This window comes from Amphibalanus amphitrite, unplaced genomic scaffold, assembly GCF_019059575.1.
Source record: "Amphibalanus amphitrite isolate SeventyFive unplaced genomic scaffold, NRLGWU_Aamphi_draft 000650F_arrow, whole genome shotgun sequence".
In the NCBI taxonomy this organism is placed as follows: domain Eukaryota; kingdom Metazoa; phylum Arthropoda; class Thecostraca; order Balanomorpha; family Balanidae; genus Amphibalanus; species Amphibalanus amphitrite.
The window spans coordinates 295,039-366,079 of record NW_024882144.1 but is presented as its reverse complement, the minus strand read 5'-3'; the positions used below and the strand labels follow the sequence as shown (position 1 = coordinate 366,079).

The window sequence follows — 71,041 nt, the reverse complement described above, 5'->3', positions numbered from 1 at the left end:
TAATGTGGAGAGAAAACGGGCTACGGTAGAAATTGTTCATTTTGAATGGATTTGCAAATGCTGTGTAGCGGTCGTTACCGAATACTTGATAGAAATTTCAATAGCCTCATCGCAACAGTCAGACCTACTTTTACCACGCATGTAATAGCATTTCAGAGGCACTTGGCTACCGGGATGCATTCCTGATTAGTTTCCAATCTGTACGCTGTCTCGGTCTGCAGTTTTTAGTGGGACAAAATTACACGCAATTAGGCGACTCGCCATACGTCAGAACACATTTTCAGGCCGACCAATCGTGTTCATAGAGCGTAATTTCTGCCAAGGCCAGACAGAAGGCTATATCTAACAGTCAACAACGTTGTTGATACACAAAATTCGCGCTTTGCACAAAATGTCCCACTTCTTTGAAACAGTAGCGGCAGAACACCTTCAATTAACCCTCACCCTGGCAGGGCATTTTTCATAACACGGCCTGGCAGGGGGGGGGGGGGGTCGATGCGACCCCCCTCGCGATTGGCTCCTATGGCACCTAGAAACACCAAATTTGGTAGGTAGGTGGGCCCCCTGGAGTAGAGTTGCAAAGTTTTCCCTATGGGCTGCTACCGGCACCGCCCCACCCCACAAAAATTTTCTGGGATACCGGCATGCTACCACGCCCCAAGCAAAAACACCACCAAATTACCGGCATACTAAAAAACCTGCATTCTTGATTCTGGCTTACCCCTACATGAGATGCCACATTTTGGCAATTTCAGTTACCGCCCCACCCAGCAGCCACCCATTGTCCAACCAAAACTCCAGCAGCCTGATTTTGGCTGAGTTGGCCCCACAAATACCACAATTTTGAAACTCAATTCCAGTTTACAGCTGTTAAAATATCACCTGTAATCAAAGGGTATTGCCTACAAAAAGCCTATACACATTCATCAAAAAAGCAAGGTCAAAAAGAACTTGAATTACTGAAATGTGTTCCTGAAGACTGCACAGTGAGCAGCAATCACATTTACCACAAGCGTTCTTATTTTCCACATTGCCCTAAAATGAACTATAGCTAGTCATAAATCACAATATAAAAAAACTACAGATTTGGCCATGTTCCTAACTGAGGAAGCGAGTTCAACATCTGCTTTTTCCTATCCGCCATGGCTTGTTGGCTCGTGAGTAAGATACGAATCATGTAAAAATATGTGTTAATAACTCACTTGTCCTGAGATGTCACCAAATAATATGTATAAAAACGATATAATATCCTCTCCCATCTCAAACGCGGGAACAAACACAAGGTTATAAAGGATCGAAACAAATGCGCCATAACACAGTTTTTAACCAGCTGATTAAAACACTGCAAAAAAGTTTTAGGACTGCAAACTACTGCCTCGTGAATAGTTTTTTTTTTTTGATAAAAATCATCAAACACGATATTAAAATCCAATAAAATCAACACTGTGAGTGTTATTCACTACAAGAAAATCCACTTTTCTTGAGTGATTTAACCAAAAGGGCATATGAATAAATATTACGTCATCAGCTTACATCCTTTTTTTAGGGGACAGAGGATCTTAAAAGTCAATCCTTGGTTGCTTGATCAGCTGATCATATAGCGCCACTTTGTATTCATTTGGTCTGCATGTTGTGTTTTCTTATAAAGATAAGACAAAATGCCAGTTTAATTCATTTTCATTTCATATTGGGACCGAAGTTAGGCTCAGGGCATCCTAATACCTGCCTTTTCAGCTGGATTTTCAGTGCCAAATTCTTTGTAGAGTATCTCAGACCACATCTCACGACTCAAGGCCAGTTTCCAAACAATGTGTTTTGTGTTTTGATTCTGCCTTTTGCCTAGGGAATGTTGCCATTAACATTTATTTATTTTATTGTATTATACCTATTGCCTACCATTAGACTTACTAATTGGTTGTGCTTTTGCAACATGAATGAGTATTCTTCCTTTGATAATAGACCACAGTAGATTCTTGACAATTCTTATTAGAGCCAAACCTGTGAAATGCTGAGGTTCATATGTACAATTACCCTTAGGCCTTAGCAATGGAACTTCTACCACAAAATGTATTTTGCAGTGGCTAAGATTGCTGTTATTACAATTCAATAAATCAATAGCCTCTTAGTGTCCAAAGTTTGAATCATATGCTGATAATTTTTTTTTTGTGCAAAATCAAAAATACCGGCATGCTACCGGCAGGATATGCCAAATACCACGAAAAAACCTGCGGTAGTGAAAAATTACCGGCATGCCGGTAGTGCGGTAGGGAAATTTTGCAACTCTACCCTGGAGTTCTCACCACTGTGCAAATTTGGTTGCTCTAGGTCAATATTTAGGGGGGTTTTGGGGGGTATAAATGTAAAAATTTCGCTAAAAGCAGGTCACAAGTTTTTCGCTTATAACTTTTGATCTAATTAAGATAGAGCAAAAATAAAAGCACCAGTGAACTCAGCACGTCAAGGCGCGTTGAATCATATACTTTTTAGCTTGCTTAAGTGTATTTAAAGTTTTTCTTAAATTTTAAGTAAACTTAAATTATTAAATTAAGTTAAAGTTAACCAAATTGCATCATATCGCATATCATTCGATTCGGCTGATCACCAGGAACACAATGATACCATTTTCTAAGCTCTAGCGTCATTATGTGCCAAGTTATTAGCAAAAACGTCATTTGACCTCAGTTGACCTCATTTGACCTGACCCATGGACAAGTACACCAAACAAAGAAGCACCAAGTGACCTGCTGTTAAGTACTGTGGTTTCAAAGCACAAAAGTGATAGAACAAAGCGGATATCTCCAGAATTTTCCGAATTTAGTATTTTCCCATAGGCTTAACATTACGACGTAATGACCTCTAACTGACCTCAGGTCAGTGACCTCAAAAACCTGAACTATATGTTATACAACTCGGTGAACTTAGCACATCCTGAAAGTTTGAAGGAAATCAGTCCAAAACTGTGAGTTGGACAGGTGGAAAAAGAAAATTGAAATTTGACCATGACCTTGTACCGGTTTTTCTGGCCTGGTGACCTGACCCAAGGTCACCCGGACCTGAAATTTTCAGGTCATATGTAAAAAGGTTGCCCCATAGGCTGTGCCAGATTTGGCGGCGCTGCACGCCGCCGTTTTTACGGTATCTTCGAAAAACCTTAGGGGTGGGTCGCATCGACCCCCCCCCCCCTGCCAGGGCGAGGGTTAACCCTCGCCCTGGCAGGGGGGGGTCGATGCGACCCCCCCCCCTAAAGTTTTTCGAAGATAGCGCAAAAACGGCGGCGCGCAGCGCCGCCAAATTTGGCACAGCCTATGGGGCAACCTTTTTACATATGACCTGAAAATTTCAGGTCCGAGTGACCTTGGGTCAGGTCACCAGGTTAGAAAAACCGGTACAAGGTCATGGTCAAATTTCAATTTTCTTTTTGCACCTGTCCAACTCACAGTTTTCGACTGATTTCCTTCAAACTTTCAGGATGTGCTAAGTTCACCGAGTTGTATAACATATATTCCGGGTTTTTTGAGGTCACTGACCTGAGGTCAGTTAGAGGTCATTACGTCGTAATGTTAAGCCTATGGGAAAATACTAAATTCGGAAAATACTGGAGATATCCGCTTCGTTCTATCACTTTTGTGCTTTGAAACCACAGTACTTAACAGCAGGTCACTTGGTGCTTCTTTGTTTGGTGTACTTATCCATGGGTCAGGTCAAATGAGGTCAACTGAGGTCAAATGACGTTTTTGCCAATAACTTAGCACATAATGACGCTAGAGCTTAAAAAATGGTATCATTGTGTTCCTCGTGATCAGCCGAATCGAATGATATGCGATATGATGCAATTTGGCTAACTTGAACTTAATTTATTAATTTAAGTTTACTTAAAATTTAAGAAAAACTTTAAGTACACTTAAGCAAGCTAAAAAGTATATCATTCGACGCGCCTTGACGTGCTGAGTTTACTGGTGCTTTTTTTTTTTGCTCTATCTTAATTAGATCAAAAGTTATAAGCGAAAAACTGTTGACCTGTTTTTAGCGAAATTTTTACATTTATACCCCCCAAAACCCCCCTAAATATTGACCTAGAGCAACCAAATTTGCACAGGGGCGAGAACTCCAGGGGGCCCACCTACCTACCAAATTTGGTGTTTCTAGGTGCCATAGGAGCCAATCGCGAGGGGGGGTCGCATCGACCCCCCCCCCCTGCCAGGCCGTGTTATGAAAAATGCCCTGCCAGGGCGAGGGTTAAGGGGGGGGGCACTGCCGACTTTTGGTCCCATTCTTTCCATGCAACGCCCATAGGGCTAATGTTAAAAATGCCCAGATCAAAGGGGGCACGGTGCCCCGGTGCCCCCCCCCCCCCCCCCCCCGTTCAGCCGCCTATGCTTTCAAATATAATCGCTCTGAATACTTGGGCGGCAGGACCTTTGACGCGCTCTGTTCGGCGGCTTTCTCAAATTTCGTCCGCAGTCCTGTGTCTGTGTGACAGTGTCTGCGTTCCTCAGAGGCTCGGCGTGCCCTCTGAGACACCTGAGACCCAGCTGGACTCGCTCCAGCTGAGGTCCTGCCACCGAAACGCGCTTCAGTACGGCTCAATCTGAGGCAGTTCAAGTCTTCGAGATGTCGACGTCACGACGGGTCGCAAAGCTTGCCTTCCTTGCTAAAGGGAAATGATCCTCGTCGTCATACTTCTTGAGCACGACTGTTGAACGGGAAATAGATCAGTACGGTGAGAGCTGAATCGACAGAATGTTTGCTGGTATCTCTCGCCACAGCCGCAGGCTCTTCGCCCTCGATTCAGCCGGCCTCGCTGCCGGCCCGTACGATACGTTCCTGTGCGGCGACTCCCCGAGCGCCGTATTACGCCTGACGGGCAGACTGTACCGCAGCGACGGGAGGACCGGCGGCACAGCCTACCCGGCCAGGGCGCAGCAGTGCGACCACCACGCAACGGTAGGCGCAGGTCGCAGGCCTAGCTGGGAGGCTTCAGTTTTACATCTGTTCAATGCCTGCAATTGTTATTATTTGGAAAATAATGTAGGTATGAGATGAGATTTGAGAAGCCTAAATATGTCCGTCAGCGAATTATAAATAAAACTGAGTTCCTTTTTGGAAAATGTCTTCTGTTTGGTCCGACAACCAAATCAAAAAAAAAAAATTATGAGAATAACGAGCTTCATACCAGAGGCAGATCCAGGTCATAGTTTTTTTTTTTGGGGGGGGGGGGGGGCAAACCATAACAATTTATCGATTCTTTCCATGCCTCGTCCATAGGCGTAATGTAAGAATTATGCCATTTGGGGGGGGCAAATGCCCATTTTGCCCCCCCCCCCCTGGATCTGCCACTGCTTCATACGGCATAACTATTATTGAAATATGACTGATGGCTAAGAGAGCATAAATCCTCAATATATTTGACGAATTTCGATGAACAGACGTTTATTTATTCAAGTCTCGGACACACATTGTTGATTGTTCAACCTTATATCTCAGCGTGTCACGACCAGTGGTGGCGCGCCAGAGACGCCATACCAAACAGTTCCGAAATGAAAACACAGTTGATCTACGATGCTTGAATATTGACATACGACATCCGGTGGAATGGAAAAGTCGTCACACTTCCATTCATCAGCGCTATAGGAGACGGCATTTCTGCTGATGCTCATCAGATTGTTCCGACTGGATTCGTATACTGACGTCGTACTGACGTATACTGACGTCGTACTGACGTATACTGACGTCGTACTCTTCTCATGCCTTAGGATATGGGTGCTTTATTGAATGGTCCTTGTCTGCGAATTGATTAAAATTATAATCTTATTCGACCATTTAAGAGGGCAATATAAGGAGCCATCCTCTGAATGGCTGCGTCACTTCGACCTGTAGTAATTATAGTCAATATTAAACTGTACAATTTTAATATACAAATTGGCGAAGGTTATATCCTAAATCAACCCGATGTCCCCACGCACCGTTGAAGTATGGCGTCAAGCACATCCTAAGAATGTTCCACTTCTTGTCATAACTAAGATTGGGCAAGTGTAGCCAGTGCAGCATGAGAAACCGACTCGCGCTTTGCAAGTCACAGCCAACGGTTTTATTCTGCCAGCAAAGCCACAGCTGCGTATCCGACACATTCCGTCAAATTTATGTGGAGCCAAGCCCGAGAAAGCTAGCCGCATTCCCGCATCAAACGCTGCCAAACGGCCTGAAAGGCTTGGGTACTGTCTTGGTAACATCGATCGAACAATATATGTTGGATTTTTTTTCAGAATCCTAGAGCCACCTCTCGTCATTTGCGCGGCCCGTTTTTCCCGATATCACGGTGCTGAGCATCACGTGCGGCAGTTTGATTGCTCCACTGGGCACCCGATAAGATGAAGGAGGGCCCCCCAAGGTCTCGGGGAAGATTTAGGGCGGTCGCCGTCAGCATGCAGTGAAACCATGTTCACGTCGGTGTGACAAAGGCAGGTTAGTCTCCGATAAGTCGCGGTGAGGGGTGTTGCCCATCTCCGAGTTTCTACAATGCATACTACGGCTGTTAAATAAGTTGCAGCATGTAGCATTCTTTTTGCATTTCATTATCAGTTCAGTGGCCTTGATGATTGACATGATTGCTCGGAATGGCCTTGTGACCAATTATCTACCTGCCTACCTATGGTATGTCATTCAGCGACAGGTGGCATGGGACGTTTGGCGACAAATGAAGTCAGCCGAATGTCACTTCCGCAATAGTTATACCTATGCAAAACATGTAGGCAGCCATCCAGAAGTACAGATAAACATGCCAGCCTGATAAAGGCCAAGCAAATGCCGCCTTTGAATCAAATTTGCTTTATTTTCCTCTTAGTTACGAGACTTATTTGTGGGTTATCTACTTCCCCCACCCCACCCTGCAACCCCACCAGTCAAACTCGCTGTCACAGCCCGGCACCCGTGCCGACCAAGTCCTCCTGCAGCGGCGAGGGAGGTGCAGATTTGGCGCCGCCATGTTCCGAATTCAGCGCAGCGCCAGCTAATTGGCTTAATGGGCCGGCTGAATGGTAAACAGCAGCTGCGCTCAGCGTGACAATCGCGGCGCACTGCCGCGCCAGCCGCCGCCGCCGCCGTGTCTAAACAGCCACCAGAGGTGCGGCAATTTTGCGCCCACGCCGCGCCGAAAGAGACACCAGAGGTGCGACAGTTTCGGAACAGTGAATTTGCTCACGATAAAAAAGAGATATAGGGGAGAGTGGGGCGCATTCGTGGAAAAAATCCATATATCTGTTCTTTGGTTAGTGCAACGGCAAAATTGTTGATTGTATTATGGAAAGGAACTATTGCAGATATTTTTCCTCTTTAAAAGTTACCCTCTAAAATTATTGCTTCTTTAAAAAAATGCTTTTTAACAACTCTTAATGCACGAAACTGACCCAACTATGGGGCACTTTCGTGCATGGGATGGGACACTTCCGTGCACCCTGCAAAGTTCGAGCAATTACCGGGCATTACCAGAAATTTACCAAAAGAAATTGGCAGGGGTCATCTCACTTTACTCCTTTCGACAAGAATGCATTGCACAACATACATATTAGAAAGAATGGGCTGGCCAACAAGAATGTGCCAACTGCGGCCTCCGTGACCTCGCCAAGGTCGCGTGAATTACTTGTCACGACGTCGCAAGCAGCCGAGGCTGAGTCAGGCGAGGTGTCATTAGTAAAACCTACTACAGATAAAGTCATTAATCGCAAAAACGAAAAAATATATGCACGAATGTGCCCCTTGGCAGTGCGTACACGAACCTGCCCCACAACGTTATTTGTAATATATTTCAAATTTCTTGTTGAAAAATGACACTTTTTCAACAAGCAAGTTTGCAGCGGTTGCGTGAATACAGTGAGCTTCTTTGCCCCCAATTTTGAAAAGCTGAACCACATTTCCGAGTCACGATCACGAAAATGGATGATATGAGAAAAACAAACGAACGAATAAGCCCCATTCACGAATGTGCCTGCAAAAACCTGCACTCTCCCCTATATTGGGGTGGTTGGGATGGACGTTACCTATCCCGTATGAGCATAATCCCAAGAAGTGAAAACGACATATCTCAGGCAGCTTTTGCAAAATTGTCAGGGAGCTCAGATTTGTTTTTCAATAGAAAAAACAATTCTAAAGAATAGAGTTTTAACTATTGACAACAAACCTTCGGTTAAGGTTAAAAACCTGAAGCCTTGATTCCATACTTCTACGCTATCTACGTTATTCCATGCGCGTATAATTGCATCATGTTCCTATTCAGAATCGTCTGAATAGCGATGACCTTCATCGAAATACGATTCATATTCCGAATATCGATTACCTTGAGTGCACATAAACATTCGCGTTCTGATCGACGCTCGTATAGAACAGTTCACGATAAGGCTTTCAAAAAGTTTGGAATAGGTGCCAAAATGTTCCTCGCAGTAAGTAAACGCATTTTCAAGCTTTAATTCTGACTTCAAACCCAATCTTTGTTTCGGAATTTAACGTCAAAAGTCGGGATAGATACCACACTGCCCTTAATTTTCTTCTGATTGCTTTCTTAGAGGTCTCTTTGTGTTTAAAACCTAAAGGGCCATTGAGAATGACCCTGATCTGTGACCTCTAACTTCATCTTGACCCCTTCATGAAAGGTCAAAAGTCGGGGTACCGCATAAGTGGCCTTAATTTTCGTCTGATCGATTTCTAAGTGGTCTACATATAGGTATGTGTTCCTCTCCTAAAGGACGATCGCGGATGACCCTGACCTGTGACCTCTAACTTGACCTTGACGCCCTAATCGTGGGTCAAGGGTCGGGGCCTACTGAATACCTAAGTGACCTGATTTTTCTTTTTTTTATTGTTTTCTTAAAGGTCTCTGTGTGTTTCTTGCCTAAAGGACCATCGAGGACCCTGATATCTATGCTTAAGAAGATATAAATTATAATATAGATAACAGAAAACGGGAGGGGCAAATTTCGCTTTCCAGCGAGGCGCGGACCCGGCCCGCGACCTGGACCTGGAGAATTGCCTTGCATGCTAGAGCGACTTGCGAGGCGATGCACAGTGGGGATTTTTCCGATCTAGCGCCTATTAATTCAAAAAATATTTTTTGGATTTTGGTTTATTTTTTGTGTCAGTAGGGCTAAGAAATGTCTGAATTTTTCATATATGGCATTGTTTTATCTGTATGTCCACAGCAAAACTAGGAAAAATGCGCCCAAAGTTCACACTCATGCGTGATTACTCAATGGGCTCAGCAAGGCCCGAAAGTATAGCTCAATTTCATTGTCCTGTCCTGTTGGTTTTAATCTTGCGAGGTCTTAAAATTGCATATCGTCTGAAAGGCACCTTTATTAGGAATGGAATGGCAAACAGAAAGTATGCCACAACCTTACTAAGGTCACAAAAATGCCCTTTACAAAAAAAACCCTTACAGACACCATATTGAAGGAATGGTATTCTAAATAAATGTAGGAAATCAACAATGTTCTCCACACTTTTCCACTCCGAAATATATCCTATCGAATTCGCCACTTTCTTCTGCACAAGACAACGCCTAGTTTGGCTGCCGGAACTTGCCTGAACACGGAATATTCACAACACCCCACTCGAGGAGCGCTCAGTGGCGGCGGAAGCGGGGGGGCAGCGGGGGCACGGCGCCCCCCCATCTCCCAGGGTGGGGGGGCAAACATATCTTTTTGCCCCCGCAAAATTGTTTTCGATAAAATACCACAATGCTTCGATACTACGTCATGAACGTATGCCAGTTTGGCTGAGTACGTTTTTAATAAGTTGATAGTGCGAGTAATTTAGATTTATATTGTTGCCAGGCCCAATGTCATAGTAAACATTTTGATTTGATTGGCTAGCATTTTGCAACGCGAGTGCTACCAACCAAGAAGGTTTGCAGTAATTGGCTAACTCGAATGACGTCATTGGTTCAAAGGAAACAAGTTGTTCTGCCTTCGAATGTGGATGCGGCAATTGTGGCAATCGAAAAATCGCGGGGATAGCGCCCCCGATGTACCTATATGCCTAGTGGGATGGAGTGGTCAGTGGGCTGTGCATTGTGAAATATTGTGATTTAGGGCATCGGAATGTAGGTATTGTAAGGTCATGCCTGTATTGACAAGACCGCGGATATCGACGCTGACCTGCTAGTGGCCCAGCTGAGGTGTGCTCACGCTAGTGGACTTCTCCGCAATGAGACTGGTTCGGTTGCCGAACTATGTGAGACTTTCTTTGGAAAGGGTGAGGTGGTGAAGGGGATGGTCAGCGAGGTACTTAAACTAGCGCAACTCATCATGACTGTGCCGATGTCCGCAGCGACAGCTGAAAGATCGTTCTCAACTTTGCGCAGAATCAAAACCGACTTGCGCTCCACAATCGGCCAGAAGCGACTGTGCAGCCTCATGCTTCTAAGCCTCCATGAGGATATAGCGAAAGGTCTGGACCCTGAGCTCATCCTATCAGAGTTCGTGCGCAACCATCCCCAGAAAAGAGTGCCAGTGTTCGGGGCATGGTAGTTGATGGCTGCTCCGCGTCACTTTAGTGTATGTGATGCAGTGCATGGGTGTATGTGATACACGTTTGTCTGGTCTCTGGCGAATAAAAGTTTAGCTTTCGCTATATTCTCGAAAAGCCGCAAAATATCCTGGATTTCGGGCGACGCGGGGGTAGTTGCCCCAAATGCCCCCCCCCCCCTGGATCCGCCAGTGGTGTCAGGTGGCCTACCATTTATAAAAAAAATATATATATTTAAAAAAATATCGTATCAGGGCTGTGACGAAAAGTAAGTGGCCTAAATCCGATGAGAAAACAGGATTTGCGGGTACCCTAGGTTTGTCTCCGTAGCCCCCTCCCGCGCCCAAGCCCTGGATCCGCCAGCGGTGCCCCCCCATCCCAAATTACCTTCCGCCGCCACTGGGAGCGCTAGGGCAAACAGCACGATATAGGTATGTTTCGGACATAGGCGAATAATTTTACTTCGTGATTTATATGATGCATATTTTCTGAGACACATTCATTAGGAATAGGATGACAAGCGTAAATTATACATACCGTAACCTTATTAACCATAGCACTTGTGGGGAGGGGGAGGGGGAAGGGGTCGGATAAAACCCCATGGTTTTCCGCAAATTACTCGCGCAAAAAGCGGCCGATCGCGCCGAAACTTTCGGTACCCTCGAGATCATCAATTTTACATCTAACCTAAAAATTTCATGACTCTGACCCAACTGACCTTTGACCTGTGGCATATTTCTCGAGACCATGTTTGGCCGGAATCGCGATTCGGCGTATGCCAGCTCACATTATCCGCGGTTTCCAGTCTTTTTGTGGTTTTAAACGTTCAAATATGTGAAATGATGTTGGTGCCATGCATAATGGTGGGTGTCAAGGTCACGTGAAGGTCAAGTCAAGGCCATTGACCTTTTGATGACCTTGGTTCACTTTTTCGAGTTTTACTTGTTTCTAGGGTAGTCTTTGGTGCTGATTTCGATTTTAGCAGCCATTTGAATATTTACGAAGTAGTTCTAGTGCCTTCGTTCCATGTTACGAAGCTATCAGTAGTAGGTGACACTTCTATGGATGGCCGGCAGGACGCCTACTAATTGATCTAACCTGACCTGACCCGACCTGGCCAGTGGCCTAAATGCATAAAGACATCGTCTGTGATCAAAACTAACATGACATTCGTGATCAGCACCCCAAAATACCCCGTAACACCCTAACTTTGCGAAGTTTCAAGAGGTCTCGATTTCCCAACTTTAGTTAGGTCATTAAACTGACTTGGAAAGTCAGCTTATGACCTTGGACTTTGAAATTAGATATATTCGGCCTAATGTCGTCATAGGCAGCACGCTTGACTTTTCCGCGAAGCTCTAGCTTGATCAGGGGCCAAACGGCTGAGCGGGGGGTCCAATTGAACCCCCTATATATGTTGATTATGCACATTTACAGGTAAAATTCTCACCAGGACACACCAGCCAACATCTGTGCACAATCTGGCTACAATTCTACCTATGGTTTGCCCCCTACGAATAAATACGTGCTAGATCGGAAAAATCCCCACTGTGCGATGCGGGGCGTTGGAGAAGGGCACTCGTGTGAAGTGGCACGCATTATGCTGCCCTGTACTATGCATTATGCCGCCTATGCGAAATTAAATAATATGTGGGTAGGTAGGTATATGAAAGAGAAATGCGGTTTAAAAATTTTACACTTATGTCCCATATGGAAGCAGGAATCCTTCATAATGTGATCATGAATGAAGGAAATCGTAGTTGACGTTCAAGGCCTTCACTTACACGTACGACCTAAACATAGCGGTGATTATGCGAATACGTGATACAATTTTAATTTCTATTCACAGCAGTGGGTCATGATTAGCATCAAACTCAAGGCAGCTTGTACAAAACATTTTAGCATCTCCATAGTGGCGGACCGGCGGCCGACCACTGCGCATTCTCCCCACTATTGATTTTTCACGCGCTGGCCCGACTGCGACGATCAGCGACAAATACGATCCGAAAGCTCTGAAGTGCTGCTGTGTTCTGTTTCAAGCATTGTTTGATTGTATCTTGTATCTGTTTATATCAGTATATTAAGTAATTAAGTTGTTTTGCTGATTATTCTTGGTTTGTTGTCAGTATCGTTTGGGAATCTGCAGTCCTCTGCCGTTTTCTTCGTTCATACCGATCGTCTAGCTTCAACCGGGCCACGTACTCACGTAAGCTACCTATCTATCGCCTGAGTCTGCTTCTTTTTGCTTTTATTATTATTTCCTATGTTTATCAGTGCCTCAATATGACACAGCCTGCAAATGATGCTTCAAAACCAGCACGCTCGACCAATAACGGGTAAAGAAAATGTGCCATCTTTCCTAGCATGATCATTGATCCTACCCACCTTTCTCGTTTTTAGAACGGCGACAACAATTTTATGAAAAAGGCCATACAAGTTCGAGTGGGCTAATCGGGCTAGCTACCAGCGGGCTAATCATATGTAGTAGCTTCAGGCTCATGATTTTCAACGAGTTACTTATGAGCGAAGTATGAGTAGTTAATGATAAATAACAGCGTGTATACCTAATGTTTCGGGACAGCGAAAAATGGGGTCGCTGCGTGAAGCTGAAAATAATGCAATTAAAAAAATCAGTGGCATGGCTGGGGCCCTTGCAGCGAAATAATAAAATCCTTTATTTCGGGGTGGCGCTTGATATTGTTTAGGTAGGTAATTCGCGAGATAAGTAAGCATTTAGTGCCATTTTGACGATGTATCGGTTTTGTGACCTTGTGACCTGAACTGGGTTCACTTGAACTCAAACATCATAGGATAGGTGTTAAATAAATGCCCCAAGTTATGTTTGAAATTGGTGGCTCTATTGCCTCTATGTGCCATGGATCACACGCTGTTAACGAAAAACTCTGTGATTGCGATGCCGCTAAATTAGTCAAATTTTACCCTAACCTTGTACCGTTTTTTTTTTTTACCTGGTGACCTGACCTGGAGAGACTGAGACCGGAAATTTTCAGGGACGGCGTGAAAAGGATGCTTGGCAGCGCTACGCCCACGCCGTTTTTAAGCTATTTGCAAAAAAAAAAAACTTAGGGGGTGCTGCATCAACCCCCCTGGCCTGGCGAGGGTTAATCCTCGCTCGCCGGCACAGGCCATTTTACGTCCTTCGACGGCACAGGGGAGGGGGTGGTACGACGCCCCCTCGCGTTTGGCCCCTGATCGAGCTAGAGCTTCGCGGAAAAAACGAGCGTGTTGCTGCCCGTCACGAGAGGAAGTCGATGATACCCAATTTGAAGGTCCTAGGTCATCGGTTGACCTTGCAGGTCAGGTCAATCACCCAAAAGTCGGGAAAATCGGGACCTATTAGAAAGTTGCAAAGCGTGGTTGCTATGTTTTTTTTTTTCGGGGTGCTGATCACGAATATTGTGTTAATTTTGATCACATTCACAGATGATGTCTTTAAGGATTTAGACCAGGTCGGGTCAGGTCGGGTCAGAGCAGTTCAGGTCAACCAGTAGGGGTCTTGACGGGTATTCGTAGTAGGTACGTACGTGTCAACCGCCTCTGACAGCTTCGCAACATATTACGAAGGCACCAAAACTATTTCGTAAATGTTCAAATGGTTGCTAAATTCCAATTCGGCTACAAAACCTGGCCAAGATATTTTAAAACTCGAAAAAGTGATCCGAGGTCATCAGAGGTCAATGACCTTGAGGCTTGAACTGACCTTCAATGGCCTCCTGTAAGGATTTTTATTGGGGGGGGGGGGACAGAGGCTCAAGGTGCCAAACTAGGGCACCCCTAAATCCTATTTTCTTATCGGATCTATAAGGTCACTTATTTTTCATCACAGCCCTGATACGGTGAATATTTTCTTTTTTAATGGAAAAAAGGAGAAGTGATAGGGCTTCCAACCCAACTGGCGGATCAAGGGGGAGGGGGTATTTGGCCAATTATTCCCCGCAGCGCCCGCAATGGATGAAAATTTGCGGTATTTCAAGGTAAACGAAAAGCTCTACTAGGAAAAGTTGTTAGTATTACATTTTTGCTGACACCGAGTGTCTTCCCAAAACCTTTTAAAGTCACTTTGACTGAGTTTCGGACAGAGAAGCTACTGATTCCGCCGCACATATTAGCCGTTTTCAGACGGCCATCTGGTACACATTTGGCGCACATCTGGTGCAGATTAGGTGCAGATTTGGTCAAATTAGGTTCAGTGTGTCTCTTAGTAGCTATCAGCTAGGGTTGCACTATTTGCTTATATGCCTGCTTTGTCATATCATCAGAGAGTATCATCGATTAAAACACTGAAATAAATTCATAAAATACAGATACCTATTTGCTGTAAAAGAGATTAGGTGCAGACTTGGTCAAATTAGCCGTTTTCACGACGGCCATCTGGTACACATTTGACACATTTAAAAGAAATTAGGTGCAGATTTGGTCAAATCAGGTGCATTCGCCGGATAGACCGTCGTGAAAACGACTATAGGTGCACTCACCGGATAGCCCGTCGTGAAAACGGCTATTATATATAAGCCTCGTCTGTCGTCATACTGAATAGGTACAGATATGAGATACCCCAGAATTTGACCTTTGACCTAATATTGACCCGACAGCTGACCCCAATGCTAAAACCCTATGAATGATTTGGGAAGGTCTTGTCATCAGAATTTCATTTGCAGGTGGTAAGGATCCATGCCTACGGTTTATGACCTGCAAGTTTCAGACAAATATATTTAACCGCTTGGCCTACAGCACGTCGCAGACGTGTAAGAAGTAAGAACTCCTTGTATGTCTATTGCACGTGCAGCGTGCACCCCATATTTATACATGCCCTCTCAGTCTCACTGACTCTCAACATTCCTTACTGAGCACACCTCCGCTACCTAGAGATATAGTGGGCGCAATCTAGTGATCTACTTAAAAAGTCGCTAAATTGCATCTGGCATCATGGGGAGCAGAGGCCTTCGTCCATGCCAACACAGATAAAATTATTTGAAAAGTTAAAAAGCATTAGGATACATGATTGTCATGACAACTACCTGACAGGCTTTCCTTGCCTTGTTATACTTGTGCAACGTTCCAGTAACGGTAACGCTGGCTTGCACTTTTTCTTGCCGCCGGTGGGATTAGAACCCGCGATCTCAGTCTTCTCACAGAGCTCAAGACTAATTGTCACGCACGATCTTCCCGCTCCGCAAATCATTGTTCTTACATCGATAGAAACCTCTGCATCGACAGTGTGTGTGTGACGTGATACTACTGCCTGCCGTAAGCACCACTACCAGAATAAACATAACCTTGAAACTTGGTGCCAATGAGAAGATGTAAGACAGCGCCACCATAGGCGGCGGAACGGGGAGGACACCGGGGCACCATGCCCCCCTTTGACTTTGTCATTTTTACATAAGCCCTATGGGCGTTGCATGGGACCAAAAGGCAGTGACCCCCCCCCCCCTTACTTGAAGGTGTTGCGCCGCTACTGAGCGCTACCGGACACCGGTACGGGCGGTACCGGATACCCAACGTTCCGCCGGTTCGGCATTATCTTGCTAAAATTTGCCACACAATGCAATTTATGTCGTGCAACTGCAGACCACTATAGGGCATTGCACCCATTCGGCACCAAGCTCGGCACTCACCGGAACGGAACTGATTTTGCAGTTGCAGGACATGCTTGAAAATGCAAGCGAAATTATTCAGCATTATTTGAGAAATAAAATGACATTCCTACTTTGCTAAATAATTGTAACAAATTTTTTAAAACTTTTCTAATATGTAATGACATTTTACAACATCGTAAAAGAAAATGCTCTTGATATTGTTATATTCTGCTCTTCGAGTACATAATTGCTTGGGTATCAAAAAAATCTGTTTGCATGGGCAGTACGGCCACGGGAACCGTCGTCAGATTGGTCGTCACGCAAGTCGTCACGTTGACGTTAGTAACGAGATTGTAGGTAAATATTTGTTGCTTGATTTGTGTTGTGGGCATTGCAGGTGGGTATTTGTGTTTTGCAGTGAATTTATACTGACTATGATGGAAAGTACAAATAAGAAACGAAGTGTGAGTGTATTGTATAGTTTTGCACTGTTCCATGCTCGGTGTTTTTGTTTTAGCATTTTGAATTCTAATGGAATGGGGAATTCGAATAAGAATTAGGAACGAAGAATGTTCACCTATGAGCATGTATGTGCTTTAAAGGGTAACATTAGATTTGAGTTGAGATAGCCAAAATGGGGTCCCTGGCTCACAATTACCGGTTTCGGCACTTACAACATCGAGAAATGCCTTAAATCGGAAATATTGAATTTCAAAATTGCAGCGTTTTGATTCAGAGGGGCTGATGCTTTTGAATACCCCTCTGAATGTGTGACGTCAGCGGAGATCTAACGATTTTTAAATATTTTACTATAACGTTTGGTAGCACGCGGTGGTATAGGCTGCTTTGCGCGCAACAAATGCCGCACTTTCAAATAAAGTCGCAAGGAACAGCGGATATCCCAAAAAGTACATAAACAAAAGTAAAAGTCTAATATCTTGAAACCGGTGAATATTTTTCGATAAAATTTGGTAGATCTTCGTTTTCGCTCTTTCTAAACCTAGCGGCACCACTTTCATGCCAATTCATTAACTTTTTTGAAGGTGGGAGGGTCCCTTTAATGGAAGTAACTCACGTGCGGTTGGAAATGTAGGTACGTACCTATTTCATTTTCCATCGCGGAAAGACGATGTCTTGTGTAGCCGTGTCCGGCGACCCCATTACGGGGATTCCCCGGGTTGAGTCGATCCCATGTTTTATTCGGGTATCGTCCGCGGGTGCATTCACGCCTGCTAGCACCTCGTACGAACAGCTACCACCAGCCCGGCGCGATGGAGAGGGGACCAGCGATATGAAACTGGCGATTGCCAAGCGCCGCCGCTTCCATCGCCTCAGTTCAGTTCCTGACAGCCACCCGCCATGGCTGTGCTTTCTACCCATAGCCTTGTGTGCACCGTTCCACCGATCGAGCGGGGTCTGACCGTCGTGAGTCGTGAGTGTTGACCCCGCCCTGTCTGTCCTGCACCCGTCCTGTGTCAGTGTGGCGTCACGGCTGCCCTGAGCATGTCACTGAGCTGTTGCACCGCTACCCCGCAGATCCAGCCGCCTCTCTCCTGTCCTTCTCGCACCTCCGTCCGCCGGTCGTGAAGATGTCTGGCAGATTCGGCAGGCCGTCGCCGTGTAAGACCCCGTTCACCCTGGTCTCGGCGAGAACTCCTTACGCGCCTTGTCCGCACTTCGGCTCCAGAGGTAGGTGGATCCTGCCTGCATCATTGCTAACTGGGGGTGCATCCAAGGGTGAATCCCCGGCGGCTCTACATTTAGCGCCGCAATAAGTGGGTGAGCGGCCTGTCAGCGCATCCGTCACATTCGGTATTCACGGGCGACGTGACGTCAGAGGCGGACGCGCCTCACATTAAAGGGACCCTCCCACCTTAACATTAGTTTTGAGTTGAGATAGCCAAATTGGTGGCCATGGCCTGAAAATACCGGTTTGGGCATTCACAACATCGAAAAATGCTTTAATTCGGAGATATGGAATTTCAAACTTGCAGTTTTCGGATTCTAAGGGGCTAATGCATTGGTATGCCCCCTTAGAATTTGTGACGTCAGCGGAGATCTAACGATTTTTAAATCTTTTACTAAAACGTTTGGCAGCACGCGGTGGTATATGCTGCTTTGCGCGCAAAAAATGCCGCACTTTCAAATAAAGTCGCTAGGAACAGCGGAGATCCCAAAAGTAAACACAAGTAAAAGTCTAATATCTTGAAAACCGGTGAATATTTTTCGATGAAATTTGGTAGATATTCATTTTTGCTCTTTCTGAACCGAGTGACATCACTTTCATGCCAATTCATTAACTTTTTTGAAGGTGGGAGGGTCCCTTTAACCCGCTCCCCTGTCCCGGAGAGGCTGTCGGAAGCACGCGACTGCAGCCGACTGCCGCGACTTCGCTCCAACCCAATTGCGGCAAAACTTCTTACAACTTGGTGCTTTCCATAACCGCGCAACACTGGAAAAAGAACGTCAGAAAAAAAGCGTGGATAGCGTACCGAGCAGTCGGTTCGGGCGGTGGTTGTCATGGTGACGGCCGCTGATTGGCCGGGCCCGCCGGCTGCGCGCGCCGCCGGCGGGTCAGCTGCGCGCCGCCGCCAGGCAGGAGCCCGTCCCGCCCGCTCCGCCGGCCGTCCGCCGCCCCTCAGTCCTGTTGAAACGCCGCCAGTCGCCGGGCGTGCTCTCGCGCACGGGTGTTCAGTTCCAGTTTTATTCGGTTTTACTGGTCGCTTTTACCTGAGTTTTCGTCTCAGTTGCGAGGTAAGCATCTTGATGCTCCTGCCGACCAACGCCGTGCGGGTCTGAGTGTTTATTTCTGGTTGGTTCTGTATCATACCATTCCATGGATCGAGTTCAACAAGAGGAGGCGGAGCATGCCAGCCTCTCGTATGCCAGCCTGACAGGCAGGTGCCCTCTGGTATTTCTCGGCGGCGCGGTTCGACCGCTGGGTGACGGGACGGGCGGGCCGCGGGTCGCGGGCGGGGTGGATAGTGGGATGAGTGGCCCATATGGCGGGGCGGGTGCATAGTGGGACAAATGTGACGTTTTTGGCTAGGGGTAGGTTATAATTAATTAATGGTATTATAATGAATCGTTCATGTTTTCCGGGACAGATGACGCAGGATTTGGGTCACCAGTTGTTTTGAGAACATATTGCCCAAAATATGTTTAGATTAAAGATTTGTCTGAACTGCTAGGGTACCGTTGAGTATTAGCACATTGAAGGGACTGTTTGCCTACAACGATGTCCATTGTGCTTGTCCGTCTCGCACATGTATTGTATTGACATTGATGTTGATGCCCCGGCACTCCTGGCCCTCCCAGCCCGCATTTTCCGAACGCACAATCGCCGAGCCTGTGTCTCTATGTGTGCGCTTGTGGTTTCATTTCCAATTAGTGTGAAGTGAACAGAGTTTGAGAGTGCCCGTGTGGGCTGGTGTGTGTCAAATGTGTCCATTAGGGCGGGTCGATGAAAAAAGTTTTCAAGTGAAGAGCGATTTTCCTACGGGCTGATCCATAAAACGGTTAAAACATATTTTTTGCGAATTTTTGAAAAGGAACTGGGCGCGCCGTCCACGGTTTTTCGAGACCACTTTTGCTAATTTTTCTCGTTGTTTGCAAAATTTAGTAGGAAAAAATCGAGAAAGATACTATATTTACCACTTTCCTAGTTCTACATGCTTACCCCCACCTCTTCACAAAGTTTGGAAACCCCAGTGGCAGAATCGTGCTCAGAATAGCGATTAGCATCGGCGATCTGAGCGCAACGAAACCAGCGCCATCTATTGAGCGAGTTTGGCATAACATTGGTTTTGACGGCTTTCCGACCGTTAAAAGCTGACGCAGCCGCTGCCAGGGTATATTGCCGCTGCCGCGTCGGGTATATGGTGTTCTTTGGTGTTCCTAAGTGTCTGGTGTTCCTTATTTGACACTAGGTGAGTTGTACCCATTCGATCCATATACTAAGTTGCTCCGGAAGCTATGTGATTTCGCCAAGAAAACAGCGAGATGCTTAACTTTGATATATGTTTATCAGTTAAATTAAGTTTTGCAGACAGATAAAATCAGTCCAAACCGTATGATCATTTTTGAATGCAATGTAGCCAGCCACCTTACCGTCCTAGGACAGAAAATCACACTTCGATAATTGATTCAAACGCCGGCATGAGAGCGCTGCATTGCGTCCTGATGGCACACATGATGTAACTGAGACGTGCTCTCTTAATAACAACAGCGTATGCTGCCTAAGTTAGGAGCCGGACGGCTCGCTCCACTGCCTGAGTAGTGAGTATGGGTATGCACCGGATCGAAATTAATTTGCTAAGCAGCGGGTCGAAGGTCACCCTCGTCCCTCTTCCAGCGAGATTGCTATTGGTGACTCTGTAACGCGTTTTTTGGACCGATCTATGAGCTGCATGTAGTGCATGACTTGTTTATTGCAAAATGCTGATAGAATCGCATATCTTTGTCTCCTGCCTCATTCACTTCTTATACTTTTTTGCCGTAAGTGTCTCGAGTCTTTTTATCACCATTCCTTAGTTCAGCAAGCATCGCAGCGTATGCACTGTTTGCTGGCTGTCTGTATCGGCTAGTGGCAGTCCAAAAAAGTTTCCTATAGTGAGCCCGGTACTTATTCCTGTCGATCACTGGGCAAATGACACAGACCGATGAGCTGAGAGGTCTCGCAATAGCGGGATGCTTTGGAGTAATCCGTCTCTGCAATGTTTACTCCGTAATTTCGGACCACATTGGGACATAGTGAACTACATTGAACTCGGTGATAGTTCGAAGCTGGTCAATATATGTTGTATGATGGGCGATCGCGACGGAATACGTAACTTGCAAGCTGCCAACGTAAGCCATTTTACCAAATTCAAGGGCTCAAGCTTACTTACTGACAGCTACCTCAGGATTTGTCAAGAGGTGAAGTCTGCTTCCGGGCTGTTCAGAAGTGTTCTCTGATCTGGACTGCATGGCGTTGCCCGAAACGGCACGAACGGTTCCTGCTCGATGCACAGGCACTCTTAGTAAATGGTCCACTGATCGGCGCGGCTTTAGTCCAGTGGCTTTTCCACAAGTCTTGTAAACTTGTTTAATAATTTGGCCCTTGTCTGATTTTGGTGTAAAATAGAATAAGCACTGACTACCGGCTCATTTACTGAAGCAATATGCTCGTCCAGCAGGCTCGTCCTAGCCGATGATCCAGCACGGCTATCCTATTTATCATGATAAACGACGCATCCTTATGCACGTAAAATGCAGAAGGGCATTTCCTTTGTAATCACTTGCCTATCCGAGAACAGAATGTGAAGTGTCACCGAGGACCACCACGCGGCATTAGTTCCGTTTCGACATGGAGGCTCCTTTCCACTAACTGCAACAATGTCACATGATTGGGATCACAAATTGCGCCGGCGACCGCTTAGCAGCTACTACTGCGGTTATTATGAGGTCAGTTTCCCTCAAAGCTCGATGCTCCACTGCTTGTTGCGGTGGCCCAGCCCCAATAGGTCATCAAAATGGGATCTGATGGTCCGATGAGAACGCGCGACTCGGGCAGTGATATGATACGCGGATCGCCGATCAGCAGGATACCTCGCAACTCATCCTCAGTCTGCTGTCAGATGAAGCCGGGCTAACTTAGTACTTATTCTGCAATTGAGCTGCTACTGTTCAATTCTAACACTAGGTTTGCATTAAAAAAGGTTAAATTTACATGCAAGAAATCGAAGCCAAAACTGAAAATAATGCTGCTGAAGTCTCAGCGCAGAATTAAATGACTAATAGGTCCAGCGGACACTATCGCACTTGGCGATTAATGGCTGTGCTAAAGTCAGGTGAACCCCTAATATGTAAATTTCATGGCTAATTTAATTGCAATTGACAGCTTTCACGCTATATACGCTCCTGTGCCTCACGTTTTTTCATCAGCGTCCTAAGATCGCATCAGCAGAATGCATACTGTCTCGACCGACGCAAGGTTAACAGTCCTCTCAAGAGATGGCGCTGCGATCGAGTTGCGGAAAACCGATACAGAGAGCATGGCACCATGGCCACAGTTAGAGAGATACAGCCAACAGACTTACAGAATAGGTTGAGGAATAGCTGAAGTTTCAAGGTATATATTTGAAAATAATTAATTACATGATATTTGTGCTCAAAACTCGCGTGCAGTGAAAATGTAGCGAAAAACCCGGTCGATTAATTGGCTGCGGCGACCCGCAACCTCAACCAAAAAAATTGAAAAAATTCACACAGTCTTCTTGTGACATGCTCCGTAGGAATTTCGGTCTTCATTTTGTGTCCTCGAAAAAAAAAGTTATCGGATGACCCGCCCTAGTGTCCATGTTTGGTTTTGAAGGTGTGAATGTCAAATTGTCATTGGTGTTTTTTCATGCCACAGTCAGCCTTCTAAAGGCCTGGGAGTGGGCACACTATGCTTTTTCTGTGTGCGTTTTTTTGCGAGTTTGCGTGATTTGCGTAATATCGTTCTAGAAAGAAACGACATAACGTTTTTGTTATGTTTTTTCATATAAACTTTTAATTAATATAAAAGTTTTATTAACTTTTAAGTAAGTGTTAAAGAAGTTATATAAGTTATAACTTTTTTCTAGAACGATATTACACAAATCACGCAAACTCGCAAAACACGCACGCAGAAAACGCATAGTGTAGCCAGGCCTTAAAAGTTCCCAGTGAAGAGGGGCGGTGTGGCCGTTCTGAGCTGTCTGCAGGCTGCGCTGCCGTCTGGCGGTGTCTTTGTAGTGTGTTCCGTCTGACCCACTGTATGTGTTTCCGTTGTCGTTATCCACACGTGTTTTCTGGCTCGTTACCTCGGTGAGCTGTACCGTACTGACACCCCATGCTGTCCAGTATCCATGTTGATGGTTTTTGTCCACCCAAAGCACTTGTGTTGATGAGGGCTACATTTGAATCAGGAATGTTTAAATGAGACTGAATTTGAGCTGGTAACAATGCAGAATCGTTTCAGTTTCTTTGAGCAGTGTAAAACTTGCTGATGGCGAAATGCTTTTGGTTTGATGCTGAAAATTGATCTGAAGTGCTGAGTGGCAATACCGCCGCTTGAAAAGAGTTTTCGCTTGGAAAGGTTTTTGGTTACCTCACTTGGCTGATTACACATTGGCCCAGTTGCTTACATGGATAGCTCGCCATTCTAGTTTAGCTCACTGGAACCATCTATCCGGGTGTATTTTTACAGAAAATGGCACGATTGATCTCTGGCGAGCTAGTCTGAATGTGCACGCCTCTGACTAATGAAATCCATCCTTGCGGCGATGTGCGCTGCAGCGGTATAGAGCCGCGATTGACTATCTGTAAAAGCGTGCCGCCGAAGGAACTCTTTCACGTGCGCTACTCGATGTGCGGAGGTCGGGTTCATGCGGCCAGAATCCGGACCAAAATAGACTGCTCATCAGAGACGTGTTGCGGTTCAGTTACGATGGTTTCCTGGACGTACTCCGGTTTGTTGTCAATGGTTGCCATGGCAGCGAGCCAGCTAGAGTAAATATAGGATAGCAAAGCACCTATGATGTCACAGAGACTGTTGTCATTGAGCCTGCCTCAAAGCCGAGCTAGCATCTGAAAAATCTTCATGGTTCTGGCACGAACAGAAGCACTCCTATTCGAGATCACCCTTCGTTTTGCATGGATGCACCCTTGCTTGCATGGCGCGTTCTCACTGTTATGCGCCCATTCAAAGAACTGCGGTCGGTGGTGGCGTTAATTACCAGTACCTGGGTCATTTACTTTCAGCAATATTCCAGTCACCAGACGGCGACATACAGCAGCTGGCGCCGCCTGGCTCCCATTGGCCAGTTGTATGGGTCGCGTGCCCGCGCGCCGTTGGGTAATGACGTTTTGTGTCGGTGTCCGGTAATGGCGAGTGGTCGATGACGATTATGTTTGTTCGGCCGGACGCAATTACCGCGCGCTGCCCCAGAGTCTGCGTCGGGCATTATTCGATGGCGCACGGTGCGTGCCCTGTGCCTTATTGTCGGTCCTGTTTGGATGGATGATTGCTAGGGAGTTCTCAGAAGAAGAAAAACACCGAGGACAGAAGGCAATTGTTTGGTAGAGGAGATGCAATTAGCCTGAGGCAGTTGTCCTAGTTCTCAGGACTTTATTGTGATAGGTCTTGCGTGCAGTAAGTAGATTCTGATGCTGCTGTATCGCATACATGATATTCTCATGTAATAGGCATATGCTATGAAACTTTGTGCATTAGCATAAGCAATAAGCGTACCTAGCTAGTAGGTACTATCTTTAACTACATACCTACATGCGCGGCTTTTGCGAAATTTCTCCAAGTTTGGGTCGCTCCATTCATCCTTGAGTTTTCTTTGCACCTATCCCTTGAACTTTTCTAATTGGAGAAGTGATGTTAATCCCCGATTGGCTTGTGTTCTAGTCTGACTATGCTAGCCTGACTATGCTATATGCTGCACTATGCTGTCTGCTCCTCTGACCGAGCCCAGCCGCCGTCCTGGCTCCGGTCCCCTCCCTGGTCTCGTCTGTACAGGTGCCGGAGCGTCGGCGACGGCAGGCGGAAACAAAAGATACAAAGGCGGCTCACTGGCGGCGGCGGCGGCGGCTGGCGCGTCGCCAGAGGAGCCAGCCGCGCGGCGAACACTTGAGCCGCCGACGGTCCCCGCCGGCTGCCAGCGCGGCCGCCGCCGACACCGACTCACGGCGCGGCGGCGCTCTGCGGAGCTCACCGCCGCCGCGGCGGGCCGAGCTCCGGTCCCGGCCGACCGGGCGGCGCCGCGGGCCGACTCCGGGTCACGCCAAGAGCAGCGGATCAGTCAGCTGCGTTCGGCGCAGCTGATTGATGCGTGACGTGCTGCGGTTAACTGCCGACGGGTCGGCGCCCGCGGCGGGAGACGACCGGCTTCCGGTGACCTTTGGAGAGCCGAGCGGCGGTAACCACTCTGCGGCCGGTGTCGGCGCTCTCGGCCGGGTATTTCTGTCGACGCTGAGTAGCGCTGACTGAGCGCCTCCGCCAGCCTTCCGGCGACGGGAGCCGGCGGGAACGACACACGGTACCCCCAGCTGGCTCTGTCCGAACCCCACAGATGGCGGCGACACGGCGGCGCTGCACTTTACCCCCATCATGTGCGGCCGCCATGAGTGCGATTCCCCGGGGCCGGGCGGGACAATGCCGCCGGCGCCGGGTCGATGTGCCCGCGGCGCAGCTGGTGCGCTCTCGAACACACAAAGACGGCGGCGGCGGCCGGCCCGAGCGCACCGAGCGCCGGGCGGCGGCGGAGGCTCTGTCACGCGCCGGCCTGTTAGCTAATTGCATCGGACAATCACGGCGGTGCTGGCGATGGCCGGCGGCCGGTTCGGGCGCCGACCGGTCGATCGGACGGCGCCCCATCGATCGACTTCGACGCCGGTGGGTGGGGGCTCGGTCGGGTTGGGTTGGAGGGGGCTAGCAGCGGCGAGGGTGGTGGAAAGTGACAGCGCGGAACCCCGCCCGACCCACAGCCACCGTACGCCGCGAGCGCTCCGATTCGGCGCGGACGTATCGGGTGTCTGCCCTGTTCCGGTCGGCGCTGGCGTAGGAATATCCGCCTGTCGCGGCCGCCGGTCGGTCGGTGGCGGGGGCTTCTCTGTTCGTCCGGTGTCTGGTTCGCCGGCCCGGGTCGGTCGGTCACGGCAGCATCACGGTCGGAGCCGGCCGCTGTGTTCGTGTTGACGTTGGCCACCGCCGTCCGACGCGGCGGAGATGGGAGCGCCGGGGATCGAGGGCTGCTGGTTCACCGGACCGGGTGGAATCACGGCAGAGCTGACGGGCGTGTCGTTAAATCCACCGCCGGCGTCCCAGCGGCAGTGGCGTCCCACCTGCCTCTGCCGGCTGGTGGAGGGGAGGGGACGGCGCGTGCCACCCCTCCCCTCCCTCCCCTCCAAATTGGCACGCGCCCGGCGTCGGACCGGTCGGTGGACCCCTCTGATGAATGATCGCTCCATGTGCGGTGTTCGTGAGTGGCGGCGGGGCTGACTGTGCCGTCACCGAGGGGAGCTGACAGACGCCGGCCGATCGTCTGACAGGCAGCCGGCTGTCAATGACAGCTGTCGGCGCCACTTGCTGCCGGCTGACAGATCTGGGCACCTGCGCCAGCGGCGGGTCGTCGGTGTTTTGTCAGCGGCGCAGCAGCGTTTTTGTGACGGCGGCTGCTGCCGAACGGCCTGTGCCGTTTCGTTCTAGCTAGATAAGTAGGCACTCAGCGTTGCATGCTAGCCAGTAATTGGAATCGTTGAGGACGATTTCCGGCTGAAGATGGTTTCATCTGTTCTTGTAATGGTGCAGAAGGGATTCTGTCTTTGTTCCCGTATATTGGATTACGGCCCCGCTGGGATCAGACCACCGCTGTTGGAACTGGTCGCGGACCAGTGTAGGCACCTGCCCGGTCTCTGGCCGCCGTCTCGCCTCTGCCATTCACAGCGCCGCTCTGTACGGCGTGCTCGTGCAGGGCCCCGCCCCGTCCGCGGCAGACCACGCCTGGATAATGGGAGCTCGGCCGCCGCCGATGACGTCACGCTCGGCCATCAGCCCGTCCACCGCCTGCGTCATGGACCCACTCCGGGAGACCGGATCGGCGGGGAGAATCGATTGCCGGGGCGCCGCCGGCGGCAGAGCCACGTGGCGCCCACCGGCGACCGTTCGGGAGGACTAACCAGATGACCGGCCCGGGTCAGGTCCGGGAGGAAGAGGACGGCGAGGGCGGGCCGCCGCCGACCACTACCTGTCGCTGCAGAAGTGCTGCCTTTACGGCCGGCCGTGCGCCGCGCCGCGCCGGGCCGGCTCCGCCCCTCCGTGCCGGCCGGCCGGTCGTCAGGCGGCCGGTCACCATCGCCGGAGCGGGGGCGGAGCACTGTGTGCCGACCTGAATGGGTTACGGCCCGGACCTCCACCTAACGACGCCGTCCACATTGGACCACAGCGGTCCGCCGCTGAATAGGCTCTCTTTGGCCGCCGCCCACGGCAGCAGAGCCTCCTCTCGGCCATTGTGGCCGCACGCGAACGGCGGCTGACGGCCCAGGACGGGCTCCGAGACGCAGATGTGGTGCGGCCATTTTCTGCGGCGTGTCGGCGCGGAACTGCGTCGCTCTTACCGGGGATTTGTGGGGATTCCTTGTGAGGCAATCTCATAAGACTGGAATGGCCGGCCGGCCGGTGTCGGGTGCGCGGCGACGGCGCTGAAATGAAGGCACGACATGGCGTGCGCGGCGGAGATGTTCGTCTGGGGATTAATCTAGCCTTGTCTGAACGTGTTCGAACTAGGGCGGACGTGTAGGAGCTTGACTGTGGCTGTGCCCCTCTGTGGGCTGTGTCGTCCTCTGTGATCTGTAAGGTCGTCTGCGAGCTGTGTGATCCTGTGTGTCTCTGAATATCCTGTGTTCGGTGGCTCCCTCCGCTGGCTCGGCGGCAGTGTGAGTTGACTCAGAGTGACAGCTGTGGGTGGCGCCGTGTCGAGCGCGGCGGCCGTGTGGGCGTCGACCGACGTGTCCTTCCATCCGTCCGTCTGTCTGTCTGTCTGTCTGTCTGTCTGTCTGTCTGTCTGTCTGTCTGTCGGCGTGTCGCAGGTGTTGGATGATGTCTCACACACCTGTCCTGTCGGCCTCTGCCGCCCCCTGTCCCCTCCCCCGTCCCCATCCCTCTCCCGGCCGACCGCTCCCCGCTACTGACGAGTCGCCGGCCACCGTCCCCCGCTCCACCCTCAGACTCAGTCACATCCATGATGAACGGCGTCGAACTAGACGGTCTGACGAGCAACGGCGGCGTGCACGCCGCCTCTGGGGCCGACTCGAAGCCGGTCTCTGGCGGCTCGCCGGGTCAGCAGCAGTGCCACACAGAGGAGTCCAAGACGAACCTCATCGTCAACTACCTGCCGCAGACCATGTCACAGGAGGAGATCCGCAGTCTCTTCAGCAGCGTCGGCGACGTCGAGAGCTGCAAACTCATCCGCGATAAGGTCACAGGTGAGATCTCGGGGAGGGAGTGGGGGTGGCTGGAGTCGACCGGGGCCCGGCCCGGCGCCGAATGCGATTTGTTAGTGGGTGTAATCGGATAGATGAGGGGATATCGGACGGACATTCGGTTGTTTCTCTCCGCTAGCTCGCCCGTCGTCGCCTGTCGGTCGGCTGATTTGTTTGGTTGTTTGGTTGTTAGTTGAGATGGAGTTTGTTTGTAGTAACAAAGTTTGCAGGGAGATATCATTATGTGATACATCATGACTGATTGCTTTCTGAATGAATATCAGTTACGTTGCGAAATGGATATTGATAGCGTTGGGAAACGAGTTGAACTCTGTGAAATTCCGACGGGTGATTCACGAACAATGACGGGTGTATTTCCCAGCGGATTATAGATCACCAACTGCATTTCACAATAAGTCGGTATGTTGTCTAAAATAAGACCAATGGACCTGGCATTCCTTGCACTGTTCGATCGGCCCACTGACAGTGGGTTCTGAACGCCCCGTTATCAAACCGTCGGCCGCGGGGGCCACTGGAGGAACCCTGATGGCCGGACTCACCCACTCATCTTTGATGTGAGACCGGGCGCACCATTGGCAGGAGGCGTAGGGCGGGCTGGCCAACCGTGACGTCCGATCGATGCTGTTTTCCCTCGTCCGGAGTCTGTTTTCACCGGTCAGAACCAAAACAGACCCGGCCAACCTATAATCACAGCTCCTGTTTTGGTTCGTTGATCCTTAAAAACGCACTCTGAATTCGCACTGGCCGTTACAAGATATTCTCATTTGCGAACTACTGTTTAAGGCCGTCCTGTGCTGTTTACGTTTGAATATGAAAATCAAATGAAACCTGCGCGGCTAAATATATGGAAAGTAACTGCAGCTGCAATATTATGAAAAGCAGTCGAACTGTGATGCAAGTTCTCCGGAAAGTCCTCGAGTGGTAGGGCGGGCGCAGCCGAGATTGTCTGCCGAAATAGTTTGACTGTCTGCCCAGCTCTGTCTGCATCGGTGAGACCGCGTCAATTTTGCTCATTTCTGAAGATTACCTCACTGCAAGACGGCTGGCAACTATAGTTCGTTTTTTTCTAAGTTCGACCCTCACTGTAAACATCTTTTTTAACAAAGCACGAGAATTGCTAGCTGAATTACTTAAAAAAACTGGTTAGCGCACATTGTACTAGAGATACGAATAATATTTTCCAAATAAGTTTTAACACCGATAATTATATACCCTTCTGTTAAACGCCGTACGATTTATTGACTAGTTCAATTATAATTTCTGATAAGTCGTCTTTCCCTGTGGGGTTGTATATATAGGCAAATACGAGCTAGGAGTCTGGGAAATAAGAGCCAGGAAGAAATACTTTTGAATAAATTAATCGTCTGTGAAATCAATGTGCGTCAGTCAGTTTTCTCAGTAATTCAGCTAGCAATTCTCGTGCTGTGTTCAAAGAGACGATTTGAGTGAGGGTCGAACTTAAGAAAAACGAACTATAGTGTGAAGTGGTGGGCTCCTCTAAGTTTGAATGACAGCCCACTCACATGCTGATATCCCGCGCTGATTCATCGCCGGGAAAGTAGTTTCATTTGATTCGGCGATCTTTGGACGACGTTCCTGGCAGGCTGGCCGGGTTTCTCACTTTCGAGCTCGTCTCTTATCAGCGGCCGCTGCAGGGGATCATACGAACCCGATCGATTCAGTTACCCGGGCATCAGCTAGGGTCGGTCGGAACTGTGAACCTTCCGGGCCCGCTATCTGCTGGTGTGATGAGCTGTATGCTAATTACCGGCCAACTTTGGGCTGGTAACCGGATTACCTCGTCAGGTGTCGGCCGGCCGGGCGAAGTTGGCCCGCGCCGCCGACCCGCTCGGCGCCGGGCGTGGGCCGCTGCTTTGGCTAGCAGCTTGCACCGCCACAGGACGAGCTGTGGCAGCTCTGAGTATCGCGCCTCCGCCGGCACCACCGCGCGATGACGGTCGGGCGTTCGATGACGGTCTACCGGTGCTTCGATGACGCTCCGGTGACTGGGCCGATGACGCGCTGGCTCGGTCGCGGGGCGTGCCGCCGCGGCTGCCGACCGAGCGGCGCGCGGCGCTGATGGCATTCTCCCCGTGCCGCGAGAGGCACCCGCTATACCGTCACGTGCAATTGAGTTTGGCATGCGGAGACGGCGGGGTATGGCCGTCAGTTATCGTCCGATGCATGCGCTTCAGATGCCGGCTGGCGGGGAGGACGGGCGCTCTGTGTGGTCGTGCCCGGCGCCCTCTGCGCCCCCAGCGCGCTCGGCGCCCGCTCGAGGAGCTGGCGCGCGCCGTAGCGCCCCGTCGTTTGGCGGCCACAGCTTCTTGCACGGACGCTCCGCCGCCGCGGTCGACATAGCCCGTGTGCAGGCGACGTGGCGCCGCCATATTTTTAGCTGGGCGGGCGCGGTCTCTGTGTCTGTGTGCCGAGTTTGGAGACGATACCGGGCAGGCGGTGCTGGTCCGGGCGCCAGGCTGACGGTGACCGGGTGCCGTCTGAGCCCGCCCGCCGGACATGGGACAAATGGAGCTGTCGGACAGCGGCCGACAGAGGCGACGGACCGAGACCGAGCGACATGTTTCACTCTGTACCGACCCTGGCAGGGACAGACAGGCAGACGGGCGGCTGTGGTCGCTGGTGCCGCCCCCGCCGCCTCCGCCGCCCCCGTCTCTCTGTCTGTCTGTCTGTCTGGGATGAGATGAGACGAGAGCGTCCCATCACTCCCCTGAGATGGAACGTCGCTCCCGACGGAATGGCTCCGCGCCGTCCGACGGCCGACAGTCGCCGACGGCGGCGGCGGACGATGGGCCTGTTGCCTTTCGGCGAAGTCGGCCTGTGTCGGGAACGTTCGCCGTGTGTGTGCGGAATGGCTATCATGAAGCGGATTTGCACCGGTCGAAGAACGGCGCGGTGTCCGACGCTGCGCAGTGACTGACCGGTGACGTTTCGGGACCTGCCGTGACGTGACACGACTCCGTGTGACGGTGTGGGCGGCGTCACGTAGCCGTCCGCGCCCCGTTGGCCGGGTGAAGTTGAGCCACGCGCGCCACCGGCTACCGGCGGCTGGCTGTCGAGCCGTATTGCATGAACCCAATTTACTGCCTCCGCTAGCCGGCGTTATTGGACCATGCAGCCAATGGCTTGATAGATGGCCATGGAGAGTGGTTTGGTTATCGCAGAAAACAGCAGCGCAGCGGCGCCGCGGACCCATGCAGCTACAAGATCCCGGACTTTCCTGGCTGGAGAGTCGATTTATCGCCCGATTGCGAAGCACATTGATGGTGCATTGCTGAGGAGCTGGTCGGGAGCCGAGCTGCGAGGGCGTGGTATGGTGTATCGCCTAGTTGTGCCGTCTACAAGATGGCGACATTTCTACTGGGTTGGTTTCTATAGCTGTCGGGCTCTGCTGTCAGCTTTTGAAAGTCTCCGGCACGGCACGAGTCTGAACCATAGCAGACCGGGAATTCAATTGAAGACGCGGCATAGGTGCGTCATCGGTGACCTTTGATATGGGGAGGGTGGAAGGGTTCTAACAGGACAAGCCAGCTGCGAATTTGACTTCCCAACCGACTCGATACTGTTGAAATGTTTTAAAGGTCGGTCAGCAAGAACTGTTGTTGAATGGACTCTGAGACGTGGCGTGCTGGTTTTACTTGACATTTAAAAACACAGACGTTAATCAGATTAAGCTCACATGTCTAGACGCATTCAGCCATGCCATTAACATGTGCTGTATTGCAAAATTATCACCGCAGTTTTAGGCGCTGGCGACTCCGCTGCTCCTGGCTAGCTAATGCCGTGAAGTTGCCGGTAAGAGACACAACACTGGCTGGAGACAGGCGCCGTCTCCAGGGGCCCTGGGTGTATGCCCATCCCCCGACCGCCTCCCGTACCGCCGCCGCCTCCGCCGCCGCCCTGTTTACGGCCGGTGGCCCTGCCAAAATAGCTACAGCTAGCTGTGTGTTTAGCGGCTGCCCCGGCCCGGGTCGGCTCAGCCGGTAGAGGCCCGCCGGCTGTCACCGCCGCTCTCAGCCCGCATCGTCCCGTGGTGTCTTCCGTGCGGCACTGGCGCGCAGGGAGAGATGGGGGCGGCTCGGGCAGAGACCGAACTCAGAGGGAGACTCTGGGCCTAGTTGGTGAGGGTTGTAAACGTGTGAAATAGCGGCATTAGACCCGCAGGGAGGAAGGGAGGCGGTGCTGGCCCTCGGGCGGCAGGCTGACCAAAGAACCCCTCCATTGACTGCCCTGGCGTATTGACTGGTGTATTGACTGGTGTGAGAGTGAGAGAGGTTGACTGGTGTGAGTGAATTGACTGTTACCGCACGGAGTCATTATGCCGGCCGGCCAGTGCGGGGTTCCTCGGCTAATGGTGTGGCCGCGTGGCGCTGGTCGGACGTCATCCACCCTGAGATGGTATCGCTGTCGGCTGGCCGGCCTCGGGCGGCGATGACGGTCAGCTAAACGGCGGCAGGTGACGCGATGACGGATGGCCTACGGACGTGGCCTGGTGTCGGTGACGGTTCGAGCTGTCACACACGCCGTGCGTCACCTCACGCAGCTGGGTCGGCATGAGGTGTGAGAGACACGACAGACCGAGGCGTGGTGCCGTGGCCGTCCGTCCGTGCTCCTGGCACCGACCGCCGAGCCGCCAGCCGCCGACAATTACTGCCTCTGAAAGCCGTCCGCGCGGCTGCGGTAACGACCGCCGGCTGTGCGGCGCTCTGGGACGCTCTGTGTCCGAGCGGCTATTTCGGGTGGCCGGTGGGTCACTCTGAGTGACGGCGGCGGCGCGTCGTCCCTTCACAGTCCGGTGACGGCAGCGTCGACAGGACGCCGCCGCTGGTGGCGGAGCGCGCCAGCCGGCGAGGATGTGTGCCAAGCTCTCTGCCCCAGACTCCGGCGCCGCGGCCGCCCGTGTGTTTGGAACTGGCGGACGCTCAGACGCAGCGGAACGATACACACGGGGAGCTGAAACCAGCCGACTGCGCCGCGGGTCGCTCCTGGAATGTTTCAGCGCCGTCTGGGAGGAAATTCCACCGAACTGGTGCCAACTTCTGCGTCGGAAGACGAAGTAATGTTGTTTTGTTTTGGACACCATCTCTGCAGACAACAAACAGGTCTCGGCGGCGGCCCTGGCGCCGGCGCTACACAGTTTGTCTGATGAAGTTTCCGTGTCGGTCGGACGTTGAGCGATGTGGTCGTGGAGGGTTGGTCGGTGGGCCTGCCGCCTCTGGGCCGGCCGAGATGACGTGTGCCCCGGTCACGGCCGGTGGTGGTAGACAGTGGACGCTGACCAGACGCTCCGGGCACAGCGCTGGGCACCCGCCGTCACATCAGATTAACCACCGACCGCAGCCGTCTGGGACGTCGCCGCTGCCTGCGCCGTCGGCCCACTCCCAACATGGACCATATGCCGGTATATGGCACACTGGCCCAGCCGGCGGCCTGGTCCGAGACACCCCGCTCCAGCTCCAGTCAGTAGTCAGTGGCCGGACCCCCGGCTGCGTGACCCGCCCCGTCCTCCGTGTTTCTTTTGGAGCCGCCCGCCGGCCGATGATGAATGCCCAGTTAACACGTGGTGGAGTTACGGCTGCATTCATCAGCGCTGATGGTGGACGGCCCGTGGTTTAATCATTCCGGCGAGCACCCCTGTCACATGAGTCATTATGAGACTCGACCGGGCTGATTATATAGCCACTGTCAAAATTGGCGTGGGAGATAAACGACATATTTAAACACGTGTCGTAAATAGCGTATCAACGACAAATTTAGCGGTTATGTCCGTTCAAAAGGCGTAGAAGAGTTATAGGCACACTAATGAGAAGTAGGTTGTTATTTAGTTGTGTTAAAAATACAATGTTTAAATATCTACTCTAGGTTGCGGGCGCTGATGTAAGGGCCCATTACTGAAAGTCAGCCTTCGGTTGAACTGATGCTTATGTAACCGGAGTATGGGTGATTGTTATGCTTCAGGATTTCCCTGGGAGACATGATAAATAGCATTGCTGCCAAGCCGACATTCTAATGCTCATCCTGCCAGATATTCTGCCATCGCTCACTTGTTCCTTTAGCCTGGTTCGTCTGCTCTTCCTTGAGTGCATTCACTTGGCTCATTGAACACAGTGCATCATTTGTTCTTAAGTGTGTTTGCAAACTTATGAGCCCCGTGTATTAGCGCCTTGCACCCTCGGTCCGAGTCTGACCCCACCCTCCTCTCCGTGTGCCGCAGGTCAGAGTCTCGGCTACGGCTTTGTCAACTACCACAAGATCGAGGACGCCGAGAAGGCCATCAACACACTGAACGGACTGCGGCTACAGAACAAAACAATCAAGGTAAACAGATGGCGGAGGCCTGAATAGAGCGGGAGGGAAACGACCGCCCTGAATCGGGCCCGGAGTGGGATACATTGTGAGGTGGAAATGAATGCAACAGTTTGTGCCGCCTTTCCAGTTTCATTTCTCCGAGCGGCAGCTTTTAAATCTCCCCGGATTTTCCCGCCGCTGCTTTTTGGGATAACTCCGCGGGGAATTTTGCCTCTAGCGCTGCAGAAATTAATGGCTGAAAGCTGTTTTTAAGATGTGTCGCAGAAAGTTGGCGCTCTTGACGCTGAAAGGCGCCGGGAGACGGATGGAGCGGGCTTTTTACCGTGGAGAGCTGCGCAGCTCGGCTGATGGTGCGTCTGCCGCTCTGAGTCGGTCGGCCGCAGAGTGGTGGCGGGGTGGCGAGGTTGTTGTTTTATTCATGGCGGCGTCCTCAGCGCGGTGCGGTGGCGGCGGGTCCGTTGTGTCGCGTCGGCAGCGGCGGCGGCGGTGGCGGCTCGATCGGGCGTGGCCGCCGCGGTCGATAGGCCGGCGGGGGCCTCTGGTGACGCCACGAGGCGCGCGCCGGGTGGCAGGCCAGCGCTGGGCGCCGCCGGCCTCCGCGAACAGCCCGGAGCAGCACTCTGTCGCCAAAGGAACCGTCGCTCTGTAGCGTAAACAGTCCGAGGCATCGCTCTGGGCACCTCCCTCTGTATTCCAAATAGACGGCCGTCCTTTAGCACTGGGCAGCCTGAGGCGGCAGCCTGTATTTATCTGTGTTCATCAAATGGGCTCGTTCAAACGCTCTGGACCTGGCAACTCGGGAATATTGCAACATATGGGTCCAAACCGCTGTTGCGATGGCGTGGCCGTTCCTCCAGGTCTCCTGATAAGATCGGACACGGGGCCTTGAGAGTGGCGTCAGCGTGTGCTGGGTGTCACGGAAGATGAGGTGTACGACCACTGGACCCGGTGAACCACCCATAATGTCCCTCAGCTCCGCCGCAGCTATTTACCATGCACCGGAAAGAATGGACCGCACAGTCACGAGTCTGATCAGTCTATGAGCTGCTGTCGGGTGGTCTTTGCGTCCCGCGATTCGTCCCAGGCGCGCATATGGTCGCAGCGGTGCTCTGCATACACAAACTGCGCTCCATAGGGCAGATAAGCACCGATGCACACTGGAGGTGTTTGTGCTGGATTATTCACGCTGCGTTTGCTCGGTGCGGCGATGAGCCGCCAGCTGCCGCTCAGCTGATGTGGCCTCACCCGGCCGCCCCACCTGTCCGTGCCAGCTGCCGCCGCCGCCCCCGCCCCCGGCCGGCGGCGGTCTCAGTGCACCTGGCCGGCCGCCCGCCCGCTGCTCCGGTGACCCTTGTATCCGTTAGTGGAGCGCCCCCCGCTCGGGAGGGGCTAATGACCTGACCGGATGGAGATATAGGGGGAGGGGGGGCTCGGCCAGTCCGCAACCCAGTTATGAGGGCTCGGAAACGATTATCCTGGCTAATGACTGCTATTTTCCGAACCCGCTGTCGGTGTACATTTTATTACCTATGTTTGCTAGAATTTTATTTTGTTTTGTTTATAACTACCTGATCGATAAGCTCGGTAAATGTGAGTGGCTGGCTGGAATTGAGCTAAAGCTAACGTATGATGTAGCGGATATCAAATGATTGCTCTGAGACTATCCTGAGATATGATTATTTTGACGATAGCCGATGGGAGAGAGCCGTTCGTAATGCTTTCTTTTAAACCTGAACTGCGCACTACTTTTCATACCGTCATCGGTCAGCAGGAGCGAACACTCCCTCGCGGCAAAGTTTGTCGAAAAGGCCAACTTCAGATCAGGATTAGCCGAGCTTAAAGTTAAGTCCCTCTGTAGTTATGAATATAAAAGCTCAAGTTTCCGGGCAATGGCTGTACTTACCAACTTCGCCGCTCGCACTGGCTATCAGTAGCCTAGTTTTATTGGCGCCCATGACCGGACGACAACGCAATGGCCTGGCTTGGCAGTGTCTGCGCGGGCTTCGGCCTGCTGCCGTCCGTATAGCCGCGGCATTGTTGTTGGTTCTTGTCAAACAGGGGACGGAAATGGAGTGAGCGGTAGATAGACGACTTGACCTGTCCGTGGGATTCTCCTCTTTGTCCGTCTCAGTCGGAAGATCGTGCGACTGTTGACGATCGGTGACGGTCATGTAACATTGCCTTCCAGCCGGGGTTCTCGTGTGTTGAGCCAGTCGGCAGTGGACTGCCGTGTTTCGGGGTACTTGGGACTTTAACTGCGCCATCGTGTGGCCCATTGTCGGCCGGGGCGACCCACCCGTTCGACCGAGCGGCCCGTCAGCACCACATGGCCCTAACCCGGCTGGTATTGACCTGTCGGCCGGCGCCTCCGCGTGTTATTTCAGTCCTGGCTGCCCGGCCCTGTCCTGTCGCTGCCGCTGCAATGCCCCGCCACTGCAATGGTCTGCCTCAATCCGAATTATAAACAGATTCCTTGTCATAATCCCTGTCCTGTTTTGCCAAAACGTTCTATTCTTTCTTTTCCTGCTCTGCTCTGCTCTGTCCTGCCCTAACTTCCCCCGTCCTGCCCCGTTCTGTTCTGCCGCATTCTGCTCTGCTCTCCTCTGTTCTGCGGCGCTCTGTCCGATCAGACTCCGGCCCCGGGGACCCGGCAGTATCCCGTCTGGTGCGCCGGACAGCGCGCCGCCGATACGGGCCCAAATTGGCCTCCGACTCTGATCACACCGACAGCCGCGGCACAGTTGGTTTATTTATTTCACGACCGGTGGCTTGTTTTGATAGATAATTTATATCGCCAACGGATCGGCAACGGAATTCATGCCGCTGCCATGTTGATCCCAAGAACTACTTTAGTTGCCTATGAAAATATTGTTTCCAGCTTGCTGATAACATCTTACGGTTTCCAGTGCTATATTGGGGAATGACTTTGCTTTGCGATTGATATTTTCGGTCAGGGCTAAATTTGGCCAACTTTTATGGAAATGTCTTTATCGAGCGCAGCGCACAAGAACTGCCGGTTCGCGTGATAACGCTTCGATTAGACTATCGCTGGGGGACTATGAACTTCACCGAAATCGGTCATGGTCCCAGGCTGTGGCGGGGAAGGGAAGGGGAGAGCGCCGCCAGCCTCCCCGGGGGGCGGCGGGCGCCAGGGGTGGCTCCCCTGCCGCCGGTCCAGCTGTCCCGCCGCCATTGTCCCTCGCTCAGCTGATCAGCGCGTCGCCGGCGGCTTTGTCGTGCACGCGTGTCCGGGCCTTTGTTAATTGCCGTGCGGCGCGGCCGGCGCGTGCGGCGCGACTCCGCTCGGCCGCTCCGGATCGATACGCGGCGCGCCGGCCGCCGACCGCCGGTTATCATAGCGCGGTCCAAACAAGCGCCAACGGCCGGCCCACTGCAGCTGCCCCCGGTGAGCGCGATTAAATAGTCTGCGCCGGCCGGCCGGCCGTTCGAATCAACACTGGCCGGGGCGCAGTCACGCGCGGCCGGCCAACAGCTGCTCTGTGCCGTGCGCCGCCCTTGTGCGTGATGAGGACCGGCGGCGCAGTGAAAGCTGATTGCGTGGGGAGCAGGAGGGCGGTGGATGGCGAGAGCTTGGGGAAACTGGAGACCCGAGTGGTTGGGAATGCGGGATGGGCAGCGGGCGTCAATGTGGCAAATGACAAGGATGATTGCTGAGGCAGCTGTCGTTACAATATTTACCTTTCGCGGCTTGAGTTGATGGCCCGTCTCGTATTGATCTCGTGTGAACGGACCTTTATTGCAATGTTGATCGCTAGCCGGCTGGTCTCGTCCCATCCTTTCGCGCCTCTTGAATAGGTCGTTCAACACGTCAGTACTCCCATTTACGACATTAGAAGGCTGTTTGGTTCCCATCGATGTGGCTCTTGTGAATGATCCAGGCATCGACCGGCAGTCGTTCGTCCCGACATCGCCTCTTTATCGCACGTCTACCGAGTTGTCTGGGCTGTGGCACCTGATCGCTCTGTTACATTATCGATATCCTCACCTCAGGTCGCCGGTTGTTCCCCTTCTGTCGTCGGCAACTCGGCAGCGCTCACCAGCCGTCAGTGTCATGAGCCACACTCGGCAGTGTGTTTGTCTATCTGTGGGTGACACACACCGTCGGCCGCTTTGGCGGTGTCAGCCGGCCATTTGACACGTCCGTCAGGCCGTCCCGTCTGTCAGCCGGCCGTCAGTCCGTCAGCCGGCGGCAGCTGTCAGCACAGCGGGGTGGTGCTGATCGGAGGTCATTAGCCGTCAGCGGCAGCTGGCGCGTGCCGGGCGGCGACCGCTCCCGGCCCGGCTCTCACCTGCCTCCCCCTGCCACGGGCCGAGCCGGGCCGGGGGCGCATCAAACATCCTGTTCCGGCCGCCGCTCCGCCGCCGGTTCCGGCGCGTCTGATCTCTCACTCGCCCTGCCCTGCGGTCCGCCCGTCCGGCTCGGGAGAGAGCAGGGAGGGAGGCGGCGGGGAGCGGGCCGCATCCCGGCTTCATCGCCGCGCTGTCCGGCGAGTGATGGCCGGCGGCGCGGCACGGACTCGGGAGACGGCCGTCGGCAGATGAGATGGGCGCCGGCCAAACAGCGCTGGTGACGAGTGGCGCCGGCGGCGCGCCTATCTGCCCCGGCCGGCGCAGTAAATTGCCGCCGCCGCCGCTGCCAGACTTTCCAGAGAGACGACGGCCGGCAGCGCTCGTAATTACCGACATTATTCTTGGCGTGTTAGCGGTACCGGGACCGGCGGCGGCCGCTGGCAGCGCGTCCCGGCCGACCGCGCGTGTAATGCTCTGAAGGCACATGGCGCTGCCGTCTCGGCCAACCGGTCCGGGCAGCGCACAAAGAAAACAACCCGGCCCCAGTCGGCGGCAAGGAACGCCAGTAATCCGCCGCCAAAGTAACCTGTCCGCGCGCTGTAAAATCTCTGTTATCTTAGGCTCTGTTTAGTTTGGTTGAAAGTTGGTAACTACTCATGTTTCGAGATCGATTTGATAGCTAAAATATGGTTTGCAAGTCCGGCTCATTTATATTTATAAACAAGCTTCATGTAGATTCACTGAGCAACATCGCGTGATGTATGAATTCGTTTAGGCATGCCTGATGCACATTCAATGACAGGAGACAAATAAAGTCAATATTTCGCCGGCAGCAGCATCCCGACAGCCTGATAAATCGGACGTTACAGTCTGCTTTGTTTCTCGTCAGCCTCCGGACGTTATTTAGCGCCGCGGAGGAGCGCTGTCTGACGGTCCCTGGGCCGGGCGGGGCCGCCTCACATGCCGGGGATGGCGCGGACACCGGACAGCCTTCACCGGGTGTTTGACAGCGGCTCGGGCCCGCCAGCGGCCTGCGTGCCGCCGCTGATCGACAGCCGATGTTTCGTCGAGTGTCGGCGGCGCGGGCCGGCTGGCCGGCGGCCATCTGTGCGAACCGCCGCGCCGCTGACCCCTCTGGCCTTGACCCGCCGCCAGGGGCGGGCCCAGGGAGGCCGGCCGGGGCGGTATGGCGGCGCGCCCGGCCCGCAGGCGCCCGTCGCCGCGCCGTCTCGCATCATTTGTCAGCGGTCGGGCCGGGCCGACGACCGACGCAGCTTGTTGGAGCGCGGCGCGGGGCGTTCCTTTTTACCGGGCGGTGTGGCGCCGGACGGCGGCGGCGGGCGGTGGTCGGTGGATGTCATCGATCGACGCGCTGACGTCAGCCACTCTCGCCCCGACCAGGCGTGGCCCGATGCGCCCGCAGGGAGCCAGAAGCCTTTGAAGGGCCGCCCCGAGCCGCCGGCGCGGCGAACAAAGCCGTGCTGTAGGTACGCGTCAGCACGGATTGACGGCAGATGACCGGCCCGCGGGGCAGACGGACGGACGGTGGGGACAGAGAGGCAGAGACACTGCTGCAACAGATGAGCGGACCGGCCGGCGCCACTGCCGGGCGGGGCACCGGCGATAGAGAGGCACAATGCACTCTCCGCTCGCTAGAAATAATGAGACTGTTCCCATGGCTCTCTGCTGGATTAGGCGATGCATGATTTTCCTCCTCCGACTCTCTTTGAAATGAACAGTCTTGAAATATCCACTGACTGGCGTCAGGGAGCCCAGACGCCTTCTGAAACCTTCTGAGGGAACTTAATGCTGTAAGCGGTTTCGTTCCGGTGTTCATTCGTGCCGCAACTTGTTCTTGCAGCGTGCCTTTGCAACTCTTGTAATATTCTTACAAGACCAGTATAATGGCCCTTTCACACGTAGCAACTTTTCCGGTCGCCGGCGACGGCAACTGTCGCCGGCGATCGCCAGCGACCGGGGTCAGTCGCCGGCGATCGCCAGCGACCGGGGTCAGTCGCCGGCAACTCCGCAGTTGTCGATATCAGCTGACCAGTCGCCGGGGTGTGACGTAGCAGTCGTGTCAGCCAATCATTGAAGAGTTGTCGGCGTTGCCGAGAAAGTTCAATTTTTCCAACATTTTGAAGTCGCCGGCGACTGTTCTAGCCAGCCGCCGCTCAACTGTCACGTGACCCGCTTGACCTTGAGTTGGCATCAGATATTGCGCTGCTGATACATGCAGCGGCGCAGCTTATTTTACTGCATTATTCAAGGTACTAAATATTTGGACATGTTTTGCAGGATGATAACTACCGTCTAGGTAATATTGGAATAATATTTATTAGATCTATTATTGAAACAATACATAATATCAATGAAAATACAATCAAACTGCAATTCTTCTACATTGGAATTCAATGCACTCAAGCATAAAACTGAAAAGTGATGTGTACTTGCAGTTCCTCCATTTTTCCTAACGCATCAGCCAAGACTACGAGTGCTGCTGATTTTGCTCACCTGTCTTGTTTATTCAACTACAACCCTGTTCTCAATAAATGAATAACTTCGCTGTAACGACATTAGCATTGAAGGAATGGTTGGTGGTAAGCATGGGACAATCACAGTGATTTGTGGTCACACATTTGAACCGTCAACCGTGCTTTGTATGTGAAAAACAAAAAAGGCATTCTAGAAATGTAGCAGAAATTCAAATGCCAGAGACGGACCTGAGGAACGGCGAAGTCTACCACCCACATAAAACACAGGCTTTCATTATGTCAAAAACAGATGCTGTATTATCTAAAGCGCTGGATTGGGGAACACAAGTGTACCCCCCCCCCCCTTATAACAAAATGCATTTTTCCACACAGTGGATATCACTAAACATGGCGAGGTGACAGTATATGACACCATACTACGCGCGACCACATAAAAATGCAGCACGCGCGGACACGGGGCAAGGACGGCGGCACAATATGCCGATACCCAAGAAGACACAAGCCTAGGTCAAAGGTGACAATACTGTGACAGAAATCTTAACATCAGCCTGGACGCAGCTCACTCTTCATGACCGTTTTTATCGAAAATAGACCAACAAAACACCAAGGCTCCTTCGTCCAAAACTCAAAACTCGACATGCCGCTCCAAAGGCATTGCAAAACAGCGCATACCAACAACGCATAATAGCCAGCAACGCACACGACAGGATTTTCGAGGCCCGAGTCGTCAGCCGCCGCCGCCACCTCCCGGCAGCTGATTGCCGATCGTGGCGACCTCTTTACTCTGGCAGAATCGACCCTACCGAGCGGCGACAGCATTTAGAAGCAAAGTGACAAATGAATTCACTGCACTTATGTCAGAAAATCGAATGCACATGCCATGGTCACACGCGGTGCCGTCCACGGGGCCGGCAGAAGCTGCACACTGTCACCGAACACCACCTGCACCTTGGACGCAGTATGTGAGGGCTTGGCGGACGCGCGCCGCCTCGCGTGCGGTATTGGCATCAAGGCCCGGACACGAGGGAGCACACTCGGCGCAATCAGAGCACACCGTCCGGGGCCGTCAGTGTCGATCTCCTGACCTCACAGAAAGTTGTGCAGCACACAGGTGAACGCCGTCAGTGTGGTGACTGGTGCGCAGCACACCGTCCCACGGAAGATCGTCTGTGGGCCGTGGTGCAGATGCTGTCTCTAGGCAGAGTCAACAGTGCAGTGGCAGAAGTTGAACATTCAGCTGCTAGACTCCTTTTCGGGTCAGCAATGCCGTCAAGTTGGCCATCAGGTGGTGTTGATCAGGTACATCAGGTACAGAACCTCTTGACTCATCAGGTAACGCTGTGACTTGTCTGCCAGGCACAGAGGGTGGACATGTCAGAACATACTTCAAATACATTTTTAAAAATCATTTTTTAACCAAAAACTCTGCAAATTAGGAAGCCTGGAATAGGCTATTGCTTAGCATCATAAAAAATACCCAAATACCCAAATCAGGTTAGGCTTGGTTTACCCAAATACCCAAATCAGGTTAGGTTTGGTTTTTTGAACTTCAGGCTAAAATGAGAACTATCTTAGCATCATTATCCTTGATGTAGCATTGTTGACGCTTTTTGTCTTGTACAATTGGCAATCAGTATTCAGTGACACAGAATTGGAATTTGTGGTTCAGAAACCTAGCATTATTTGAAATAATAGCATTTTAGCAGTGCTCATTCTTTTTGAAAGCAAGTGTATTTTTTAATATAATTTTCTAGGTAATTCATTTCCTACTGAATATGGTTATGAGACCATTGTTACTAATTTTGGTATTATTAAGGCAGCTGTAGCATGAGTGGGCATATGCTGTAGAGACTGGAGTGATTAAAGTCACTAGAGACTTGAGGTTTTTTTTTAGACATTATGCAGCAGCCTGGGGAGATATGCAGAGGCAAGTCTAGGCACCACCAGAAGGGGGACAAGCAGTCAGCACAACACACAGCGGGCACAAGGGGAGAAGATTGTAAAAACTATTGCCTGGATCCACCTCTGTGGACATCCTCAGGCATGCCTCTGTGGACATCTCCAGGCTGCTGCATGTAAAAAAGTATCAAGCCTCTAGTGACTTTTTCCACACTGCAGCAAATGCCCGCTTATTCTTGGTCTGCTCTATACCTTCCTCCAATTATGAGTTTTGTGTGAAAATGACATTTTTACATTGGTGGAGCTTGTGTGCGCATGGTACACATAAGCCATGCCGGCAGCATTGCTGCAATGAATAGGAAACAGCTTCAGGGCCAAAATACATACCACCTTGCCTACATACCTTGCCAAAATACATGACATACCTACCACCTACTGTGCATAATGCAATTATTTATGTACTAATAAGCCATGGATTATCATTTGCCATGTGAGCACGCACACACATGCGAACCCAATGCGGATCAAGTTTGGCCTGGGTTGTTTATCCATGGTACCAAGGAAAACTCCAGCAGAAACAATAACAAAATTGCAAAGCTACCTGTTTGATTTTGATCATGCTAATTAATGAGCAGCAATATAATATTTTGTTGCTATCAAATATTTCCTTGTGTCGCACGAATAGGTAGGCAAATAGCTGACTGATGGGTAGGCACTTTGTCCTCAAGGGCACTGATACTGAATGTAAACAATGTTCTTGTGACACAACAAGCAAGTTTTCATTACCTTATGAAACTAGTGTCAATTTCAATGTTATTAAAATATTCAATTTTGATGAAAAAATACATATTTATCACAAATAAAAATCATGGGTGATCATGGGCAAGTGCGCCGCATATGACATAAACCCTCCAATATTGTCGAATCAAGCTTAAATTCAAGTCACAACAGCTTCACGACAGGCAAACTACAAGATAATAATCCCTATGCTACTGTGCAACAAATTTAAGGTAGCCACACCAACCAATTTAAGAAAAAAATGCATCACAAATCACCTAAACCACTCACCAAGGACAAAACTGTCATGGCGCTCGAGAAGAGTCGCCGGCGACTGGCCTGTGACGCGGATCTGACGTCACCAGTTGCTGGCGATTGCCCGGCCGTGGCCCGGCGATCGCCACCGACTTGCTTACGTCATACCTACGTCACACACGATCGTTGGCTGGCGGTCGCTGGCGGTCGCCGGCGACTGCTGCTGTCGCCGGCGACTGAAAAGTTGCTACGTGTGAAAGGGCCATAACGCCTTTTGGGGCGACTAACGGAGCGAGCGAGAGGGTGGGCCTTGCACGTGCGAAATTGCGAGGGGGTACCTCCAACTGACTTGTGCACGGCACCCTACTAACTGGTCTCTAGCGATGTGCCAAATTTGGGCACAATCGGCCCAGCCGTTCTCGAGATCTGGAAGCGGCACCCTGCACGTGCGCACGTGCAAAATGGGTCCCAACTGACTTTTGCACGGCACCCTACTAACCGGTCCCTAGCCATGTACCAAATTTGAGCGCCATCAGTCCAGCCGTTCTCGAGATCTGGAATCGACCCCTGCACGTGCGCACGTGCAGCAGCACCCCAACTCCGACACATGGATATGCATTGCCTAGTGGGTGCCTACCTGCATGCCAACTTTCAGCGCAATCGGCCAAGTAGTTACCGAGATATTGCAACAATTACAAAAGTGACACCTCTTTGTTTTGCACGTGGCACGTGCATAAGGGGTCACCCACATGCATCGGGAATAGTCCAATACTTGGTAGAAGGAATGAAGCTACCCTACAAAAATTACCGCATGTAAATCGGTCAAGTGGTTGCTGAGATATAAGCGTCGCAGAAGCGTGACCACGGCCGGCCGGCCGGCCGGCCGCTCATACTCAGAAATTTCCGTTATTCTACGTAAGACTCCGCTCGCTTCGCTCGCTCCGTAATTACCTCATCAAGGGCATTGTCTACCGTATGCAGCAGTTGCACTCTTCAACTGATTCAACTGATTCTCTTCGTGTGGAGGGTTTGAGGACAGCCTCCTTTACGGCGGCACGAGTAAAGACAGCGAGGTCCAGACAGGCGGTGTGGCGTAGTGGCCGACTCGTTCATTAGTGTGTGGGTGCGCTGTGCTGTCGCTATGATACCTCTGAGGTCTGATCGGTCTGCTGGCGCAGCTCTCGGGCGCGGCTCGCTCGACGAGAGCCGCCGGCCGGCGGGAAGGGCGCGCCGTCGTCGGCGGCCCTTGGGTCGGGGTCGATGCGGCGGGGGCGGCCTGGCTCGGCTCGGCTCGGCCGCCGGATCAATAGCGGGCCGCCTATTGATCGCCGGCCGCCGGCGCCGGCGGGGTTGGAAGGGGACGCCGGCTCTCCAGGGCGGCTGATCAATACGGGCGGCAGGGCGCCCGTCGGCCGGCGGCCGGCCGGTGCCCTCAGAGAGCCCCGGCCGGTGACTCTCCTCTGGTACCGGCCCGACAGACGTCTCTGGAGCAGCGCAGGTCACCGGCCCTGTGTGAACGGCACCCGCGCCGCGCCCCCGTGCCGCCGCCGCCCAACTGACCAGACCAGACTGCTATTCTCGGCCGCGGCGCCATTCAAAGACATATGCTCGGCGGCGCCGGTGCTCGCTCAGAAATGTAGATCCTGATGGCCGCGCCGCCGCCGGGATTACGATAAGGCCGGTGTGGTTTGAGTTTCCCGGCGCGGTCGGTCCGCCCGCTCAGAGCCGTTATCGGCTAACCGGCATTGACTGGTCGGCCGGCCGTCCATCTATCGGCCGGTCGGCCGGCCGTGACGTCGGCTGTGACGCGCCGATATTGCCGCCGGCGCGCCATAATTGGCACCACGCGGTGGCGCGCGGCAATATGGCGTCCCAGATAGAGTGGCCCGCCGCCCCCGCCCCCGCCCCCGCCCGAACGATATTCGTTCGGGTGAACGGATCGTGTCCCTCGGCGGCGGACGGCTGGCTGGGGTGATACGGCTCCGCCCCGCCTTAGTACGAGATGGAAAGGAGCTCGGCGGAGGCAGTGTGCGTGCTGGGGTGTAGTGTGTGGCCGTGTGTGCCTACGGCTGCACGTCTTGAGAGCCTGCTGTAGTCTGGCAGACGACGTTATGTGATGAGGCTCGGCAGAGTAGCTGGCCAGAGGGAGTGGAGCGGGAGACAGAGCGAGAGTCAATACACCCGACTGCAGTGTACACGACACACGCCGGATAGGTGACGTGGAGCACGACGGCAAACAGACGGCTCAGAGCGGGGAGCGTCGTGGGTGGGTCATCAGAGAAGACCCTTCCCTCCCCGGACACGGCTGTTCATTATCCAGGAACGCTGAGACTGGAATGATATTGCGATCCAGCGGATTTCCGATTCTATGCAGGAGCCCGCAGAAATGCCGACTACCGCGGAAAATTTAATTTGGGGATCAAAGAAGTGCTTCGCGTTCTGAATGAGAGATTGGGATGCTTAACTAGCATAGTAACGGGGCTGTACACACAGGATTCGAAATTAACTTTGATGGAGTCATAATGACGACTTCTAAGTTGTGGGCTGTTTGCATTGGGCGGTGTAAGGCTCGTTTGGACCCATGGTGCGGAATGTTTGTCATTTTAACTACGCTCCGTACCTGTGCGACTTAGTAGTGTTTATTTTAGATTATGTTACTCTGGCATTGTTGCTTCCCTTGCGTTAGCTCTCTCAAACGCTCGCCCGCACTGTAGGGGAGAGTGGGGTAAGGTGCCCAGGGTGGGAAAGACGCCCCACCCCCTCTAGCGGCGAAACAAAGAATCGAACCTGGAAATTAATGTTCTTAGCGTAAGGCGGAAGTCTGCCTTGTTAACTGCACAAAAATTTGCGAAGCTCAGTTGGGCAACGGCTGGCTGGTGATTGCATGTTTTTTATTTGCTGCTTTCAAAAAATATTTTGGTGTCAAAACATTGTAAATATCAAAGAAGGTAGATAATTTTTGAGTCCCTTGCTATAGTCGTGATATATTAACATGCGGTACTGTGTCCCGAATAGTTTGTTTCAGGGTGAAGTTTTATGGCTAACAAATTGTACTGATTTAATGTTGCTTCGGTACCTTGGGGTAAGATGCCCCCTGTCCTGATGGGGAAAGACGCCCCCCTAAATCCTTAGGCTGTCCTTCAAGCAGCCCGTCAATTCATTTATTACATACTTGTGATAGATACAAAAGCCGATCTGGGACTATTGAGAGTCCAGTACGGTCGGGTGCTCCCCATGCCAGTCTCTCGGCACACACAGCGACTTTTTGGGCGGCATCTGACTCTGAGAGCCCTCACGACGGCCTCTGTGGGCCCCATTATTGGCTCACAGGCCCCTCACGACATCCTTTGAGAGCTCCCACGTTGGCTCCACGGGCCGTGCTGGCATCTGAGGTCCCCACGATGGGCTCGAGGGCCCTCAAGCATCATGAAGACCTATAAGGGCCCCACAGTGGTCTCCGAACGCCACCACGGAGGCTTGTTTGGCCGCGCTGGACTATGATGGCCCTAACGATGACCTCTGAAGCCCCTTACGACTACTTTTGAGGGCCCTTACGATGACGTTTGGTGTCTACTGCAGTCTCGAAGGGACTACTGATTCGTTCAGGCGATTCACGTGCCCATTTATGCCACTTAAAGTGCAGGGGGCATCTTCCCCAACGCCAGGGGGCGTCTTTCCCACCCTGTGGGGTAAGATGCCCCCTTTCACTTCTTCAGGAAAATGCTTAATAGCAAAAAAAGTCATCATATTTCAGGCACAAAAGTGTGATATTTTTGGAGAAAAATGATGTCGGCTTCCGTTGTAACTCCAAGTTTTTGCTTTCCGATCATCATTTTCGAATAATATATGACATAGTAAAACCCTGGGCATCTTTCCCCACTCTCCCCTATCTCTGTTCATCTCCCTCTTCTCCGTTTCCTCCGTTGCCTACCTGTGCCTATGCTCTGTTGATGTGCCTGCGTTGCCACTTCCTCCGTCTACCGACAGGTATCGTACGCACGGCCCAGCTCGGAGGCTATCAAGGGCGCCAACCTGTACGTCAGCGGCCTGCCCAAGTCGATGACCCAGCAGGACCTGGAGTGCATGTTCGCCCCCTACGGCAGCATCATCACCTCGCGCATTCTCTGTGACAACATGACTGGTGAGTGGGGACCGGCAGGATGCTCTGGGGTGGTGAGGGGTTACCTCAGATGGCCACGGTGCGACTAACTGCTGCGGTCAATGGGGGTTATGTGTGCGGCAGTGTACTGCCGGCTCCGCCCGCTCGGCTGTGAGTAGTTTAGACTTTGTTTGAGGCAACCGCTCCACTGCACAGCGTTTGTGTTCAACTATTCATTGAGCGGCTCGTTGTCCGGCCGGCGGTCTGCCCTGTTTGTCTGGTCCGGCGCGCGTCTGCCGGGGCTCGGAGACGCGGCGGGTCGGGCCGGCGATGGAACGCCGCAGTGGTCATCTCTCTGTTAGACCCGGTGGGAAATCAACACGGTATCGCCGGCTATCGTGGCGCGATGGCGCCGACTATTGGTGCATTTAGCGGCCGGCCCCTGGTAACTGAGGCGCCGGCGATCCCGTCTCTCTGAACGTCTGTCTCTCTGTATCTCTGTCCCTCTGTCCGTCTGTCTACTCTGTCTGTCTGTCTGTCTGTACGACTGTTGCTGCTACCGCCCGAGGGCGGTTTGGGTCGATGGGCCCGGAGAGATAGAGACGGGCTGCGGCTGAGTGTACTGTCAGGGACGGCACTGATAACTCGGCGGACTGTCTTACTGGGTAGGCTAACCACTTATTTTGCCGGCCTTGTGACTACTCCAACCCCTAAAAATGAGCCGGAAGCGAGACCCCACAAGGTACTGGTGGTACAAGCTGATAGGTGACTCCTGGTCGAGCCATTCAGACTGCGGGCTCTAGACTCTGGGTTTCTAATGAGACAGACCATACCCAGTGCCTGCTGTGCCCTTAGTCGGCGGCGCTTGTGTCCGTCTGCCGGGCCTGCTGATGAGTGTTTGATGCTATGCTCCACGTCGGAGATAGCCGGCACTCTTGAGAAACCAGCGGGGGCGGTCGTTTGCTCCCTCCCCTCTCGTCCCCCTCACACACACACACACACACGGACTGAGGCGTCCTGACGGGAGTCTCATGGCGCGTGATGACGCGTGATGACGCCCGGTGGCGTCTGATTGTGTTGTGATGACCGCAGAGGGTAATGACCCGTGGGTGTTTTGTAGGTCCGGGGGCAGGTCCGCAGTTGTCATAGTCTGTCGCCAGGGAAACCATGTTGTTTGACCGAGCTGGGATTTTGTCAAATCGATAAACAGGTCCCGAGGGCTGTTTTAGAGAACCGCTTAGGCTCCGTGTGATCTGCCGTCAAAAGCGGTTTAGGAGTGAGGCGCGCTTTGATGTAGTGGAGGCTAAATGTTTCGCGGTGGATTCTCCAGGCGGATCAAACGGCGCGTCGCTCGGCTCGGCCGCGGCTCTGGGGACGGTACTGACTGCGCCGCGGTGTCTATAGGGTTGATGTTGCCGACACCAGGACGGCGGTAGCTGCTGCTGTGCTCCTGTTGTGTTGATGCCGTGTGACAGAGTGCTGTGACGTGTCCCTGCTGACGGTGACCCACCGACACGGCAGGCCTCTCCAAGGGCGTCGGCTTTATCCGGTTTGACCAGCGCGTCGAGGCCGAGCGGGCCATCAACAAGCTGAACGGCACAGTGCCCGAGGGCAGCACCGAGCCAATCACCGTCAAGTTCGCCAACAACCCGAGCAACAACGCCAAGGGTCTGCCGCCGCTGGCGGCGTACCTGCCGCTGGCGCGCCGGATGGCCGGGCCGATCCACCATCCGGCCGGCCGATTCAGGTACAACATCCCCGTGACGGGCTCCAGGTACTAACCGCGGCGCCGCCCGGCCCGCACCGCCGCCGCAACTCTGGCTGTCTGGCTGTCGCACACTCGAGCTTTGTAGTGCGTCATAGATCCGAGCTTGTTTACCCGCCCCGCCCTGCCGGCTGCATGTTCGGCGCTTCTCCCATTTGCATGCTGATTGCTGACGTGTCCACTGTCCATCTACCCCTCCGACTTTCCGCTTTTGTAGCCTACTCTCCTTTTTCATTCAGCTTTGCGTTAGCGTGCTTTGGCCAGTGCTACTCGTGAACACGTCAGCCTCTATGCCCATTTTGCTTGCTTTCACTGCCTACGATCCTCGCTGCTTGCCTAGGCTGTCCTTCAGATGCGATCTCTGACAGTCTGGCTGGATGGGTTATCTGCGCTCTGTGCCGCTACTCGGTGTGTTTGGCCGTATTTCGGCGGCCGCTCCCCGTTTGCCGTGTCTCTGGCCAGTTTATGGCCGAGCGCGGGCCGCCTGCCAGCCGCCCTCTGCTCTGTGACCTGTCGGCGCCCCCCCCCCCCTTCCATCTCCCCCTGCACGGCGCACGGCACACACTTCCGCAGCAGACGAGTGGAGGGCTATTTTGGTGGCGGTTTGGCGTGCGTGCGGGAGCTGCTATGAGCCCTGTGAACTAGTGCGAGCTGTAGAACCGCTTGTCGAGCTTGCTCAAATTGCAAAAGCTTGCATTCCAGCTTCAGAGTGTGCTGCATGTTTATTTAAACCATCTAGCTTTGCAATGTTGTGTAATGTTGTTTTTTGGTCGTTGACTCGAGATTGATTTGCAATTTTTCACGTGAGTTGTTGAGTCGTTGACGTGTACTCTAATGCAGCTTAAACTGACAGTTTAGCTGGGGAGCCGGGGGAGTGTACCGCCGCTGAGACTAACCCGCGGCCGAGGTGCCAGCGGCGCCGGCCCGCCGCCCGGCCGGCCCTGTCTGACCGGCGCGTCGCCTTCTCTCTGTTTTGTGTAGCGCACCACCCGCCGCAATCATAGATCCCGTCGTGGCCCCACTGTCCTGCTGGAAGCTGGGTCCCAAAGCCGACATGTAAGCATGCTGTCACCGGGCGGCGGCGGCGGCCGGGCAGACGGATGGTCCTCCACCTCCGCCGCCGCCGCCGCCCACCACACACTTTCTCAGTCTGTCTCTTTCTCGCGCGCGCATCACCGTTATTGCTCGACGCTGGCGGCGCGCCCGGTGGCGGCGACGGTGCCGGGCGCGCCGCCGCCATTGTCTAGCCGTTCATTTGCCATGAGTAGTCATTTTTATTCTATCCGTTTTGATGATTATATTGAAGAGCTCTGATGTGTCGCTTTTACTTCATATCGTTATATTGTCAGTTTACGGCTTGTTCGTTTTTGTTTCACGCATCATTAGTCAGGCTTTTTGTTCTCGTTTATCGTTTTCTGCACGCTTTACTTAGAGAACTCATTTCTGGACATCACCTGATGTATTTTTCTCTTACTTGTTTTAGTCCTGGCAAAGTTCTGCCCATGGCTGTATCGAAGGGCGTTTTTAGGTCAGTATACATCTCATCTATTTTTTGTCTCTCACACATCTCTGTTTTGACATGCTTTCTGTACGTAGTTTGATGTGTTGCTTTCGCTCTAACCGATCTGTTTGCTTCTAACTGGCTTTTCGCCCTGCTCGGTGGTTGGCGTGCTGTCCGCGCTACCATTCCGTTCTGTTGCCAGTCTGTGTATGTTTGTGTGCGTGTGTGTGGCCGGCTTTTCGAATGCGGCGTGCTTGCCCTGTAATATTTTCTCGCCGCGGCATGCCCTAGTAGTCCGCTGCACCCGGGACCCGGCCCACCCCGTCCCTCCCTCCCCGGTCCTCTCTAACCAGCCTAACCGCCCGGTGCCCCGGTACTCACCCCATCCCCGGACCTCCGCGGCGCGTCTCTAACCCGGGGCCGGCCGGCGCGGGCCGCCCCGCCCCGGCCTGCCCCTCCGTGTGGCCTGTGTGCGTGTGTGCGTGCTGGTGTGTGTGTGCGTGACAGTGCGGCCGCGGCTCGTCTGTAGGTGTGAGTGCGCGCGCAGTCGTGGTGCGGGCCGCTGACGGCCGGCCGGCGCGCGCGCCTGTTGCAGGTACTCGCCGATGGCCGGCGACCTGCTGGCCAACTCGCTGCTGCCCGGCACAGCCATGACCGGCTCCGGCTGGTGTCTGTTCGTCTACAACCTGGCGCCCGAGACCGAGGAGAGCATCCTCTGGCAGCTGTTCGGGCCGTTCGGCGCCGTCCAGAACGTCAAGGTCATCCGCGACCTGCAGACCAACAAGTGCAAGGGCTTCGGGTTCGTCACCATGTCCAGCTACGAGGACGCCCTGGTGGCCATCCAGAGCCTGAACGGCTATGCGCTCGGCAACCGCGTGCTGCAGGTGTCGTTCAAGAGCAACAACAAGCACAAGTCGTAAGAGGCGAGCTTCAGCACGGGCTGGGCACGGCGACACGCGCGTTCCGGCAGCTAGACAGCGAGGGAACACGGGAGGGTGCTGAAAGACAGAGAGACTGGAGAGATAGAGAGCGATAGGGGGACGAGGCGGGAGCGCCAGACGAAACGGCGATGCTAGTCATGACCGAACCACACCCACACACACACATACATGCAGGCGCGCATGGTGGCAACGTATCGGCGCCGGGCGCGCCCAGAGTTTGATATATTTCTAATAGTCATGAAAATGATCTCACAGTGTCGCGGGGTTGTGGTGCCGACTGGGCGGCGCCGGGACGGCCGGCGACGACGGCACGATAGGCAGCGAGAGAGAGATAGGGAACCCTAGGCGCGCGGCGCGAGAGGCGGAGGCGGCGCAATACCACGTCTAGTCATGTCTCACTCAGTGTGGCGGCGGGGGCCGACCGGCCGCCCGCCGCCGCCCCCGCCCCCGCCCGACTGTTGCCTATTTATTTATGGTATTTATTGCGGGAGAAATCGCGCCCCGGCGCGTACATATTTACAGAGTCTAGACCAGTGTTTCCAGCAGCTTGGTTTCGTTGCGTTTCACAGTTTCAGTTGGTGTGCGCGGAGGCCCGCCGTCTGCATTGGTTCTTCATTTTGTCTTTAGTTCGTCACTTCTAGAGGTTAGTTTGAGTTTATTAGGTATAGGCTAACTGTGCTTTTTGGATTTCTAGGCCGTGTAGCCTTCTAACACTAATTTTCTTGGTTTTGAAAGCCAACATGAATATTATTTTTGTTCATTCGTTCATTTGTTTGAAGTAGTGTTTCTCTGTTAGTAATGCTGATGAAATAAAAGTTACTTTGGCTTTTTATGATTTCTTTTCTCTTTGCTTTTTAGCTGAGTTGACGTGTGTGTCGAGCGAGCATGCCGCGCCACTACCACTGCTCCCCGTGTGTACGCGTCCCGTGAGCCGGCCGGACCGGCCGCAGGGGGAGGGGGAGGGAGGGAGGCGCCCCCGGCACTCTCACACCCCCACCCCATCCCCCCCTCACCGGTCTCCGGCAGAGCGACGGAGAGCGACACGCGCGCGCCAGCCAACTTCCATGGAGGCAGAAGCACACACTATTTTTATACTGACCGGTAGACATATGAAGAAATGGCATTCCGGAGCGGTCGCGGCCTCGGCCCACCGCTCTCCCCCTCCCGTCTAAACTGCAGCCGAGAGCGGCCGACGCCGCGCCCCGCGCCCGTTCCGCCCCACTGGCACACAGACACCCACCGGCAGAGAGCGCCCCCGCCGCCGGCACACATCCCACCCACTCCAGATGCAATACAGAGAGAGAAGGGCCCGCGCGGCCCGGCCGGACCGGACCGGCGAGCCCGGCCGGCCGGCCGGCGGCGGCCTGTTAGGGCGGCGCGACGACGCGCAGCCAACCCGTGATCACCGCAAATGTTGTATCTTTTTATATAACACCTGTTAAAATTCAGAGTCTATCAGTCCCAGGGCGTGTTGTGCAGACAGGGGACAAATCGCTCGCGCGCGGGCACGTGGGGTACCGACCCGGGCTAAACGGCCAATCTTGATCAACGAACAGTCATTGTTACATTTGAGCATTCCTTTTTGTGAGATGTCCGTAGTTTCTATAAACGTTTTCTAAGGTGTGTGTGCGTGTGAACGTCCCATTTCTGTTCGGTGTAGTAGCGTTAAGCCGAGGCACAAATCCATCTACTTATTTTGCTTGATAGAGCCTCTCCCCGTAATTACATATATGCAAGGTGGAGCCGCGCAGTGCGCACTGCGGTTTGCCGCGGCGATTTTCTACATGGGCACTGCGCGTGCCGCGTTGTGGTCAGCTGTTCTGCGAATGCAATCAATCCTCCTAGCTTTAGCGGTCGCCTTTTGTGTACAGACTTCTCTCTAGCTTCACTGTCAGCGTTTCTGTGTCGTTTATGTGTTGTACCCGCGGCCAGCGGGGTCGGCGGCGCTAGCCAATCAGCGGCCGTCGTCAGCGCGTGGTCAGCCAATCAGCGGCCGCGCCGCCGCCGCCGCCGCTCTAGTCGTGTTCGGTTCCGGGGCGGTGCGCAGCCGCGTTCAGATCGTCTCTTTTTCTTGTCTCCACCTATCTCGTATCTCTATCTATATCGATATAAGTGTATCGGTGGTTTAGTGGCGCGTTCCGACGCCGGTGTTGGTCGGCGTGCCATTTTGACATTCCAATTATTAGAGTATCTCGGGGCAGAGGCCGGCGCCGGCGACGCCACAACGCGGGCAATAATGCGATATTGAGATCTGCCACTCGGAACCTGCGAATACTCGGGGCTGCTGGCCGGCCGGGGCGCGCGCTGAGCGTCGCCGTCCCGGCCGGTCGGTCGGCCCACGGCCCGCCGCAGCGTCGGCTCGCCGCGTGAACACGTCTGGGTTGGAGCGGCCGGCCGGCGCGGCGCGGCCGACCCTCCTCTGGGAGCGGGCCGGCCGGGCCGCGCCGCCGGACCGCCATCGTTGTCCTGTTTTAGCATATACACTAGAGATTGTCATTGGTTTAGCTGTAGGTAGACGACGCCCGGGCCCTAAGCCCCCGGTCTCAGACAGGTACAGACGGCTCCGTACTTAAGTTATCTGCTTAAGTATTAGCTGTGAGGTCGCGCGTCACGTTGCTTGAGGTAGGTTACTTTACGGTAGGTGGGCCCGCCTCGCGCGCGGCGCCCCGGTAGTTAATTTATATCCACTAATTTATTGTCTCCTCCCGGGTGGCGCGGGCCGGGGGTCGGCGACCGCGCGGCGCGCCCCCGGCCCCCGCCAGCCGTCGATATCGTCTGTGTTTCAGAATATCTACCTGTGTTGCCGTGCGGTGGTTTATTGTAGCTCCTTAATCAGGACTCAGTACATATTCGCACTACGAGATTCAGCACTCTGGCTGCCTCCCACCTCCCATGTTGCCGAAATTTACAGTCCGCAAGCAGATGCTGCAGTCCGGTCAAACAAAAACGACTAGCAATGGAGGTTTCCTAACAGTAGTTTGGTTGTAACTACGGCATTTGTACTTTTCCAATGTTGAGGACTTATACAATAAACTATTATGATATGCCGCTGTTTGAGGTCTGTTACACCACCTCACTGCCGGAGATCGTCGCTGCCCGGGTGAGGGGAGGGGGAGGAGGTCTGGGAACACTTGTACCGTCAGGGTGACGGGCCACAGGTGTTACGACAGACGTGTCATTCCGTCATCTGTGCCCGGCGAGCCGACTGCCGAGAGCGTCTGAGGCCGACGGAGGACGGTGCGAGCTGCGACTGGGAGAACACTGCACAGAGCGGGGTGGGCAGACCGGCCGCAGGAAGACACGAAATGGAGCGGCTGTTGGCGGTAGATGGCTCCTAGCAGAGTACCTATGGGGTTCACTGAAACAATGAACATTGGGGTTAAGTGTCAAGATAAATATCAAGGGGCCAGGATAGTGATAATTTTATACGCTTCTTTCATAATTACAATTTACAAACACATTGCACAAATGCATGCAGAAAACGTTCGGATAGTGAAGTGTGAAATAACAACACTACCGTTTCATTCATATCACCCTAGATGGCATTAGGGGTCAGCGCCTGAATACACGCTGTGCCGCAATGCTTCGAGGCTCGTAAATGGGAATCGTAAACGCGGTTAACTCAATAACACAATTTACACAATTAAGTCGGAAACAAAGAAACCCAATTTATGTCGGTAAGTGCGTAAAATAGTTTATATAAAAGAAGCCAAAGATATATTTACGAATGGTCAATTTTATTCATATTATATCTAATATCTTAATCCAATTGGTAACCAAAATTCAATGAGAGGAAACTGTTGCGAGAAGAATGGTCATTAAACGACGTTTAGATGTTCATCGAGGTCAAGTTATCTACATTATGTTATCTATTTTGTCATCTACTTTAGGAACTCCCTAGCTTTATGAGCACTTCGATTTGTGAAAAAATCAAACTGAAATATAGGTACCTACCTAACCATATGTATTTTATCCATATCCGAAACGTTTGAAATATTCACTTAAATAACGTTACATTTCTATAAGGCTATACATCCATTTCAGACGACAGACCGACCTACTCAAAATGTAAACCAGTGCTGCGACTCGAGCCTGGCTCTGCACCATTGGTGCCTCATCAATAATGGAAGAGCTCGCCCTCTGTTGTTCTCTCGTGAAATCCCATCGGTGCAATATCACAGGGACTCGTCCACTGATCAAAGCTTCGATGATGTGGCGATGAGTCAACAAAATGTTTTGGTTATTGGCTCGGGATTCAGGCACAGGATTGCGAGTGAAGGACTAGACTAGAAGAAGGTATCCTGTTGAGTGAAAGCCTAAACCAATGTCATGCGATGAGATTGAGAAGTACCTATATACATGCCATCGTTCTTTTGAATACCTACGTATTTACAATACAACAGCAATAGGCAAAATAAATTGTGCTTTATACAATTACGACCGATGTTACGTTCGTGTTTATTTTTTATTTTTTATTTACGAACATTAACGTCCTGGGATAGACGTTTGATTGACTGACTGGCCTCCTCTCGCATAGTTTCGCAGTTCGGTTTTATTTATGACGGAAAGTTCCGGCTATAAGTTACATATCCCGTCGAACTGACTAGGCCATTGGGTACGACAGATGTAGACAGATGGAGCTCTGGAACAGACGGCGCTCGGCTCCATCCATTGGAGATTGCCTAACACGGATGTTCAGCAAAACACCTACACGTTAGTTGCTCAATAGACGGCTGGATGAAAGGCATGAAATCAAATGGGAGGTGCCGTACTATCCATTACATTTAGGATAGTAGTACAAAGTGGAAGATTGTGAAATCCAAATCAGCTATGAAGTGTAAATGCTGTCGAGAAATAAGTTGATTCATCGAAGATCAAACGCATGTCCTCAAAGGAATTCCAAATTCAGGGATATTTCGAAAGGAGCAAAGCTGAATGTTAGTCCGTCAACTGCCCTAATGCATTCGTGGAATCTGAATGGCTATTTAGCCGTCTTACATTTTATTGATTTCCCTAGATGTCCCGAAAGGTGGGTGGTCCAGATCTGACAAATAGGGGAGAGCGGGGCCAGTTGAACCACTTTTTATATATTGACATGCACAGCGAGATCTAGTTGTCATATCGAAAAATGCACAATGCCATGAAAAAATATGCTCTTTTGGCTTTATTTTAAGATATGTAAAATTATGTTTCAAACATATTTTGCTGCCAAACCCATGCTTATAAAACAGCTCTACGCCCGTTTCAAATGACCCCGATGCGAGGGTCAATTGAACCAGCCCATGGGGTCAATTGCACCTATCCTTAACAATGGGATGTTTTCCTCTTTAAGGCCACTTTCTTAAGGAGATATTTTGTCCGGTTTACTTTTCCAAATGCTACATTCAATAGGTCGTTGGAAAGCTAAAAGTGCAAAGTTCCTCATAATAGGTGACATGAAGTACATAGACTATGGTAAAATGGGCGGATGAGAAAAATGAGAAATATCTCAGGCTATAGTGTGCTTTCAAGCAAAAGGCTGGAGAAAAAGGGGTCAAAAATTGAGCTCTATTAAACTACTATTTCAGTTTAAAAGCTCATTTCAAAGGTGGACTATTTCCTTTAATGTTTACAGCCCCTGAACAATAACCATTGCAAAGGTCACCGGGGTCCATTGAAACGGCCTGTGGCCCTGTTTCAACTGACCCTCAGAGAAGCGTTTCAATTGACCCCATCCGCTCCCGCCATCTCGCACGCGCCGTAAAGCACATGTCAAACGAGCTAGAGGGACGGCATCATGCTGAATGAAGGGCCAAATAAGGTGTTATTCCGGAGCCAGGAGTTCTTCTTTCAGCAAACAAAGGTATATGAGATATCACAAAATATTCATAAAAACGATTTCTGCCAAACGCCCCTCAAAAACACAAAAACAAGTGTCAAATCAAAATTACCGTCCGTTTGCCGCCCAAACACCGTTGACAAAGGAAGTGGTCGAACGCGGATGCGCAGTGGTGTCGGCAACGCCATATGTTGCATACTGTTGAAAATAAAGCCATGTTTCATCTGACCCCGTGTTTCAACTGGCCCCGCTCTCCCCTAGCTAGTTCCAGTGGGTGACTCACTACTCAGATATAAACTAAAGTCCCAGTCTGTGAATCAGATCTAACCCAGAGTCTCAGTGGGTAGTGACTCGTAATACGTGAATATGAATATGACGTGAGCGGTGCAAAACGGACTCTGATGAAGATTCGTATGAGCCACAGGTAGATAAAGTTGGACAGTTTAGCTCATGAGGGTTCCTTGGATGCATGTTATTAGAAAGAGCTAAAAATCCACATCTTGTACAGTCACCAGCACTTGCTACTAATCACCTCGTTTTTGTTCAGTAGTTTGAAGACCGATCAATTATCAGTCGCGCAAGATACGTCAAATGATCCGTTTGGTCCTCCGATTTTCGAATATCTAACTTGTTTTTGTATATTCGAAGCATTTTGGGATGGGGAGCCAAAAAACCTCTTTTCTGCCCTAAAGTGTGCCCCAAGAAGTCGTAGAACCTAGCCCCGCCTATGATCCACAGACCACTAGTGCCATCTCTTGTCAGCCGAACAAGCCGCAGAAGTAAATAATGTCACGTGACCTTTGCACACGCTACAACTACTACGCAGCTGAAGTGGGGGAAGCGGGGCGGAGGCGTGGAGAGGGACGCGATCGGTCGGCTGGGGTCAGGTCGCCGAGGTCAGAGGTCATCCGCCGGAAGGTGTTTGAGCGGTTGGGCCGTGTGGGCTGGGGCCTGCGGAGTGGGGAGCGCCTGGACCTGTCTGGAAACAAGCCCTACAACGCTGTGACAGTCGAGAATATTGTGAGGAAAGAGAGAGGGAGATGGAGAGGGAGAGAGAGGGAGAGAGAGGGAGCGAGAGAGAGGAGAGAGGGAAAGAGAGAGGAGAGAGAGGGAGAGAAAGAGAGAAAGAGAGAGGAAGAGAGAGAGAGAGAGAGGGAGAGAGAGAAATAGAGAGAGAGAGAAAGAAAGAGGGAAAGAGAGGGAGAGAGGGAGAGCGAAGAGAGAGAGAGAGAGAGAGAGAGAGAGAGAGAGAGAGAGAGAGAGAGAGAGAGAGAGAGAGAGAGAGACAGCGAGAGACGGCGAGAGAGAGTGAGAGAGAGCGAGAGAGAAAGAGAGAGAGAGAGCGCGAGAGAGCGAGAGCGCGAGAGAGCGAGAGAGCGAGAGAGCGAGCGAGAGAGAGAGAGAGAGAGAGAGAGAGAGAGAGAGAGAGAGAGAGAGAGAGAGAGAGAGAGAGAGAGAGAGAGAGAGAGCGCAAAGACTGGAGGGAAGGGATAAGGACGGAAGGAGAGAAAAGAGAGAGATGAAACTGAAAAGGAAAACCAGAGAGGGTAAAATGAGAAAGAGGGCAATGGGTAAATCAGGGAGAGTGAGCGAGAGAGGAAATATTTAGCTGTGTCAGCTTGTTTCACATGTAAAATGCAAATTTGCTTTCCATCATTACAGCTTCGGATTGAAAATTAAATCTTAGCATCCTTGTGATAAACCCATGTTGACGGGATGCAGTTGCTGTATCGTGAGCCTGGCTACGCGTAGTTCAGTTAGCGACCGCTAGGTGGAAACCGGTCGCCGGTTGTGCGGCAGTCGGCCGCCGGCCCGCGCAGGGCGTGGATGTGTTCTTGTTGGCTGTGCGCCAAGTGGGCGCGCAATCGCAGACGCGGAATAAAGAACTCACATTATATCAAATTGGCGACGAGGATCAGATCAAGGTGAAGCCTTGGAGCTGTGATTGCGAGTGATGGCGAAACGGGCCAGTGATCAGTGCGCGGTGGTCAGCGAGGGCGGACAGGCCACGGACGGTGAGGGCGCAAACGTTGCTGAGTACGAATGCTTAGTGCTTAGTATTGCTTAGTATTTTTATTTTCGCGCTGCTGCTGGTAGTCTGCCTGTCGCGCGGCGGCCGTGGTCGTGGCAGGATTTCCATGTGATCGCCATGTGTGGCGGCCATGATGCCTCGGCAGTGTGGTGTGCGTGGCGCATGCGTCGGCGTGCTGCACGCTGATTGGTCGGCCGGGGGTGACGCGCAGTTGTGGCAGCGCGTGTGATTGGCCGATTGGTGCGGCGGAGAGGGCCTCAATGCGGTTTGAGGTGCCTGGTCCCCAAGCGGATAATTTCGGCGGGAAGCTGGCGCGCGGCCGAGCGATTCGGGAAGAGTGCGCATGCGCGCGCGGTGACGTGTGTGTGACGTCACTACCACGTGACGCCCCCGTCGAGTAAAGCGCGGGAAACCGCAGCCGGCAGCGCCAAGACGGGCGCAGGGCGGCGCGGTGAGCGGTGACGGTCGGCGTGAGCGGTGGCCGACCGGCGTGAGCGGTGGCCGACCGGCGTGAGCGGTGGCCGACCGGCGTGTGCGGTGACCGGCCGGCGTGTGCGGTGACCAGCCGGTGTGAGCGGTGACGCCCGGAGCGAGCCGACCGGTGGAGCGGCGGCGGGCCGACCGGTGGAGCGGCGGCGGGCCGACCGGTGGAGCGGCGGCGGGCCGACCGGTGAAGCGGCGGCGGGCCGACCGGTGGAGCGGCGGCGGGCCGACCGGTGGAGCGGCGGCGGGCCGACCGGTGGAGCGGCGGCGGGCCGACCGGTGGAGCGGCGGCGGGCCGACCGGTGGAGCGGCGGCGGGCCGACCGGTGGAGCGGCGGCGGGCCGACCGGTGGAGCGGCGGCGGGCCGACCGGTGGAGCGGCGGCGGGCCGACCGGTGGAGCGGCGGCGGGCCGACCGGTGGAGCGGCGGCGGGCCGACCGGTGGAGCGGCGGCGGGCCGACCGGTGGAGCGGCGGCGGGCCGGCCGGAGGAACGACGCGCTGGTGAGAGCACGGCAGCGTGATGGATCCAACGGGCATGCAGCTGGTGTCTGCGGGGCCGTACCGGGCAGGCACGGACTTCGAGAAATGGCTGCGAGCGTTGGAGCGCTACATGGTCGCCATGGACATCCAAGGGCCTACCAGACGGTGCGCCGTGCTACTACACCTGGTGGGGCCTGACATAGCCGATGTCAGCGACTCCCTGCCGGAAGAGGAGGCAGAAGGACCGGAGGAAGACGAGTTCACCCGGCTAAAAAGGAAGTTGGTACGGTTCCTGGTGCCAAGGAATAACGTCGTGGCTGAACGAGGGAAATTCCAAGGAATGACAATGGAGCCGGAGGAAAGCCTGGAGGAGTTCCTGGCCAGGCTACGGACCCAAATCCTGCGCTGCGGCTACGAGCCGGCGCAGGTGAACCGGGAGCTGCGAGACCGCTGCGTCCTGGGCAGCCGAGGCGAGATGCAGCGGAAGCTGGTGAGGGAAGCGGCGCTGAAGGGCGACGACCTCACCCTGGAGGATGTCCGGCGGACGGCACGTGCCCACCGGGACGTCATGGACCTGACGACTCGGTTGTCAGGGGCGCCGGTGCCGGCTGCGACGGACGGGGAGGCAGTCCAGGTGGTGAGACGCCCGCGGCGGGCGGAGACAGCCAGGCCGGCCGAGCGCCCGGGACCGGGCTCGTGCTTCGGCTGCGGAGGCCGGGGACACTGGCGGCGGGACTGTCCGACGGCCAGGGCGGACTCGGCGCCGGAGAGGGCGCGCCCTCCGGCGGCAGGAGCGGTGCAGCAGCGCGGAGTGTCTCGCCCGCCCGGCCCGGCAGACGGCGGTCGGCGAGACAGCAGACGCGGCGGACCGCTCGAGAAGAGGAGGTGCTTCAAATGTGGCAGAACTGGACACCTGAAGCGGGACTGTCCAGGAATCGGACAGGTGGCGTCCGTGGAGGAGGATGTCGTGATGACGGTGGCGCAGCTGACGAGCCAGGACCGGCTGCCACTGGTAACTCTGTCTGTCAACGGCCGGGAAACTGAGATGCTGGTGGACACCGGGTCACCAGTGTCGATCGTGGCGGACGGCAGCATCCCGGGACTGAAGCTGAGACCGTCCAAGATGCAGCTACGCTCGTTCACGGGTCAGCCGGTGCCGGTCCGCGGCGAGGCGACCGTGCAGGCGGAGTATGGCGGCCAGCGGAAGCGGCTGAACGTGGTTGTCAGCGGTCAGCTCCGACACCACCCGCTGCTGGGGCGCGATTGGCTGCGTGAAATACGTCTGGACTGGCGGTCGCTGCTGCAGGTCAGCGAGGCCAGCAAAGTGAGCGGCGGGCGGACGCTGAGCTCAGTGACGGCGACGCACGCAGCAGTGTTTGCAGGGGGCCTCGGCACGATGGAGCAGCGCGCGCACCTGACCCTAAAGCCGGACGCTGTGCCGCGGCGGCTGCCACCGCGACCCGTACCGTGTGCGCTGCTGCCGCAAGTGGAGAACGATGGAGCCGGCGGGCGCCTGGACGCCAGCGGAGTGAGCAGCGGGCGCCAGGACGCCGGTGATGAGAGCGGGCGCCGGAGCCCGGAGGCAGGCGGGCGCCGGGGCGCCGGCAGGCTCCGGACCGATGAAGTCTGTGGGCGCCGGGATGCAGCTGGGCGCGGGCGCCGGGACGCTGGCAGGAGCAGCGGGCGCCGGGATACCGACGGAGGAGACAGACGCCGGGATGCTGTAGTCGGTGGGCGCCGGGTCGCTGGCGAGTGCTGGGACGCTGGTGGGTGCCGGCTCGCTGGTAGGCGGCGGGACGCCAGCGGCGCCGGGAAGTCAGTCCGGCGGGACGCCAGCGGCGCCGGGAGGCCAGTCCGGCGGGACGCCAGCGTCGCCGGGAGGTCAGTCCGGCGGGACGCCAGCAGCGCCGGGAGGCCAGTCCGGCGGGACGCCAGCGGCGCCGGGAGGCCAGTCCGGCGGGGCGCCAGCGGCGCCGGGAGGCTAGTCCGGCGGGACGCCAGCGTCGCCGGGAGGTCAGACAGGCGGAACGCCGGCGGCGCCGGGAGGTCAGGCCGGCGGGACGCCAGCTGCGCCGGGAGGTCAGGCCGGCGGGACGCCAGCTGCGCCGGAAGGTCAGGCCGGCGGGACACAAGCGGCGCCGGGAGGTCAGACAGGCGGAACGCCGGCGGCGCCGGGAGGTCAGGCCGGCGGGACGCCAGCGGCGCCGGGAGGTCAGGCCGGCGGGACGCCAGCTGCGCCGGAAGGTCAGGCCGGCGGGACACAAGCGGCGCCGGGAGGTCAGACAGGCGGAACGCCGGCGGCGCCGGGAGGTCAGGCCGGCGGGACGCCAGCGGCGCGGGGAGGTCAGTCCGGTGGGACTGCGGCGGCGCCGGGAGCCGGATCCGTCGGGACGGTGGCGGCGCTAGGAGCCGGGTCCGTCGGGACTGCGGCGGCGCCGGGAGCCGGATCCGTCGGGACGGTGGCGGCGCTAGGAGCCGGGTCCGTCGAGACCGCGGCGGCGCCGGGAGCCGGGTCCGTCGGGACTGCGGCGGCGCCGGGAGCCGGATCCGTCGGGACGGTGGCGGCGCTAGGAGCCGGGTCCGTCGAGACCGCGGCGGCGCCGGGAGCCGGGTCCGTCGGGACTGCGGCGGCGCCGGGAGCCGGATCCGTCGGGACGGTGGCGGCGCTAGGAGCCGGGTCCGTCGGGACTGCGGCGGCGCCGGGAGCGGAGGCTGCAGCGGCGCAGATCGGACTGATCCGACGGAGCAGGTCCGGAATCAGCGGGAGGCGGCCGCTGGGACGGTCGTGCCGGCGGCGCTCGGCGAGGCCGGTGCTGGCGCCAGCGGTGGTGCGAGGACGGCCGTGCGGGTGTCGCCCGGCGGTGCCGGCGGGGTCTCTAGCGAAGGCGCTAGGACGGCTGTACCGGTGGCGCTCGGCGGGGTCGGTGCCGGCGCCAGCGGAGGCGACGGAGAAGACAGCCGAGCGGTGACAGTCCTCGGGAGCAGTCAGACAGTCACCGAGTGCAGCGGCGGCACAGCGGACTGGCATCGGAACGACCGTACTCGTACGGGCGGCGGAGCGGTTGCGAGCAGTGCCGATAGGGCAGATGAGGTGCGCGGCGACGCAGCGGACCGGTATCGGGCTGGTCGCCCTCGTGCGAGCGGTGGAGAGACGGTGAGCGAGGCCGAAGGAACAGGTCGCGCGCGCGGTGGCGCTACTGACGGACCGCCGGCAGCGGTGAGCGGTGCTGGTGGGACCGGCGGCGCGCGCGGTAGCAAGCCTAACGCTTCGCCGGGAGTGGTGAGCGGCGCCGGTGGGACAGGACATGGCGCGCGCGGCGGCGATTGTAAAGGACCGCCGGCAGAGGTGCGGCGGCGGTTGTCCGTGCGTCACTCTCAGCCACCGAGGAGGTGGATAACTGAGATGTGATCGGGTGGGAAAATACGTGATTTTACGGAGATGTGATCGGGGAGATAGGATCGAGCGGAAGAATATGTGATTCCGTGTGTCAATAGGTGCCACCGATAAGGTGGATAACAGATGTGATTGGCCAGGGAAAGTGTGGGTCAATTTGTACCGCCGAGAAGGGTGATGACTGATTAGTTATTATCGTTTGGAAGTACAGATTGATAAGCAGTGTAAGGGCAGACGTGCGCGACTCTAAAGTCAGTGAATTTGTAGTTATGTTCGTATCGCACGGATGTGAGCGATGTCAGTGATCGCACTAAAATAGGCGGCAGTGTTGACGCTGTAAGTGACCGGACTGGATTTGACTAGTTTGTGGTGGCTCGCAGGTTGAGTAAGTTATGTTTGATAGTTCGATGTTCGAACTCAAATCCAGGGGGGCAGGGTGCTGTATCGTGAGCCTGGCTACGCGTAGTTCAGTTAGCGACCGCTAGGTGGAAACCGGTCGCCGGTTGTGCGGCAGTCGGCCGCCGGCCCGCGCAGGGCGTGGATGTGTTCTTGTTGGCTGTGCGCCAAGTGGGCGCGCAATCGCAGACGCGGAATAAAGAACTCACATTATATCAGCAGTAGTGGCGGAACACCTTCAATTAGGGGGGGGGGGGGGGCACTGCCGACTTTTGGTCCTATTATTTCCATGCAACGCTCATAGGGCTAATGTTGAAATGCCAAAATCAAAAGGGGCACAGTGCCCCAGTGCCCTCCCCGTTCCGCCGCCTATGACGGGATGGGGACGCTTTTATGGTCGTCGTTGGGAGCTCGGCACTAATGGGGTCTGCCGGGATGATGTTGAAGGTTTCGCAAATGTTTCATAAAAGATGTTATTTTTTGCACAACCTATCAAACATTTTTTTACGTTTTCTATGAAAATGTTAGGCCCAGTTCCTTCAAGATCAGGTCCACGACTCCACAGCTTACAACAGGAGCTAGCTAACATAACAATTAACCCGCGCCGTGTTGGTGGCATGAACTTTTCATCGAGTGCTGGGGGGGGGGCGTTTTACGCCCCTCCGTCTAACTCGGCTCCTGGGCCACGTAGCGACACGCGGTAAGCGACAATCGAAAGAGCGTCAAAAATAAGGAGGAAAACACTCGGTCATTTTAAGGTCAGGTCACCAGGGTTCATGAAAGGTCAAATTTTGTTGATTTCAACGATTTCGAACACCCGACGGCTAACGGGAATCAATAGAGCTACAGCGCCGCGGAAAAGCGCATTCGATAGTTCTTTTAACGCTTTTTCGCCAACATGTCCTCTAATTTGACCTCAGATCAACGGTTTAGCCCCCTGAGCCCTGAGGGCACCGCTCTGATTGACCTCAAATTTGACCTCAGATCAACGATGTTTTCAACGCTCTAGCACGTCTCTGTCAAAAGTAAAAAAAAAAAACTGCTGATTGCTGAAGACCTTTTATGTCCTAAAATGACCTCAGGGGCACACACAGGGGTCACAGGTGCAATTTTCCGATTCAGTGTGTCATGTTTACCTATGGACCGATGTTTGAGAGGGTGTAGAACGAAATTAGTCCAAAAGAGGCGCATTTCAATTTTCTCCCATTGACTGATACCTAGTGGAGCAGTCGCAAAACTGACCTGACCTTAGGTCACAGACATAAAAAATCCGAGGTATCCGTTTTATACATACTGTTACCCTAAGCAATTACTGACAGTTTTAAAGTGATCGCTCAGTCGTGTAGCTACAACGAGCTTTCGAATGCTATTTTTTCTGAGGTAAGGTCACTTGACGTTACCTGGTGACCTGACCTTGAATGTCGCGTAGGGTGTTTCACATTTTCAAAGTGCCATATTGCGATTCATATCGATGTTCCCCTCAAATGTCATCTGCTCACAAGTTTCTGTGTAAAATTTCACTTCATTCTGATGATGTTTAGAGGTCGCACATTTCTGCGACTTTTCATCTCTGATTTTGTTTCTGGCCGTAACATGAGTAGTCTTCCTGCGAACTGATTTGGTTGAGAAAGCCAGGCAGTGGCGGCGGAATAGGGGGTGCAGGCCGCAGGGGGTGCAGCTGCACCCCCATCGAAAAACATGGGGGTGCAAACATATCCTTTTTGCACCCCCAAAATCCATACAAGGGGCCCGTCGCACCATCCAATACATTTTCTCCTGAAAACCAGTGATCGGGAAACGAACACTGATGTGGAATCATCCGGGGTGTCTATTTATGGTCAGGAGCGCCCCATGCTAGTCGGGGCCTCCACACCGGCTAGAAGTGTCCCGAGCCGCGTTTGGTGCTCCACACGGCATCTGAGGGCCCCCACGACGGCCTCAGAGGGCCCTTTTATGACGATCTCCGAGGGCTCCCACCTGAGGGCTTTGTCCCCTGGGGCCCTACAACGGCCACTAAGGGCCCTGATGACGACCGCTGAGGGTCCCACAGGACTCCAGGGGCCCCACTGGGCCCTGAGGGTCTCTACGACGGTCTCTGAGGGCCCTCGTGACGGCCCTAGACCCAACTCAAGTCTGAGGGCCCATTTGGCTTCAGGCGGCCCAGCGACGGCCTCTGAGGGCCCCAACACAACCAGGCTGCGGGGGCTATGCTGGCATCTGAGGGCTCTGCAACGGTCTATTGAGGGCGGCAGGGCCCTAACAACGATGGCCTGCGAGTCGTGGAACTCAACCGGAAGGCGCTGCCCAAGCGCACCAAGGAAGGATGTGCCCCCTTCTCTGTGTAACGAGTTTTGGTGACAAAAGTGTGCGACCCCTAAATATACTTAAATTTGGGTTTCAAGCGTATCAATCGATTCAGTTTTACGGGTAGAGTTGGGGCAAAGTCGATATGGCTGAGTTTTGAACCAACATTATTTTACCATAGTGTAATGAAACGCCCTAATGTCGCGTCGCCGTTTTTTTTAGATATTCGCGAAAAAAACCTGAGGGGGAAGGGCGTAAAAACGCCCCCCCCCCCCCAGCACGGCGCGGGTGGTCGACATAGCGACTCGGACTGAACAAATGCCTTTAATGTTTCAACGGTTGAATAAGCTGAGAGGATTGAGGTAGGCTTGTATCGGATTTTCTTCTGCTTGTCGGTAGTTTAGGTTAAAGTTAATTTCGCGAGTTGTCCATAATCATTCAAGAGGGAAAACTCAGCTGCACATCGTTCGGGTTAAAGTAATACCAAACATTTTCAAATTTTGTAGTAAAGAGCCAGTAGTCTACGAATATATTCAAAAAACAATTAGAAAAAGAATAAGCGGACCGGTTTCGTCTATCAAAGCCTTCTTCAGCGCTTTTTCAAAAACGTATAGAAGAAAACTAGCACAGTGACAATCGTTTGAAATAAAATTGGATTCAGTAAGAACCAAGAACTTCATTGTCCGAAAACCGCTGACATTTGATAGCTCAATGACGCTTAGAGCCGTGCATAAAGAGGCGTGAAAACACTCCTCAACTAGTTCTATTACGAGAGGACCATGTCATGGCGTGAGAAAGGTGTTCTCAAAACAAATGATACTGTATGAGTGAATAAATATTCCGCGCCCCCTTGGGCTATTGGCGGACCCTACCACCTGATCGGGTGGTGCAGCCGTTTCGCCCTCCACCTGAGATCTCGGAAAATTACCGACCGATTTTTAACATTCAAAGAGCGTTCGATAGCCCCACCAGGGAACTACCTTGTTACCAGTTTTCGTTGACCTAGGTGCAACCCATGACGTCACAAGTCAGGTCAAAGGTCGCATTTTTCACCGATTTAGTCTAAGGAATGCGTTACAGTCAGTTAACACATCAAATAAAAGGCATGTTATCGAAAAACATCGATGGAGCGTTGGTTGTCTAATACATATGCTGCCTAAAGAGGTCATTGATGCCAGGTCAGTTCACAGAGGTCAGGTCACTAAGGGTCACAATATGAACCCAACTATGCTAGGGTCGTGTGATGCATGTTTTATGGCCAATTTTACATTTAAAATTCAATGGTGTGAGCTAGACGGCCATTGGGGCCAGTTTAGATTACATTCTAGTGGAGGTCAGATCAAGGTCAGGTCAAAGTAGGTCAAATTTCAAAGTTGATATTTTGCATAAAAGGGGTATCTATTCGATGCAGCTCATCACAGGAAATCCAATGGTGGCCTTTGGCTTGCTTTGTGTGTTCTGTGACGGCTAAAAATTGAATTTGAAAATTTTACGTAATAAATTTTGAGTATTTTTTTTTGCCATAACTTTGCTAAAAATGGAGCTATCGAGTTTAAGTTTGGCATATCTAGAGTAGATAGTTCTATAACATATATTTCAGTTTTAATTTTGAAAGTTGTTGGTATTTTCGGGGTGTTATACTTCTATAGTTTTGATGGTCAAAATCAATTTTTGTTTGGAAATAAGAGTTAGCAGTTTGGTAGCGCTGTTTATTTTACATCTTTTTTATCTGGAATATTTTTCGTTATCTTCAAAACTGTATGCGTGACAGCTCTTCCCGCTAAACCTTTTATTGGGTCGAAAATGGCAGAACATGGCATCCCTCTGACGTCATTTGTGACTAACCTTTCATAAGAGCTCTGGAAAAATTTAATCACAAGGTGTAAAAATGATGCCCGAAGGGGTCTTGAAAGTTTGGTGGCGACATTTGCTATACTTTAGGAGATATCGACTGAAAAGGAGAGAGGGGACCGTTTCGCACCGCCCTCCCCCTCAACCAGCCCTGGTCTTTCAGTTGCTGCTCTCACAGAACTTTTACAACGTAGTGGAATTGCAAGTGGCAATGTAAGCTTCCTGCCAGCGCCGGACCAGAGTTTAAACATGCAGGCTGAATTTTAACATTTAACTTTTGAATATTTAAACCATTGAGTTTTTTAGAAGTTGTATGAACTGTTCAGCTCCCTTTTTTGGTCAATCACAGCGGGCTTGTATGTCATTTGTCAACCAAAATCGAATTAAAAACTTTTTATTTGGTCTGGCTACCTCGCCAACTTCTTAACCCGCGCGGTGCTGGGGGGTAAATTTTACCCCCCCTCGCGAATTTTTGCAATATCTCAAAAACGGCGGCGCGCAGCGCCGCCAAACTTTCAGTACCTTTTCTTACATCAATTTGACACGTTCCCTGAAAATTTGAGCGAAATCCGTCGGAAAATTTTTGAGAAATTGACGTTTTAGTGACGTCATGTTCGCCATTTTCGCCTCAAAAACGGCAAAAGTTCAAACGCCGCTAACATCTTCATTTTTAGGAATCAAGACGTAACAAAAAAGGTTATACGTAATTCTACTTTGTCTATCAAATGGCTATCTCGGTTTTTTGAAAATTTTGGATTTTGGCCCAAATTTTTTTCAAAAAACTGACTTTTTTGGGAAAATTATTATAACATCCAAAATTTTGAGTGTATCGAAAAAACCGGAATATATGTCAGAGAAGTGGTCTATGTGCACCTACATACCAATTTTTAGAAGAATCGGTTCAAAAATGTGGGAGTTATTCAAGATTTTATGACGTCACGAGTCACGACACACAAAAAATTTGAAAAATGATTTTTTTTGGAAGTTCTAGACCTCGTACGGAAACAAAAATAGCACCATTCGATTCGCCGTGAAAAACTGCATCAGATAGACACCTTTTTAGGCCTTACCAACCAACTTCAAAATTTGACCTCACTTGACCTGACCTTGACCTGACCTCGACCTGAAATTCATCCAGAGGTGGTCCATATCACTTATTGAGTGTGCCTATTGAATTCTATGAGTAAAATGACCCATAAAACATGTGTCGCACATGCCCTTTTCCATATTTTGTTTTTTGGTGACCTGACCTGACCTGACCTGACCTTGACCTTGACCACTGAATGATATTGTATGCAACGAATATTGTCTTGGTAGCCTAAGAACACGTTTTGGGCAATCAGTCTCAGTCGATGACTCCATTCTTCGGCAACTACGGTGCAAGGCCGATACTGTAGAAACTTGCAATTTGTACCCTTGACCTGACCTTGACCTTGACCTCAAACTTTAAATTAAGTACATGTTTTTAGTAGTTCGTGATGAGATCTTTCGATTGGCGTTTGATTTTTCCAAATCGGACCATTAGTTCGGGAGATAACAGGGGGGGGGGGGGTAAAATTTACCCCCCCCCCCAGCCCCGCGCGTTCGGCTGGAGACCCCAGCCCCGCGCGGGTTAACTGGATCGTTTAGTAGCTTTTGATTGGGCACTGCTCACGTTGTCTGCCTAGCTTTTTGTGTCATAGACACTGTCTATGGCACGAGAAGAGGCTGCTGACATCGTTCGTCGCGGTTGGATAATACCAATCCACGTCCCAGTGGCTGCTCGATCGCACATTCCCTGGC

The 71,041-nt window shown here is 53.0% G+C and overlaps 2 protein-coding genes across 18 annotated transcripts in view; both read left to right on the top strand.

The window, feature by feature from the left end:
- The window catches only part of LOC122363976, a 39,079-nt gene extending 34,487 nt beyond the window's left edge, over positions 1–4,592 (top strand). Inside the window, exon 2 of the mRNA XM_043333883.1 lies at positions 4,497–4,592. Within this exon, the coding sequence (XP_043189818.1) occupies positions 4,497–4,592 (96 nt within the window). The remainder of the gene's footprint in view (positions 1–4,496) is intronic.
- Positions 4,593–12,494: 7,902 nt separating this feature from the next.
- On the top strand, positions 12,495–53,332 carry LOC122363972 (ELAV-like protein 1). 17 transcript variants are annotated; one of them, XM_043333863.1, is made up of 9 exons: positions 12,495–12,721; positions 17,652–17,804; positions 27,855–28,112; positions 34,363–34,466; positions 48,182–48,335; positions 49,815–50,040; positions 51,040–51,114; positions 51,542–51,586; positions 52,155–53,332. In XM_043333863.1, the coding sequence occupies exons 2-9, from the start codon at positions 17,705–17,707 to the stop codon at positions 52,477–52,479; spliced, it is 1,287 nt and encodes a 428-aa protein (XP_043189798.1). In that variant the 5' UTR covers positions 12,495–12,721; positions 17,652–17,704; the 3' UTR covers positions 52,480–53,332. The 17 variants fall into 17 exon arrangements, with proteins under 17 accessions (XP_043189798.1, XP_043189797.1, XP_043189800.1 ...); XM_043333862.1 differs by having other exon boundaries at positions 49,815–50,067; XM_043333865.1 differs by lacking the exon at positions 51,542–51,586 and having other exon boundaries at positions 49,815–50,067.
- The last annotated feature ends 17,709 nt before the right edge of the window (positions 53,333–71,041 follow it).

Excerpts from the sequence above, each read along its gene's own strand:
- LOC122363972 (XM_043333862.1), top strand. The coding sequence starts at position 17,705 with ATGTCTGGCAGATTCGGCAGGCCGTCGCCGTGTAAGACCCCGTTCACC. Across the intron at positions 51,115-51,541 it reads CTGGGTCCCAAAGCCGACAT|TCCTGGCAAAGTTCTGCCCA; the intron begins GTAAGCATGCTG and ends TACTTGTTTTAG. Across the intron at positions 51,587-52,154 it reads GTATCGAAGGGCGTTTTTAG|GTACTCGCCGATGGCCGGCG; the intron begins GTCAGTATACAT and ends CGCCTGTTGCAG.